Source organism: Vulpes vulpes, chromosome 1 (genome assembly GCF_048418805.1).
Source record: "Vulpes vulpes isolate BD-2025 chromosome 1, VulVul3, whole genome shotgun sequence".
Lineage (NCBI taxonomy): Eukaryota > Metazoa > Chordata > Mammalia > Carnivora > Canidae > Vulpes > Vulpes vulpes.
In genome coordinates, this window is record NC_132780.1 from 17,928,716 (window position 1) to 18,000,804 (window position 72,089).

Consider the following 72,089-nt stretch of genomic DNA (forward strand, 5'->3'; position numbering starts at 1 on the left):
ACGTAGATTTTTCTTCCTCGGGCTGTTATTTATTTCCCTTAATCTATCCTCATGATCTTTTAATTGTCTCTTTTATCCTCAGTTTCCTCTTTGCCATCAACTTGTCTTCTATGTCACTCACTCGTTCTTCCACCTCGTTAACTCTCGTCGTTAGGACCTCTAGTTTGGATTGCATCTCATTTAATTAATTTTTAATTTCTGCCTGATTAGATCTAAATTATGCAGTCATGAAGTCTCTTGAGTCCTTTATGCTTTTTTCTAGAACCACTAGTAGCTTTATAATAGTGCTTCTGAATTGGCTTTCTGACATTGAATTGTAATTCAAATTTTGTAACTCTGTGGGAGAGAGTACTGTTTCTGATTCTTTCTTTTGAGGCGAGGTTTTCCTTCTAGTCATTTTGCTCAGTGCAGAGCGGCCAAAAACAAGTTGTATTGGGAAAAGGAGAAGAAGAGAGAAGAGAAAGAAGAAAAGAAAAATAAAAAAAGAAAAAAGAAAAAAGAGAAGAAAAGAAAAAAGAAAAGGGGGGGAAGCAAACAGAAATCAAAAAATAAAAAACAAGGGGGAGTATCCTCTGATTCTCTATACTGTAAATCCCTCGACTTCCCCTGGAACTTTCCAGTTCTCCTTGGTCAATAATTTGCTTTTCCCCTGTGGGTCTAGCTGGTCTTCTGGGGGAGGGGCCTACTGTGCTGATTTTCAGGTGTTAGCACTTGGGGGAGCTGCTCAGCCCCCTGCCTGGTGTAGGGCTCCAGTGACTTTTTTTAATAAATTTATTTTTTATTGGTGTTCAATTTGCCAACATATAGAATAACACCCAGTGCTCATCCCATCAAGTGCCCACCTCAGTGCCCGTCACCCAGTCACCCACCCCCCGCCCACCTCCCCTTCCACCACCCCTAGTTCATTTCCCAGAGTTAGGAGTCTTTCATGTTCTGTCTCCCTTTCTGATATTTCCCACTCATTTTTTTCTCCTTTCCCCTTTATTCCCTTTCACTATTTTTCATATTCCCCAAATGAATAAGACCATATGTTTGTCCGTCTCCGATTGACTTATGTGGTTTATGTATACAATGGAATATTACTCAGCCATTAGAAATGACAAGTACCCACCATTTGCTTCAACGTGAGTGGAACTAGATGGAATTATGCTGAGTGAAATAAGTCCGGTGACTTTTGAATACAGATTTGTTTTCTGTCCTCACAGAGCTGGCAGGGTGTGTCTGTTGACACCAGTTGCCTCTTCTGTGTCTCCAGTCATCAGGATAAGCCCCAGGGGTTCCAGGTTGTTGGAAATTAAAGCCTCCCTAGGAGATTGGAACTTCCATTTTTCTCTGTTGGTTTCTTTATATGCTTGGAAGGATCACTTTTCTATGTGTAAGGTTTCCAGATGGAGCAACAAACCCATAACAAAGAACAGAGATTTAGGATTCTGCTCTGCTGAATTTCTTGATGAATTCACAAACTTGATACCATTACTATTCCCTGATGTTTAATTGTTGGGTTCAGATCTGGACCTGCAGATTAATGAGTTTCACCCTGCCACAGACTCCATCAGCATTCATAGGACATCTCCCAGCTGCTTACAAATATTCTCTTGGTGTTAAACATTTTCAGTAGTTACAGAACCAGTATACAAGTTATAAGCACAGAGCTCACTGGAATTTACAATTGACCACACCTCTGTATGCAACACCTAGATCAAGATAAGAATGCTGCTGTAGTTCTTCAGAAACCCTCCTATGGGTCCTAAGTTACTACACCCAAGGATATAATTCTATCACATATATTTGTGAGAGTGGAATCTTGGGACATAGGTTTACATCTACTGCAACATTTAAGAGAGTAGTTCCTTTTGCCTCCTTTCTACTTTACATAAATGGAACCAGACAGCATGGGCTCTCTCATATTGTTGGTGTTTTTCCCCATTATATATGATTTTGTGAATTTATTTGTATTGCTGTATATTACTGCTAACATTCATTAGCACTGCATTATAGGATGCCATTGTTTGAATATAAGTTAATTAATTTATGCATTCTATTAATGAGAAGGTGGGTAGGTTTTAGTTTGGGGCTATTATGAGTAATGAGTAGTGCTGGCATCTAAACCCTGTAATTAGTCTTTTGGTGATAAATATACAGATTTTGTTGAATGTATTCACAGAAGTGGAATTGTTGAAACATAAGATTATATCTGGACAGCTAAAGTGGATACCACACAGTTTTCCAAATGTTGTACCAGTTTTAACACCCACCTACATTTTTGCTATTTCTGTCATTTCCGTTTTAGATTTTTCATTGGTGTTTGACATTATATTTAGGTAGTGGTTACACTTTAATTTTCCTGATTACTAAGGACATTAAATACTTCCACACATGTATTACCCACTGAATACCTTCTTTTTAAAATTTCTGTTGGAATGCTTTGCCCATTGTTTATTGTGTGATTTGTAGTTGTTCTTTAGACTGGTTACAGATCGTGTGTGTGTGTGTGTGTGTGTGTGTGTGTGTGTGTGTTGAGAACTAGCCCTTAATTTTAACATAAGCAAAAGTCATTTTACCCATATAATTAATATGTTCTGTGCTGTTTAAAAATTTTACTTTCTAAAAAAATTTTGATTTACTTAAAAATACATTATTGGGCAGCCCAGGTGGCTCAGTGGCTTAGCGCCACCTTCAGTCCCAGGTGTGGTCCTGGAGACCCAGGATCCAGTTCCACATCAGGCTTCCTGCATGGAATGGAGCCTGCTTCTCCCTCTGCCTGTGTCTGTGCCTCTGTGTGTGTGTGTGTGTGTTTCATGAATAAATAAATAAAATTTCAAAAAATACATTATTATTTTTCTTTAAAATTTAGATACGCAATCCATTTAGAGTTGATTTGTTTTATGAACTGGGTAGTGATGGTGTTTCCCTCCCACCACCCATCAGATACGAATTTCATCCTCATCTGAAAATGTGATATTTGCTTTTGTTCCATTTGCTATCGCTTGTCACTGTTTCCCCCAGACTAACATCACTTCATCGTTAGTGCTGACTTTGCAGTGAAATATACTAGGTATCCCTCCCATTCTTCCAGTCTTCTGAAGTCTTGACAATGAGACAGGAGCATGTAATGAAGTCACTTTTGGTGTCAGAAAGCTTCAGTGGGACTTTTGCTCAGAGGAATGGTTGTTGCCATAATTTAAAGGGAGACGTGTTGAATGAAAGAATGGCCTGCAGGGATTTGACAATAGAAATAATCTTCTTGTCACAGATGACAGAATTGTGGGCAATTTCTCATTTGTTTACCATTACCTTTTCCTTTACCACACTGAGTACTGAGGGAGTCCTCCAGACTATGGAAGGGTTGAAAACTGTTTTCAATAAATTTGTATGCAAATTTTTTGTATGTTCAGAGAGTGGGCAGGGAAGTGTCCAGGAGCAGCACTTGCCTCTTGAGTGTCTTCTAGACCACCCCATGAACTCCTATTGGAAAAATCTTGAAGTCAAAGCTCCAAAGTGTGTTAATTTCTCCATCTCCCTTTGCTAGATCATGTACATGTTTTTAAATTTGATTTTTCCTGTGTGTTACTGTAATTAGCAAATGAAGAATGAAAAACTTCACAAAGAAAGGAGATATGGAGTACTGTCTTGCTGTAGATCATGATACAATCACAGTTTCTGTATATGCAGCATTGATAGTATTCCCTGAAGTTTCATTTTGTGTGCTCACAGTCTGGGCCAGCAGTTCCATGGTCTTCATCCTACCCAGGAACAGGCAGCAGGTACAACACATTCAAAGGCCTAATAATATCTCCCTCAGATCCTCCATCCTTGTCCTGGTGAGCACCTTTGTGTCTTTTTACTACTCCTCCTTTCATGCCTATATTGCTCTTATTTATAATCCCAACTGGTGGATGGTAAATGCGGCTGCCATCATGTCTGTGTGTTTTTTCCCCTTTCTGCTTATGAGCCAGGATTCTACTCTACCCAGACCTTGTGTTGCCTGGATAATGTATATTAAATTTCCTAATCTTATTAGAAGTATGTAAAATGAATGTTTTTGTACCATGTTTTGTACCAATGTTTTGTACCAATGTTTTGTACCAATTCTTTATTTAGTCATCACCATAAAAAATTCAATTCAGAAAGTGATGGAGCAATGTCATGTCTTTTTAAATTATACCCTAATGAGTATTGGGCTTTCTTCAGCTGGTTGAACTTGGAACCTACATTCTTGTAGTGGAGATGAATAAAGCAGCTTGGCCTCATCCTGATATATAGTATCCTGTAGATTGTAAAGTTAATCAAATGTTGCTTGGGTGAAATGTAATAGATTGGGTCCTAGCTCATCAATAGATTGGGTCCTAGTCAGATTAATAAAGTGGTTAATCGAATGGCTTACCTGGGAAAGTGTTTTGCCCATCCATAGTTTTGCCAAATGTTTTACATGTCCATACTTTTGCCTTTTCCAGAATGTCACATATACTTAGACATATATTCTGCCTTTGCAGATAGGATTCTTTCACCTAGTAGTATACTTTTAAGGTCTTCCATGTCTTTTCCTGGCTTAACATTTCATTTTTTTAAAAGATTTTATTTATTTATTTATGAGAGACACACAGAGAGAGGCAGAGACATAGGCAGAGGGAGAAGCAGACCCAATGCAGGGAGCCTGATGTGGGACTTGATCCCAGAACTCCAGGACAATGCCTTGAGCCCAAGACAGATGCTCAACCACTGAGCCACCCAGGCATCCCAATATTTCATTTTTTAAGCAACAAATAATATTCCATTTTCTGGATATATTATAGCTTATTTAACCATTCACCTACTGAAACGCATCTTGGTTGCTTCCAAGTTTTGACAGCTATGCATAAGTTCCTATAAATATTCAAATACAGGGTTTTCCATAGACATAAATTTTCAATTGCTTTGTATAAATACCAAGGAGTGTGAGTATTGGATTATATGGTAAGAGCATTTTTAGTTTTGTAAGAAATTGTTAAATTGCCTTCCAAAGTAGTTCTAGCACTCTCAGAAGCAGTGAATGATAGTTATCTGTTGCTCAGCATCCATATTACATTTGGCGGTGTCACTGTTTTAGATTTTGGCCAGTGTAATAGATGCATAGTGGTAACTTAATGCTTTACTTTTCAGTTGTCAAATGATAGAAGATGTGGAACTTACGTTCATATGCTTAATTTGCCATCAGTGTATCTTTTTTAGTGAGGTATTTAGTCCTGTCTTCCCATATTTAAATTATGTTTTTTGTTTTCTTATTTTTGTGCTTTGAGAATGTTCTTTGTGTATTCTGGTAACAGTCCATTTAAAGATGTGCTTTAAAAATATTTTATTTCAACCTGTGGCTTGTTTTCTCATTCTCTTTTGTGTGTTTTGCAGAATGAAAATGAAATCCAAAATATTATTACCTTCATGGAATTTGCCTTTGGTGTTGTGTCAAAAAAATTCATCATGAAACCAAGGTCATCTAGATTTTCTCCTGTGTCATCTTCTAAGAATTTTATAGTTATGCATTTCGTATTTACATCAGATTCGTTGCAAGTTGAATTTTGTGAAAGGAACAAGGAATCTATGTCTACATGTAATATTTTGGAAGGCTGATGTCCAGTTGCTTCAGCACATCTGTTGAAAAGACCACTTTTCTCTACCATATTGCCTTTGCTTCTTTGCCAAAGATCAGTTGACTCTATTTGTGTGGGTCCATTTCTGAGCTCTCATTATGCTCCTCTGATCTATTTATGTATCAGCTTGCCAATACTACACTGTTTTCATTACTGTATATTTATAGGAAGCCTTGAATCAAGTAATATCGGTCCTCTGACTTTGTTCATTTACTTCAATATTTTGTTGGCGGGACACCTGTGTGGCTCAGGAGTTGAGCGTCTGCTTTCGGCTTTGGGCGTGATCCTGAAGTCTGCGATCGAGTCCCATATCAGGCTCCCTGCATGCGGCCTCCTTCTCCTGTCTCTGCCTCTCTCTATGTCTCTCATGAATAAGTAAATAAAAATTTTAAAAAAATATTTTGTTTGCTACTATGCATCTTTTGACACTCCGTATAAACTTCAGGATCAACTTGTTGGTATCCACAGAATAACTTGCTATTTAGTTTGGGATAGCACTGAATCTGTAAGTCAAATTGGGAAGAACTGAAACCTTATTGAGTCTTCTTGTCCATGTATATGGATAATCTCTTCATCTATTTAGTTCTTTGATTTTGTTAATCAACTGAAATCAAGCTTTCCTCATGTAGATCCTGTACATACTATGTTAGACTTATATCTAAGTATAAGGTATTTTCTAGTTTCAGTATAAAGTTACTGTGTGATTAATTTCAAATTCCACTTGTTCATTGCTCATTTGTGTACTTCCTTAGTCAGTTTGAGCTGTTATTAAAAAGTAACTAGATGGGGTCCCTGGGTGGCTCAGAGGTTGAGCGTCTGCCTTTGGATGAGGTCATGATCCCGGGGTTCTGGGATCGAGTCCTAAAACGGGCTCCCTGCAGAGAGCCTGCCTCTCCCTTGGCCTATGTCTCTGCCTCTCTCTGGGTCTTTCATGAATAAATAAATCTTTTTTTAAAAAAGTAACATAGACTAGGTGGTTTATAAACAATAGCTGTTTCTAACAGTTCTGGAGGCTGGAAAGGCCAAGATCAATGTGCTGGCTAATTAGGCATTGGTGAGAGCCCTATTCTTGGCTGCAAAAGGCTGTCTTGTTGGATTCTCATATGGTGGAGAGTAAGAGAGCTCCCTGAGATTCCTTGTAGTAGGTCGCTAATCTCATTCATGAGGGTTCCACTTTTATGCAGTAATCACCTCCCAAAAGTGACATTTCCACATACCACATATGGGTTAGAATTGCACCATGTGAAATTTAAGTGGCTAACACAAACAGTACATGTATTAACCTTGTTTCCTTCAGTTTTGCTATAATCACTTTTTAGTTCCAAGTGTTTTTGTTGATTCTATGGAGTATCTACATAGACAATATGATCTGTGAACAAGACATGTTTGTTTCCTAATGACTGTCCTGTGTACTTCTTTTTCTTATTGCATTAGCTAAGACTTCCAGTACAGTGTTGAACAAGAATGGTGAGAGAGGACATCTTTGCCACTTTATTTAATAAATTGTACATTTTAAGAGTGGATTTTATGGTATATCTTATTAAAATCATCAAGTAAAAACATCTAATAGCTTCGCATTGAACTTATAAAAAAATCTGATAGCCTGACCCTGTACTACACATAAAGGTCCAATATCATTGCTATAATGTAGGACAGAGATGATTAGTCTTACAGCTATTAGAAGAATTGGAGATGATTTTTTTTTTTTGTTAAGAATTGGAAGTGATTTTAAGGTACAATGAACATACTCTATTCCCCAAATCCCAGTATTAGATTGATGGGTTAACAAAGTCTCCCACGGGACACCTGGGTGGCCCAGCAGTTGAGCGTCTGCCTTTGGCTCAAGGCATGATCCCAGGACTCCAGGATCGAGTTCCATGCAGGGCTCCCTGCATGGCACCTGCTTCTCCCTCTGCCTGTGTCTCTGCCTTTCTCTCTGTGTCTCATGAATAAATGAATAAATTTTTTTTTTTAAAAAGGTGTCCTAGCTCCATCCTATTAGATCCCAGTTTACAATTTCATATGGTCTTACTTCTTTCACTGAACTAAAGGTATAAAAGGACTCTTATTCTTCATATCCATAGAGCATTTACTTATTTACTTTGTACCACGTACTGTCCTGGGTTCATTTTCATGTTATAAACTCTAAAAAGAATCTTTAACTCGTGCATTATTTTTCAAAAAAATTCAATGTAGTAACACAGGGAAAATGTGTAAACTAAATATATATGAAGTAGGTTATGGAAACATTTCTAAATAAAAAGGAATTTTTCTAGAGTTGAAAGAAATCATGTAATGCTTAATAGAATAATCACAAATTGAGTTTTTTTTATATAGCTTTTAAAAGACTCTTCTAGTAAGATCATTGAATCCTATCTATTGCCTGATAAACACTTCCACACATTAATGATTGTGAAACTAGTGTAAAAGCATCTTAGGCAGTTTATCTAAATAGTATTGCAGTATTTTATTTTTTTTTAGTATTGCAGTATTTCACTTTCAACAATTATACTGGGTTAAGGGTCCTATGTATGTAGCAAGAAAGGATGTGCAAGAAGTTATTAGTATGAAAAAAACTGGTCTTTCCTAACCAAGCAGTCAGGAGGTTTGAGAGTAAACATTTGCATTATATTAGAATCTCCTTCTTATTATTATTTTGATATTTGACCATGGACACCTTTTAAGCCTCAACTCTCTCAACTGCTTTCCCTGTTGTTCCTGGTACAGTTTGAGGTATAATATATGAAAAAATAAAAACAACCCCTCCCTCCAAAAAAAACAAAACCACATATTCAATGCATCCTCCCACTTCCCTCCTACTCCACAGGTGGTCAAACTTAGAAGCCCAGGTTCTCCTTTGGTGCCCACAGGAAGATCAAACCATTTGCAGGACCCACCTCATAAAATGAGTCTCCCTTTCTTGCTCTCTCAAGCCATTTTTCTAGCAACTTTGGAAACCTGCCCTGTTCTCCCCAGAAAGTCTCATTATGCATTAAGCGTTTTCATTCCCTTTTGGTGTCTAGGATTATCAATCTTAACACCCAAGACTAAATTTTGCATAGGGGTTCATCTTGTGTCTGTGGGCTATCTTAAAGTACAAATTAACTATTTTTGAGGGAACTAATATGTATAGTTCTTAGTTGGCCTACAAATAAAAACCAGTGTATCTCCGGGCATATATGTTCATTCTTAAGGGGAAACTCATGATTAATGATCTTTCCAAATTACTCCAATGAAGGCTCCAAGAAGGGGCGGGGTGAGTAAACTCTTCTCATATCCTGTCTCCATTCCTGAAATTTTCTTATTCCGTAACATTTTTCATATGCTTAATACATTTGCCTCTAGGCACCTGGATGGCTCAGTCAGTAGAGCTAGCATGTGATTCTTGATCTTGGGGTTGTGAGTTCAAGTCCCTGGGTGTAGAAATTACTTACTAAAATCTTTTTTTTTTAAAAGTTACACACACAGACACGTGTCCTCATGTAAATCAAGGCCACTGCAAATCATGGGTCTCATGTAGGCATAAAAAAAGGCATGTAGAAATATTATCAGATGCACATTCATGAATTGCACTTCAAATGTTTAGAGGGAGAATCTAAAGTTGCACTGCTGTGGTTTTTAAATCACAGTCACATAAATATCCAAGGAGCAGATGACGGAGAGAAGAGCTCAGTAAATTATGACCATATATTCATAAAATTGTATGTTGATTCCATCATGGAAAAAAATTGTTGCAGATGCCTTTTAGCCTTGACAGCCTGAAGATGTACTGTTAGTCTTTGTTATGAAGTACCATAATGAGACAGTATAGACTTGATCTGATAGAAAAAAAACCATGATTCATTTAGAATTTTGAAAAAAATGATTAAATTTTATTAATTAAAACATAAGTATAATACATTCTGAGTAAAGCAGCATCAGTGTAGTGGTTAAACACAGATCCTATACCTGTACACTGCATTCTGGTTATTTTAAGTTTTCCTCATAATTGCTCTTTTTAGTTCCCCAAAATAAGAATAGCTTTTCACTCATCTTTGATATACAACCACTATTTTCATTAAAGGGAGAAATGACCATTATTTCTCCATTATTTCTATCACATAAGCAGTCCCTACTAACACATCATGAAAATCTCAGTCTGTCAGTCTCAAAACCTGCTGTTTCACACTCTTCGGGCAGAGCAATGGTTTCTGATAATCCAGTGGCCCTCTGTTACAGGATCCTGTAGAAAGGATCCTGGACATATTATTATTTATATCATTGCTTTACATATATTCTCTGCCCAACCCATGTATTCATTTAATTCCACAAAACACTATGTTAAAATTCAGCGTTCCTTCAGGATACATGGATGTGAATGACTCCCATTTAATAAAGTAGGCCCTTTTATCTTACTGATCTGCTCCCAGAGCCCATCAATGGTAACACATGAAAAACATGTAATGAAGATGTAACATTAACAAATTCAGACTTCAGGTCAAAAGACATGAATCATGATTGATGTAGGCCTTTCAAGAAACCTCATGTAATCAAAGTATTTTTAAAGGAAATGCTACATTCCTAAGCTCTCTTTGCTCGACTGACACTCATCTCATGTTTCATGAGTCTTAAAATGATTTTGACTTTTACTTACTGTGAAGAATTTAACATCCAAGGTTGATTAATCTTGGACTAGAGACTTAGTCCTCCCTAGTGTAAATTCTCTGATATAAAGTGTATTATGAAAAATAGTTAAATGATTTATGTCCCATTTGTTACATTTCTAAGGTTCCTCTCCAGCATGAATTCTTTGGTGAATCCTGAGGTCAGAACATTGTCTAAAGGACTTGCCACATTCAATACATTTGTATGGCTTTTCTCCAGGATGCATTCTCTCATGACCCCAAAGGTGTGAACGTTTGATAAAAGCCTTACCACACACAATACATTTGTATGGTTTCTCTCCCGGATGTATATTTTGATGTCTTATGAGGCTTGAATATTGCTTAAAGGCTTTGCCACACTCATTACATTTGTAAGGTTTCTCTCCAGTATGAATTCTCTGATGAATTGTAAGGTTTGAATTTTGACTAAAGGCTTTGCCACACACATTACATTTATATGGTTTCTCTCCAGTATGGATTCTTCGGTGAATCCTGAGGGTAGACCACTGTCTAAAAACCTTGCCACATTCGATACATTTGTATGGTTTCTCTCCAGTATGAATTCTCTCATGATCCCAAAGATACGAACGTTTGGTGAAACCCTTACCACATTCATTACATTTGTAAGGTTTCTCTCCAGTATGAATTCTCTCATGACACAAGAGGTCTGAACATTTGATAAAAGCCTTACCACATTCATGACACTTGTGTGGTTTTTCTCCAGTGTGAATTCTCCAATGATTTGTAAGGTGAGAATTTTGATTAAAGACCTTGTCACAGATATTACATTTATATGGTTTCTCTCCCGTATGGATTCTCTGATGTCTTGTGAGGTTTGAGAACTGCTTAAAGGCTTTACCACACTCATTACATTTGTAAGGCCTCTGCTCCGAATGAATTCTCTGATGACTTGTAAGGACTGAATGATGGCTAAAAGTCTTTCCACATTCATTACATTTGTATGATTTTTCTCTAATTTTTGTTTTCTGGTGCTGTGTGAGCAACGAAGGATACATAGAAACTCTTCCATATTTATTACAAAGGTTGGTTTTGATACCAGGAGGAAATCTCTGAAGTGGCACAATTGGAGAACAAGTTTTGACAGGCTTCTCAACTTGATTACATTCATTCATTTTCTCCTCAGTTTGAAATCTCTGCATTTCAGGCAGTTGTGACTGAAAGTTTAATCCAATTCGATTTTCCAAACATTTTGTATATTTGCTTCCTGCATAGACCATATTATTTTTTATTTTTAATGAATTCTTCACTAATGACTTCCCTTGTTTAAAATATTGATATGTACCTTTTCTTAAAGAAACACTCTGCTTTAAAGGTAAGTTAGTTCTGGATTTGCTGTCTTGTTTATCTTTTCTACCAGTGAGACTTACAGTATCTGTCACAAGCACTCCCCTGGAATTTCTTTCTTCATGTCCACACTTATTCTCAAATTCATACATATTTCCCCAAATTTCCCTTAAATCAAAATCTTCAAGGTCATGGCTTTCCTGTCTTCCCAAAACCACAGGTTGGCATAATCTTCTGTTATTAATTTCTTTCTTTGGTAATAATTCCTTGATCATGAAGCTAGCAGAGCTATCTGAAAGATATAAAAAAAGATAGTCTTCACATTAACTAGAGTTGCAAAATGGATATTACACTAAAAATAATACTTATTGAAGAGATAAAAGCTTCTCAACCAAAGTCTACAAATGTTTAAGAATGCAAAGTGAATAGAATCCTTTAGTAAAAGATGACATGTATTTCAAATTATTTTAAGGGAAACCTTTCTTTCTGTCTTTTTTTCTCTTAAAAAAAAAAAAAAGAGGGAGGGGCAGAAGGAGAGGGATAGAGTATTAAGCAGGCTCCACACCCCAGACAAAGCCCAATGTGGGGCTCCATCTCACAACCCTGAAATCATGACTTTAGCCAAAATCAAGAGTCAGACACTTAACTGAGCCATCCAGGTGCCCCTGAAAACCTGTTTTCAAATGTTCTATGACCAAATTGTTCAAACTATGTAAATTTACATAAGTTCTGAAAGAAAGTGTATTCTTTGACCACCATACCAAAACACACACCAACTGGCAGTAGACAAACGAGTGTCTCATATTGAAAAGAAACAGATATTGGGGGATTTGGGTGGTACAGTCAGTTAAGTGCCTGACTCTTGATTTCAGCTCAGGTCATGATCTCAGGGTTCTGAGATTGAGCCCAATGTCAGGCTCAGCACTGAGACTGCTTGGGTTTTTCTCTCCCTCTCCCTCTATCCCTCCCCCATTTCTTTCTCTAAAGTAAATAAATCTTTAAAAAAAGAAACATATTATACAAATGTATATTTACAGCATAATTATTATATGCAAATAAATGCTGAAGCACAGCTCTATATGAAGGAATAGATTTTTGGGGGGCAAATAATCCACTTAAAAATTAATAAGAAAAAAATAAAATAAATAAAAAAATAAAAAATTAATAAGGCAGTAGAGCATGTGACATATCAGGGTTGTAAGTTTGAGCCCCATTTTAGGTATAGAGATTACTTAAAATCTTCTTAAAAAATTAATGAATAAGATAAAAACATGGAAATTATTAATTGTAAAACTAAAAGGGCTATATGAAAATCAGGAAGAATTTAGTACATCACTAGAATAACAAAATATTCTTAATATCTACTCTAAAGGTATCCATACTCTATGCAGAATAGGCATTTTGGAACATTAACAATTGATAAATTGCAGTCATATTCTAAACTAGATGCTAAAATCCATAATCTGTAAATGACAAGTTATTAAATAAAATGTTTTAATTAAACCAAAATAAGTCCAAAAGGTAAATAATAAGTAACTATAATTACACAAAATTATAGACTATGGAATCCTAATGATTTCTCTCTTAAGAACAAGAGAAAGAACTTATATTCCAGAAAATGCACACAAGATGAGAACTGAAAAATATGATGAGAAAAGCTCCCACATATATTTAGCAGTCTAAGTTACATACATGCCCACTAACTTCTGAAATACCAGTTTTCAGATAGTATTATAAAGAACTGGGTAAAAGTATCAGGATAAAAATCATAGAATATTATAAGTTCATCTCTCCATAAAAACAGTAAGTAAGTTGGCAAAAACTGTCAGTATCAACTTTATCAGCATTCTGGAAACTAAACAAAGGAAATCATGGAAATCAAACGTGTAGATACTTAAGAAAGAGGCAACTATCTCAGTTGGAGAACTTTTGACATTTTAACTTCCCCTGACCCAATCCAATATAAGAGCAGCCCACATTCCTGGTACATGTCCCTCTTACTGAGAGTGGCAGAACAGGCTTGATTCTCAATGAATTGTGATTTTCCTTTGACTTGCCTAGTGGGTCACTGAAAAACTCACACGAAAAGTTTTGCCTTTACTTTGCTTATTAATTTAAGAGGTGTTATGAGGGGGGCAGTTAAAAAACATACTTAAAGGCAAATGTATTAGCAGATGACAGACAATTGGGGCACAGAGCAGACAAACTGAAAGCTAGAGAATAAGGATTAGAGGGTGAAATGCTTTGGGAAATAAGGGCTTTGAAAAGCTGCAACATATTCCTAGGAATCTAAGTCATGCACATGCCCAGGGCTGGGTCAGTACTCAGAAATCACATGAGGCAGCCCTATGCTGCCTCTGTCAACCTTCATGCTCAGCCAAAAGCAGAAGGTAAAGGCTAAGGCACCACTGTAAACTGCCAAGCTGATTTTCAGGTATTCCCAAACAAACATACAGAGTTTGTTTCCAAAGACTAGGAGTTTTTTGCTTTTTAGGTTTTTTGCTTCCAGGTATTTGAGAAGTTCTGCGTTAAATCATTAGCTGACCACTAAGCCGACCACAGACTTGAGTGGCCACACATGACAAAGAATACAGACTTCACAAATCAATTCAGAAAAATTACTAAACAAACAATAGCAGCTACAAGAAGCAGCAACATCCAAAGCTAGGGTGAGGGTGTGGGTGGGGGAGAATGTGACTTCCATAGCTGTCAGAATATTCAAAATGTTTAGCTTTTAAAAAAAAATTATAAGGCATGCAAACTAACAATGATGTATAACCCATATGTAGGAAAAAAGGCAATTTAATAAAAATTGTCCGTGAGGAAGCCCAGACATCAGACTTTTCTAGACAAAAAGCCACTGTTTTGAATATATTGAAAGAACTAAAATGAAACCATGTGCAAAGAACCAAAGGAAACAATGAAAACAATATTTCCCAAAATAGAGAATAGAGACAGAAATTATAAAAAGGAACCAAAAGAGAAATTCTGGAGCTGAAGAGTACAAAAACTAAAATGGAAAAAGCCCTAAAGGAGCTTAACACTGAACTGAACATGAAGAAGAAAGAACTAGCAAACTTGAAGACTAAGTCAGCTGAGATTATCCAATCTCAGCAGCAGAAAGAAAAATGAAGGAGAACCAGAGACCTGTGGGACACCTTCAAGTGTACCAACAAAGATAATGAGAATCCTAGAAAGGACAGAATGAAGAGGACAGAAAAAAATATTTGAAGTAATAAGGCAGAAAAATTCCCAAATTTGATAAAATACATAAATCTATATATCCAAGGAGTTTGGCAAGCACCGAGTGAGATAAACTAAAAGAAGCCCACAGTGAAACACTTCCTAATCAAACTGTTAAGATCCAAACACACAGAATCCTGAAAGCAGTAGTAGGCAGTTCCTTTGCTGAAAGAGATCTTCAATAAAAGTACTCATTGATTTCACACAGAAACTATATGGGCTAGAAGGCAATGGAATGATATTTTCACAGTGCTAAAGAAAAGTAATTCTCTACAAAGAATTCTATATATTTCAAAACTATCCTCCAAAATAGAGGATAACAAGACATTGCCAGAAAAACAAAAACTGGGAGTCCTTTGCTAGTAGACCAGTTCAACAAAAAATGGTAAAGGGAATGAATGCAGTTAGTATTAATGTATTTTTGGTTTGTCACTCCTCTTTTTTCCTATTGATTAAAAAAAAAAACTAATTCTAAATCTACATTGGTGGTCACACAACATATAGAGATATAATCTATGACAATACCAGAGGAAAGAAGGACAGGATATAGAGGAGTCAACATATAGAGATATAATCTATGACAATACCAGAGGAAAGAAGGACAGGATATAGAGGAGTCAAGTATCCATATACAGGTATACCTTGGAGATACTATGGGTTTGGGTCTAGAGCAACACAATATAGTGAATCTAATGAATTTTTTCATTTCCCAATGGCTATACTATCAGAAAAAATATACCTTCAGTAAAAATTTTTAGGAGACAAAGGGCAATATGTATATTTTAAAAAGGATAATTCATTAAGGAATTATAACAAATATGAACATATACATAAGAGAACCCTAAAATAGAGTGAAACAAACATTTATAGAATTGAAGAGAGAAATAAAAATAGTTCTAGAACAGTATTTGGAGACTTGCAGACCTTTCCAAAGTGGAGCATATACCCAGACAGAAGATCAGTAAGGACACAGATGATTTTAGGCAGACTATGGACCAAGGAGTACTGACAGATGCATAGAAAGCACTCCACCCAGTAAGAGCAAAATACATTCTGCTCTACATGCATGTGGAAAATTCTCCAGGATAGATAATAAATCGGTCCATGAAGCAAGTCTCAATAAATTGAAAAAGAGTGAAACCATACAAATTATTTTCTCCAACCACAAAAGAATAAAGCTAGAAATGAATAACTGAAAGAAAATTGGAAAGCTCAAAAATACATGAAAAATTTTAAACACTCTTAAAAAAACCAAAGGGTCAAAGAAGGAGTCACAAGGGAAATTAGAAAATACTTTGAGAGAAAAGAAACAAAACCACAACACAGCAAACTTATGGCATAGTGTGGTGTGGACATGCTTATACACCTGCTGAGTGAACAGTTTTACTACTGGATTGAAAAGACCCACCCCACTTCTCTGTGAGACACGCTCTCTGATGTGTGGCAAAAGCAGAACTAAAGAAACGGTTGAGGGGTGGGAGGCAGCCTCAAGAGGCATAGAGCTCTAGGGTCCCAGATGCTGATGTTTTCCCACCCCAGGAGTAGGTCTTCCCAGTACACAGAATGGGATGGATCATGGAAAAGGCCTGGTGCCAGGACTGGGGAGGCCTCAGCTCCTATTCATGTGGACTGGGAACAAGAATGGGATGAAGCCAAGAAAGAAAGAGGACCCCTGAAAACCAGCCTCCCAGCACTCCTTGGGGTCAGAGGACCAAAGGAGTCTTAAGGGAGCTCCCAGCTGTCTCAGCCTGTAGAGCATGTGACTCTTGATCTCTGGGTTAGTTAAGTTCAAGCCCCACATTGGTTGTGGAGATTACTTAAAAATAAAATCTTAAAAAAAAGGGGGTGTCATAGGGGCATATAATAGAGGCTATAAGTCATTATAAAGATCTTGCCTTGGTCTTTGCATGAGCTAGCAGTTGGGAGGATGCACTGCCACATGTCTGAAGAAAGGAGTGACAAAGGGAAGGGAAGTAAACTTTCCTCCAAGAGCTCACAAGAAGGAAACTTCTGTTTCCCACAGAACTCTCCCAGTGGGAGAAAACTGCCCAAACACTATACATGATGTGATCCCCTCTCTGCCCTTTTGAGCTCTTCCCTGTGTTCCCACCCATTTGGTTTCTTTGCTGTTTTCACTTTACTCCAAAATAAAAATGTTATTCAGGTCAGAAAGAGGGACAATAAGAAAGGAAAATGATATGCTGTGTCTTTTCCAGAATACAATTCTAGCCCTTTGTTCAGCTGAGGAGAAGAGGATGTTACAGATGTGTCTAGAAAAATTTCTTCACAAACTTGTCCATTCCTGAATACTTAAGGGATATTTTTTAAAACAGATATCCAGCTCTCTTCACGAACTACTGAGTCAAAATGTACAGGGATAAAAGTGGGTCCAGAATCAGATATTTTTTGAAGCTGGCCATATAGTTTTGTTCTTACTCAGCTTCTGGAAACACCATTAATCTAGGGAGAATGGAGAGATCATATGAAGAAAGGAGGAGGTGAAAGTTAGATGCTGCCTCATGAAGTTTTTCATTTCAGAAGGTACTCAGCCTCAATCTAGGTCAAGGAGGGCAGATCCCAACTTCTAGAGGAATATTATCCTCACCCAGGGAGACCAGGTTCCTGTAGTTCTCCAACATCACGTCCCTGTACAAGGCCCTCTGAGCAGAGTCCAGGCACTCCCACTCCTCCTCAGAGAATTTTATGGCCACATCCTTGAATGTCAACTGTTCCTGAAATGAAAACACATTTCATCAAGGAACCTTGAGTAGAGTTCTCATGTTCACACAAAATGTGACCAGGAAAGAGACAGGATCAGTTCAACTAAAATTAATGTTCTGACTCCATTTTGAGCATGAATAGATAATTGTGAGAAATTTATATGTCCCTAACTTTTCTTATGTTTTTCCATCAGAGGATATCAAATCCACTAAATCACTGTAGATTTCCTACTTCTGTGGAAAATAAAGGAACTATGTAAAAGAAAAATATCCAGTGTGCAGTTGTTTAGATGGACATGGTACATATTATGTTCTCTACACTAGTGAGAGTTCTGCACACTTAGAGGATCTAGAGCACAAGAGGTATATTCAGGTGTGACAAATTATATGCAAAAACATAAAATATAAATTTAAATGCCAGTAAAGTCAGGCATTTAACATTATGGAGTTTATTCCACTAACGACAACAAAAAATGTCATACATTAATTTAACAGATTGAGTAGAACACAAGTTAATCACAGCAGATCTTTGAAGAAATAATGGATGATTAGAAATCATGCCAAACACATTTAAAAAGCTACTATTGAGCAAGACCATTCCAGTAAGCATCACAATCCACAGTTAAGCACTGGAAGCATTTCCACCACAGGTGAGGCTGAGGCATGTAGGCCAGCTAGGCCCCCTGCCAGTCACTACTGCGTGGTATGTGAGAGGCCTGATGGGGGTGGTAACGTAGGAACCACCCATTCCCATTAGCAGCTGTACCAGGACATCTATTTGAAGCATTTCCCAATGCATGTGAAGAAATTAGAAAACTTTACTGAGGGGCACTTGGGTGGCTCAGTCAGTTAAGCATCTGCCTTTGGCTCAGGTCATGATCCCAGGGTTCTGGGATTGAGCCCCACGTTGAGCTCCCTATTCAGTGGGGATCCTGCTTCTCCCTCTCCCACTGCCTGACACTCCTCCTGCTTGTGCACTCTAATAAAGAAATAAAGTCTTGAAAAAAAAAAAAAAGAAAGAAAAAACTTCACTGAAAGACAGAACAAAGACATGATCAAAGACTGATAAACCTAATTCTTACTGGAAGATGTGGTGACGTAAAGAAAGACCTCAGGGATTTAGAAATTCAGAGCAATTCAAATTCAGAAGAAACATGGGATTAAAAAAACAAAGAACAGTCTCCATTATGTTGAGGAGAAATAATCTTGAAAAGAAAACATGGAGAGCCTTGCCAAACAATACATGAACCTATTATTGTATGTGTGTTACATGAAACTTTTCAATGAAATGAATAGCTACAAGCTTTTTACACTAAAAAGCCAAATTAATTTAATTTTATTTTTTTAAAAGATTTCATTTATTCATGAGAGACAGAGAGAGAGACAGACAGACACAGAGACAGAGACACAGGCAGAGGGAAAAGCAGGCTCCAAGCAGGGAGCCCAATGTGGGACTCAATCCCGGGTCTCTAGGATCAGGCCCTGCCTGGGCTGAAGGCGGCGCTAAACCGCTGAGCCACCAGGGCTGCCCTTAAAGTAATTTTAAACAAAGAGAGTGCTAAATGGGACACAGTACTTTGAGATTACACTAGGTGAAGTCTCCCAAAGCAAGATCAGAAACCAGAGAGCAAGAAGGAAAGATTTACGTTTCACTGCAAAACACTGATAAAATAAGAAAGACACAAGCATGTATGTAAAGAATTAAACGACAAAATATAAGATAGCTCCTGAAAATATATCAAAGGAAAACAGCAAAGTATGAAAATCTATGTTTTATTCCACAAAAATAATGAAAGTTACAAGTAGGTAGAAAAAGAAAATACAAGGGATTGTCCTTTTACCTCCAATTTTCAAAACACAAAGAGATTACACTACCAAGTTTTGCTTACATCAGGGGGCAATCTCACATGTTGTTGCACGATGCTGTACTTTGCAGCTTTAGGAGACGTGCCAGACAGAATCTGTCCTCATATGAAATGCACCATCCTTGACCCAGTAATCACAAGTCGAGTTGCCCAACCCAGAGAACTCCTCAGACATCTGCAGAGAGGTCAGTCTGCTCATACACAGCCACTGTGGCATTCCTTCTTTCAGTGAAAAATAGTAAACATCCTATGCATCTTAAGAAAATGCTCTAGTGAAGATCAAAAAGCAAGCTGTGGCTGTGTTTATTAACATGAAAATAATGTCTAGACATGTTGTGTATGTTTTTTTAACGTGCAGAATAAAATGTTACAACAAACTTCATTGAGGAGTTTTTTCTAAAATTTTATATTTGTGTAAAAGCATCTTTTATACAGTTTGAACTGACTCTTGTCACAGAAATGACAACAGTGGTTCCCCATTGAGACATAAACAATGGAGAACATGACAGGAAGGGACATCCCTATATCTTAGTGCCTAAGCTCCTTCTTTGATTGGAGTTTAGTCAATCAATACATCCATATATATATGACTCACTCATGTGATGTTGAAAATAAAACAGATATAATACTTAAAAATAATGGTAAAACCAGAATTTGGCTACAATCTGATGGTGAAGATAAAGTTCTATGTACATCTTGGCTACCTTACCATCATTTTTACCTAAAACATCTGCTACACAAGAGTTGCTGTGGGAATACCATGGTCTCTGTCGGATAGATGTGCTGACCTTATCATTGGTTATTTAGGTTGATTCCATATTTTAAAACCAATTATGGAATAAAGCATCCTCTACTGATATGTTTCTGAACTTTATTCTACATCATTAGTATTTTAGAATCAGAAACACCATGGTTTGCTTGTTTAGCACTGAATGCAAAAGTCAGGCAGAACCCATCTCCTCTTGTTACACTTCTTTTCTAGAATTTTCCAACTATTCGTACACACTAACACATGACTTCTACATGTAGGTCCTTTGATTCTAGTATACAGAGAGCTAACAATGCATGAAGAGGCAGCCCCTAAAACAAACCCTGCTGCCCAACTGTCCTGACACCATGGGGCCCACACTCATCTCCAACCATGCCTGTTGTGAAGCCCAGGAGGATGCGCCCAGGGGTCCTCATAGGCTCCACATCACTGGGACACCATGAGATGGATTCTACATGGAGAGAGACTGAGGGAAGGCCTGGGGAGTGTGGACACACACAGCTCAAGTGGACACGTCAGAGTCAGAGAAGACGAGCGAGTCCAAGAAGGGCACAGCAGAAGGGAGAGATGGAAAAACAACCAACAATATGACTTTACCTGACAAACAGCCATGCCTGACTCCTTCTTTCCTCCTTCCTCAGACAAGATCAGTCTTGAGAATTCAGTCCTGAGGGTCAAGAATATGCAGCTGAATGCTTAGAATCATCTCTGTCCTTCCTGTACCACAACCTCACACGGGAAGACCTCTCCATGGGGAGACAACAGTCCCTGCTGCCACTGCCACAGGAGACTCAGGGACCATGAACCCCTCCAGACACCAACACAAATGATTGTTCCCAGCGCATTCGTCAGGACTGGCCCCCGCCTTGGGGAAGTCCCCCCCTCACTACAGCAGTGGGGACCTGGGCTGGACCCACACTCCCCTCCAGGTCACAGACCCGTCCTGACCACACCCCACACAGAGCAGGGCCCCCTCCCCTCTCCCTGGATCAGGAGCTGCTGTCAGCCTCAGAAACAGAGGACCCAGGGCTTTGCTGCTCAATGCTGGAGACACATCAGGAGCACCTGGGATACTTCACTAGCACTGACACTGGGCCTTATCCCCCCAGACTACTGGAAGGGGAATCTGGGAGGGGGCACAAGAGCTAAATCTGCAAAATGTCTCGGCCATCCAGGGTGCAGCTGGGTGGAGCACACTCACAGGAGGCCAGCCCAGCACACCTCCTGCCTTCTGGCTCTGCTCTCCCCTGGGGCGGCATGGCTATCATGAGCTGTCATGAGTAGAAAGGGAAGGAGCAGAGAGAGACATGCAGAGCAGGCAAGAGGCACCAGAACTGGGGGTTAGGGAGTAGCTGGATGTTAAAACAAGTGGGAGCTGGGGGCGGGGGGGAACACAAGACAGAGCAGGCACCACTGAAAGGTTATATCAGAACAAAGACCTGAGGGAGGACGAGATTTTGCCACCTGCATATGAGGGGCCAGAAAATTCTAGGCAGAAGGATGCCTATGTGAAGACCCTGGGGTAGTGGCATTCTGGGCTCCAGAAAGGTCAAGGGAGCCCTGTATGGCTGGAGTGGGGTGAGTGGAAGAGATAAGGAGGAGCTAAGATCAGAGATACTAAACGAAACAGATCAGAGTGAGCTGAATTTTTCAAACTTTCCCTCCATATCTCAGAAGTTTTTTTGGAAACCATGTATTCCCTTATCCGTTTTGAGTAAACATCTAATTTTTATTTCTTTTGTCCTAAGTTAAAACAATAACAAGTGATGTCAGGGGATCCCTGGATGGCTTAGCGGTTTAGTGCCTGCCTTTGGCCCAGGGCATGGTCCTGGAGACCCGGGATCGAGTCCCACATCGGGCTCCCTGCATGGAGCCTGCTTCTCCCTCTGCCTCTCTCTCTCTCTCTCTCATGAATAAATAAAGTCTTTAAAAAAAAAGTAATGTCTTGTATACTCTGCAAACATGCCTGGACTGAGAAGTGGGGAGGTCCCTGGTGACTCAGACAGGGAAAGGCTCACTGGCATAGTAGATATGAAAGTGAAAACTGGGGGTACAAGGGTGGCCCAGTCAGTTAAGCATCTGCCTTCAGCTCAGGTCATCATCTCAGGGTCCTGGGATTAAGCCCTGAGTCAGGCTCCCTGCTCAGCCAAGAGTCTGCTTCTCCCTCTCCTTCCTCCCCCCTGCTCATGCATTCTCCTCTCTCTCTAATAAATAAAATTGTTCTTTAAAAAAGTGAGAACTGGAAGCAACACCTAAATCAGAGTATAAACACGTGTTTAGTGTGTTCTGCTCTGAAATGGAGCATAAGAAAGGGCACTTACCAGAGTGGAAAATGTAGCTAATAAAGGCTTTTTTATTTTAAAGAGAGGAGAATGTAGTAAAAGGCCTTTCTGTGGATTGTTTTAAAGATGGGGCGATATAGAGGCAGGGCAAGATGGCAGAGGAGTAGGGTGCCCAAGTCACCTGTCCCCATCAATTGACCTAGATAACTTTCAAATCACCCTGAAAACCTAAGAATTCGACCTGAGATTTAAAGAGAAAACAGCTGGAACACTACAGAGAGAAGGGTTTTCACTTCTAAAAAGGAAGGCGGAAAAAAATAAAAAAGAATCAATTTGGGGAGGAGCCAGGCTTAGGCCTACGGGGAGGGTTGGGGGAGCCTCCTGGACAGCCCTGCCCCAGAGAACCAGGAACTTTAAAACTCCGCACCAGATTCTTCCCAGACTGAAAGGCGCTTAGCAGGGAACTCGGGCAGAATCATAGGAGGGGCAGTGGAGCCTCCAGGTTCCCGGGGTCACTAACAGAGGAAGCGCGCCAGGCGGGGTCTCAGGAGCAGCTCAAGTGGCGGCTCGGGACGGAGGGGGCTGCGCTCTGAAGCCTTCGGGAGCTGCGGCCTTAGGAGCACGATCCCAGCAGTGCAGGCCCCAAGGAGCGGGGTGGGGTGGGGGGTGGGGGGGAGACACAGCCCTCGATCCTGTACTCCCCCCGGGACAGGCGGAGGCGGGTAGGGCATCAGACAGCAAGGACTCTCCAGCCACTGGGCACCCCCAGCCCTGGAGCATCCAGGCCAGTGCAGACAGTGAGACCCCGGTAGTTACTGCGGGAGCTGACTCCAGAGCTGGACACCTGGCTGCTGCCGGTGCTGTCGTTCTTCCTGGGACAGAGCTGGCCGCCAGGGAACAGGGGCCTCACGGGGTAAACAGCTCCCACTGAGCCGTGCACCTGGCACAGGGCAGGGCAGCTCCTCCAGGTGCACACACCTGAGAATTAGCACAGCAGGCCCCTCCCCCAGAAGACCCACTGGAAGAACAGGGGGAAGAGCAAGTTCTTGACCAAGCAGCGCTGCAAAGCTCCAAGGGAAGTCGAGGGATTTACAATATATAGAACCAGACGGTACCCCTCCTATTTTTTTCTTCCTTTCTCCAGTACAACTCATTTTTTTTTATCAGACTGTAAATTTCCAAATTTTTTCTCTTTTCCCACCTTAACTACAAAATTGTACCACCTCTTCATTTTTAAGATTTTTCCTTTTTGACTCTCATATTTCTACAATTACAGGTCCTAGATATATTTTCCACTTCTAGATTCCGTTCAACATACACAACTTAATTTTGGGAGATATACAAGATATGTTTTCTTTTGTGTTTTTTGTTTTATCTGCCTCATTTTGTTCGACAATGGCGGAGGTTAATACCTTCTAAAACATGACCACAGCATGCACCCAGAACCAAGTGATATACCATGTGGTTCATTCTGTGAGATTCCTTTTTTTTTTTTTTTTTTAATACTGGTTTGGTAAATTCTTATTTTATTTTATTTATTTATTTTTTCATTTATTTGTGATAGTCACAGAGAGAGAGAGAGAGAGAGAGAGAGAGAGGCAGAGACACAGGCAGAGGGAGAAGCAGGCTCCATGCACCGGGAGCCCGATGTGGGACTTGATCCTGGGTCTCCAGGATCGCGCCCTGGGCCAAAGGCAGGCGCCAAACCGCTGTGCCACCCAGGGATCCTGAGATTCTTTTTTTTTTTTTTTAAGATTTTATTTATTTATTCATGAGAGAGAGAGAGAGAGAGAGAGGCAGAGACACAGGCAGAGGAAGCAGGCTCCATGCCAGGAGCCATTCGCAGGACTTGATCCCAGGACCCCATGATCACACCCGGGCCAAAGGCAGGCGCTAAACCGCTGAGCCACCCAGGGATCCCCCTCATTCTGTGATATTCCTAATACTAATTTTGCCCCCATCTTTTATCTCACTTATGTTTTAGTGGTCAATGTTGGGGCTCTCTACAAGTATTTCTGGTTTATATAAATTAGGGACTGAGCATCTTCTAACATACAGAACTTAATATACTCAGAAACAAGAGGATCACCCTCTAGAATGCCTCAGGCAGACTACATTCTCCCTCCACTACAACTTTGTCACCACCACCATCTCCCGGGGCCACTCCCATTTCTTTCTACTTTTTTTTCCCTCTTCTTTAGGAAGGGCCTTTATTTTTTTACTACTTTGTTTTAAAATTTGTTTTTTACTGTAGCGCCTTTTGTTTTATTACGTTCTGATCTTTGTTTTCAATTTCTGGTTTCTGACCTTGGCAGAATCATCTAGGGTGAAATTTACCTAGGTCGTCGTTGATATTCTTGACTCGGCCTGCTCATACAGCCACTCTGCACTGAGCAAAATGACTAGAAAGAAGGAACTCATCACAAAAGAAAGAATCAGAAACAGTATTCTCTCCCACAGAGTTACAGAATTTGGATTACAATTTGATGTCAGAAAGCCAATTCAGAAGCACAATTATAAAGCTACTGGTGGCTCTGGAAAAAAGCATAAAGGATTTAAGAGATTTCATGACTGCAGAATTTAGATTGAATCAGGCCAAAATTAAAAATCAGTTAAATGAGATGCAATCTAAACTGGAGGTCCAAACAATGAGGGTTAATGAGGTAGAAGAAAGAGTGAGTGACATAGGAGACAAGTTGATGGCAAGGAAGGAAGCTGAGGAAAAAGAGAAAAACAATTAAGAGACCAAGAGGAAAGGTTAGAGGAAACAAATGACAGCCGCAGGAGGAAAAAACGTTTAATTGGGGTTCCAGAGGGCGCTGAGAGGGACAGAGGGCCAGAAAGCATATTTGAACAAATCATAGCTGAGAACTTCCCTAATTTGGGGAGGGAAACAGGCATTCAGATCCAGGAGATAGAGAGATACCGCCACCCCCCAAAAAAACAAAAACTTGTTCAACACATTGACATTTAATAGTGAAACCTACAAATTCCAAAGATAAAGAGAATATCCTTATGGCAGTGAGAGACAAGAGATCCCTATCTTATATGGGGAGATATATCAGATTAACAGCAAACCTCTCCACAGAGACCTGGCAGGCCAGAAATGGCTGGAAGGATATATTCAGGGTCCTAAATGAGAAGAACATGCAGCCAAGAATGCTCTATTCAGCAAAGCTCTCATTCAGAATAGAAGGAGAGATAAAGAGCTTCAAGATAGGCAGAAACTGAAAGAATATGTGACCACCAAACCAGCTCTGCAAGAACTATTAAGGAGGACCCTGTAAAAGAAAGAGGAAGCCCAAACAACCCACAAAAACAGGGACTGAATAGGTATTACAATGACACTAAATTCCTATCTTTCAATAGTTACTCTGAACGTGAATGGGCTTAATGATCCCATCAAAAGACACAGGGTTTCAGACTGGATAAAAAAAGCAAGACCCATCTACTTGCTCTCTATAAGAGACTCATTTTAGACCTAAGGACACCTACAGCCTGAAAATAAAAGGTTGGAGAACCATTTACCATTCAAATGGTTCTCAAAAGAAAGCAGGGATAGCAATCCACATATCAGATAAAGTTTATCCTAAAGACTGTAGTAAGAGATGAAGAGGGACAGTATATCATACTTAAAGGGTCTATCCAACAAGAAGACCTAACAGTCATGAATATTTATGCCCTAATGTGGAAGCTGCCAAGTATATCAATCAATTAATAAGCAAAGTAAAGACACACATAGATAATAATACACTAATACTGGGAGACTTCAACACGGCACTTTATGCAAATGACAGATCTTCTAAGCACATCTCCAAAGAAAGAAGAGCTTTAAATGATACACTGAACCAGATGGATTTCACAGATATTTACAGAACTTTACATCCAAATGCTACTGAATAAACATTCTTCTCAAGTGCACATGGAAATTTCTCAATAGACCACATACTGGGTCACAAATTGGGTCTCAACCAACACCAAAAGATTGGGATTGTCCCCTGCATATTTTCAGACCACAATGCTTCAAAACTTGAACTCAATCACAAGAAGAAACTTGGAGGAAACTCAAACATGTGGAGGTTAAAGAGCATACTGCTAAAAGATGAATGGGTCAACTACTAAATTAGAGAAAATTAAAAAGATTCATGGGAAAGCTTGTGTATCGTCCATTATCATGTGTAATCAATAAACGATTTAATATTCTCTTGAAAAAAAAAAGATTCGTGGAAACTAATGAAAATGAAGATACAACTGTTCAAAATCTTTGGGACAGCAAAAGCAGTCCTAAGAGGGAAATATATCACAATACAAGCATCCCTCAAAAAAATTGGAAAAAATTCAAGTACACAAGCTAACCTTGCACCTAAAGGAATTGGAGAAAGAACAGCAAATAAAACCTACATCAAGCAGAAGAGAATTAATAAAGATTCGAGCAGAACTCAATGAAATAGAGACCAGAAGAACTGTAGAACAGATCAACAAAACCAGGAGTTGCTTCTTTGAAAGAATTAATAAGATAGATAAACCATTAGCCAGACTTATTAAAAAAAGGGGGGGGGGGGCTCAAGTTAATAATTCACGAATGAAAAAGGAGAGATCACAACCAATACCAAGGATATACAAACTATTTTAAAAACATTTTATGAGCAGTTATATGCCAATAAATTAGGCAATCTAGAAGAAATGGACGCATTTCTGGAAACCCATAAACTACCAAAACTGGAACAGGAAGAAATAAAAAACCTGAACAGGCCAATAACCAGGGAGGAAATTGAAGCAGTCATCAAAACCTCCCAAGACACAAAAGTCCAGGGCCAGATGGCTTCCCTGGAGAATTCTATCAAAGGTTTAAAGAAGAAACAATACCTATTCTACTAAAGCTGTTCAGAAAGATAGAAAGGGATGGAATACTTCCAAACTCGTTCTATGATGCCAGCATCACCCTGATTCCATTAACAGACAAAGACCCCACCAAAAAGGAGAATTATAGACCAATATCCCTGATGAGCATGGATGCAAAAATTCTCAACAAGATACTAGCCAATAGGATACAACAGTACATTAAGAAGATTATTCACCATGACCAAGTGGGATTTATCCCCAGGATGCAAGGCTGGTTCAACCCTCATAAAGCAATCAACATGACAGATCATATCATCAAGAGAAAAACAAGAATCATAGGATCCTCTTCAGATGCACAGAAAGCATTTGAAAAAATACAGCATCCATTCCTGATCAAAACTCTTCAGAGTGTAGGGATAGAGGGAACATTCCTCAGCATCTTAAAAGCCATCTATGAAAAGCCCACAGCAAATATCATTCTCAATGGGGAAACACTGGGAGCCTTTCCCCTAAGATCAGGAACACCATAGGGATGTGCACTCTCACCACTGCTATTCAGCATAGTACTAGAAGTCCTAGCTTCTGCAATCAGACAACAAAAAGACATTAAAGGCATTCAAATTGGCAAAGAAGTCAAACTCTACCTCTTCGCCAATGACATGATACTCTACATAGAAAACCCAAAAGACTCCACCCCAAGATTGTTAGAACTCATACAGCAGTTTGGCAGTGTGGCAGGATACAAAATCAATGCCCAGAAGTCAGTGGCATTTCTATACACTAACAATGAGACTGAAGAAAGAGAAATTAAGGAGTCAATCCCATTTACAATTGCACCCAAAAGAATAAGATACCTAGGAATAAACCTAACCAAAGAAGTAAAAGATCTATACCCTACAAACTACAGAACACTTCTGAAAGAAACTGAGGAAGACACAAAGAGATGGAAAAATATTCCATGCTCATGGATTGGCAGAATTAATATTGTGAAAATGTCAATGCTACCCAGGGCAATTTACACGTTTAATGCAATCCCTATCAAAATACCATGGACTTTCTTCAGAGAGCTGGAACAAATCATCTTGTGGAATCAGAAAAGACCCTGAATAGCCAGGGGCATATTGAAAAAGAAAACCAGAGCCAAGGGCATCACAATGCCAGATTTCAAGTTGTACTACGAAGCTGTGATCATCAAGACAGTATGACACTGGCACAAAAACAGACACATAGATCAATGGAATAGAATAGAGAATCCAGAAATGTGCCCTCAACTCCTTGGTCAACTAATATTCGACAAAGCTGGAAAGACTATCCACTGGAAAAAGAACAGTCTCTTCAATAAATGGTGCTGGGAAAATTGGACATCCACATGCAGAAGAATGAAACTAGACCACTCTCTTGCACCATACACAAAGATAAACTCAAAATGGATGAAAGATCTAAATGTGAGACAAGAACCTATCAGAATCCTAGAGAAGAACATAGGCAACACCTTTTTTGAACTTGGCCACAGGAACTTCTTGCAAGATATATCCATGAAGGCAAGGAAAGAAAAGCAAAAATGAATTATTGGGACTTCATCAAGATAAAAAGCTTCTGCACAACCAAAGAAACAGTCAACAAAAAGACAACCTACAGAATGGGAGAAGATATTTGCAAATGACATATCAGATAAAGGGCTACTATCCAAGATCCATAAAGAACTTATTAAACTCAACGGCAAAGAAACAAACAATTCAATCATGAAATGGGCAAAAGACATGAACAGAAATCTCACAGAGGAAGACATACACTTGGCCAACAAGTACATGAGAAAATGCTCTGCATCACCTGCCATCAGGGAAATACAAATCAAAACCACAATGAGATACCACCTCACACCAGTGAGAATGGGGAAAATTAACAAGGCAGGAAACAACAAATGTTGGAGAGGATGTGAAGGGGAACCTTCTTGCACTGTTGGTGGGAATGTGAACTGGTACAGCCACTCTGGAAAACTGTGTGGAGGTTTCTCAAAGAGTTAAAAATAGAACTGCCCTAGACCCAGCAATTGCACTACTCGGGACTTACGCCAAAGATACAAATGCAGTGAAACACTGGACACCTGCACCGCAATGTTTATAGCAGCAATGTCCACAATAGCCAAACTGTGGAAGGAGCCTCGGTGTCCATCAAAAGACGAATGGATAAAGATGTGGTTTATGTATACAATGGAATATTAGCCATTAGAAACGACTAATATACCATTTACTTCAATGTGGATAGAACTGGAGGGTATTATACTGAGTGAAGTCAGTCAGTCGGAGAAGGACAAACATTATATGGTCTCACTTATTCGTGGAATATAAAAAATAGTGAAAGGGATTAAAGGGGAAAGGAAGAAAATGAGTGGGAAATATCAGTGAGGGTGACAGAACATGAGAGACTCCTATCTCTGGGAACTGACCAAGGGGTGGTGGAAAGGGAGATGGGTGGGGGGTTGAGGGATGGCAAATCGAACTCCAATAAAAACATATACAAAAAAAAAAAAAAAGATGGGGCAACACCACCACATGTATATGGTGAACAAAGTAACTGCCTAAAGGTAAGGTAGGAGGAATTGATGAGCAGTGGCAGGGTCTACAGGATCCTGAGACTGTTGTACTGTTGGACATTATGGCCCTTCTGCAGCTGTTCACAGAGACCCACCTCCAGCAAGCCTGCCCCAGTGAAAACCCCCACCACCTGGGCCCATCCCCCACTTTTTGCCTTCTTGACTCAGACACTCCTGCAAGTTTCCATGGTGTTTGTTCTGCATTCCCAATGGACACCCCACACTACTACAGGACAGAACCTCTGAATCATCTATACACTGTTGAAGAATCCCACACTGTTCCTTACATCAATCTTTGGTTTTGGCAAAAAGACACCCACCAACCCAGGATCTGATATGTTCCTATTTTGGAGTCTGTACCCAAAAGTCAGGCACCTCCACAATGTCATAACATAAGAGTAACGTCTGTCATGATCTACATACTCTAAGACTCAAGTATTGTCTAATGCAACGTCCCAGTATGTCGTTTGTATCCCACAAAATACCATACCTTCAGTAATGTTTTGCCCTTAATAATGAGATCCTCCACCAAAACCACTACAGATTGCCCCCCAAGTGGTGACATTTTCTCTTCAACCCCTTATGGGTCCTAAGAAACCCTAACGAAGTCAACCTTGTAAACACCAGAGGGCGTGTCCTGAATCCACCCCCTGGGGATTCAGGCACAAACTGCCCCAGAGCTGGTCCTTGTAAACTGACTCAGCTACATGGAGCAGCGGCCTCTTCATCACAGCAGCCGGCTGGGCAGCCAGTGTCCGATGTCTGGTCAGTGCCGGAAAGAAAAGCCTGCTCCTTCCCTCAAATTGGACCAACTCCGGAAAGTCACCCCACCTCCGGAGCTCCCAGCGGAGCCCTCAGCCTTACAATGGAGTCTGGATTTTTTCCTGAGGGCAACAGGAAGCCAATGAAGGGATTACAGCCAGGGGACGCCCTCCCTGCTCTGTTAGTCCCTCTGCGACCTCCGTCACCCTTCGGCCCTCCTGCCGTCCCCGCATCACCTGTCTACCAAGGTCCCAATTCTCCTATTCCTCCCCCATGGTCTCAGAAGACGAGTCTGCTCCTTGCTGCCCCACTCCTATCACCAGTTAAGGCCGCTCTCGTCCAGTGTGCTATCCTCCACCGCCCTGGAGATATATTTTAATCTAGATTCCTCTATTTTTTTTTTTTCTACTTCTACTTTTCTCTGGCTCGCTCCACTCTTACGGTCTCTCCACATCCACCCTCTCTTCCTTCCTTCCTTCCTTCCTCTCACACGTAGTCTTTCTTATTCTCCCTCAGACTCTCTGCTTCGCCCGCACCCTCACTCACAGGTGCGGACCGCAGACGTCCTTTGCCCGGGAAGAACACTTTCCAGGAGGGCTTCAGGTAGGCACACACACCGTGACACGCCCGGCCAGCGGCATGCAGTCTGTGCGGAAGGCACTCCTAAGGCGGGGAGTAGTACAAAGTGCAGTGCTAAGGCGGAGGGCGGGCTCCGGAGTTGGTGCAGATGGAGGCGGCGTCAGGAGGGAGAGGTGTGCCTGCAGAACCCCAAGGCCATGGAGATGTGGGGTCGAGGTCTGCACGATCGCGTCCGCCCTGGGGGCCAGCCAGGAAAGACTTTACACGGCGTGGCGGAGAGGGGAAGGGCCGGAGGTGCGGGAGTCCGGGAAGGGTTTTCAGCAGGAAAGAGACCCGGCAGGCGCTGTCTACCTGGACGGAAGGCGGAAAGGCTGGGGGGCGGGAACGCGCCTCAGCGATTTTAACTCGAAACAGACTTGGACCCCTGGATCCGCAGTGGAGCTCCCAGGCCTGGAGTGTCTGACGGTGCTGCCGGGACAAGCGGGCGAAGGCATTTTAACGTACGTGGCGACCCCGGAATCCCGGGTGCTGCGGGTCGGAGCCGGGGGCGGGGGGAGCGTCCCGCAGAGACCACTGATGAACCAGAAAATCTGACACCACTTACCTGATGGTGCCCTTCGCTCCGCTTCCGGGTCTCTGCAGGAGAGTGCGCGTGCGCAGCTTGTGGTGGGGTGGGGTGGGGGGTGGCGGGGGCTGGCGGGGACAGGCCGCGGACGGTGGCCTGGACTTGGCAAAAAGTGCGCAGCTGAAGGGACGTGGCCAAGCTTAGGGGCGGGGTCTGGGCCTCCGCGCAGCCTCCGGACGTTTCCCGCCCTTTCAGCCCAATAATACCGTACTTTACGCTTTTGAATTTCTTTTAATTTCTTTGGTGTCTCACGGACCGAACAGTCTCCTGGCTATTTTAAATTAATATTTCAAGCAACTTAAAGTGAAAGAGCAGAGTTGTGAGAGAGTTGTGAGAGCCAAGATGTTTTCCTGTTAAATTGAAAACGGTTTAAGTCAAAGCGCTCTTTGCCAGCAGGCAGTGTTGGAATATAATTAAAAACAAAATCGTCTCCCATCCCAGCAATCCTCTCCACAAAGGCAGTAGAGAAAGAGAACATTTTCATTAGTGAATAAGCATTAAACCAGAACGTGATGTGCATCACAGGCAATCTTGAGAGATTGCAAAGATGAATCTCACCCTGTCACAAAAGACAAGGAGATACAGCCTATTACATACATGTTCCCAAGATAGATCATAACTAGTGCTCAAGAAGACATAACAGCACCATTTGTCACACATAGTTCATCCTAACATCATCAGGTAATCAGGGTGGCCATTTGTGTTAGCTAATTGGCTTTAACCAGAAGGAAAACAAAACCTCGTATCTTTATGAAAGGAGGGAGTTTTGCAACTTGGAGCAAGGCATCTGCTGAGTTAGGCACCTATCCTCCCTCTCTCCTTTGATGTTTACATTTCTTTTTTTTTTTTTAAAGATTTATTTATTTGTGATAGAGAGAGAGAGGCAGAGACACCGGAGGAGGGAGAAGCAGGTTCCATGCCGGGAGCCCGACGTGGGGACTCGATCCGGGACTCCAGGATGGCGCCCCTGGGCCAAAGGCAGGCGCTAAACCGCTGAGCGACCCAGGGATCCCCTGATTTTTACATTTCAAAGGGATGACTCACAGATCCTCGAGAGCAAACATTCCTGAGTTACAAAGTTGGCAAGAGCCTTATTTAGCTTTTCAAAGACTTACATTTCAAACAGGAAGACAAAGAACTTACAAGTTTTCTAAGGGAAATGCTCTAGGAAACAGGAGGAAGAGAAAGCCCTTCCCACTTCTTTCAAGAGAGACCTGCTTTCTGTCTCTCATTTTTAGTTTATATTTTTCCTTACAGAAACAACATGCATTCATTCACTAAAGCAATATTGTTTTTTTAACATCCGTGACATGCTCACAAGAATGTGTGCACTACGTGTCAAGAACCGTGCTGGGAACCTCACATAAATTATGTGAGTTAATTCTTGTAATACCTTAGGAATTGGGTTTTATATATCAATTTTCCTCTGGAGGATTTAGGTGCTGGGCTTTGCCTTTCTGGGGGTAGAGATTCTCCTTGTCTCTTCTGTTTCCTTTCCCTATGACTGATCATTAAAATGGTCTTCATATGACTGTACCTCAATATACACAGAAGAAAAGAAAGCAAAGGAGTGGTGAGATTAGTGGTCCTGAGGGGTTTAATGATGGTTTGTTCATTTGTGTTCATGTATTTTGTTAACATGTGGAGCAACCAGTGGGCCCCCAATAGTTGGAGACACTGTGCTTTGAGGAATTTCCTATGCATAGGTTAAAACCAAAAGAGCAAATTTTCACTTATCAAATCTAGGACTTTTGCTCCCTTTTATGTGCATCTGTGTGTCCAGAAAATCTGAGTGCCAGTCCTGGATGGGCAGCCAGAGGAGTTGCCTTGAACTAAGTTCTCTAAGCAGTTCTCAGGAGGTAGGACCTCAGGATGGGAGTGAACGGGAGGAGTGCAAGAGGCAAATTCCATACCTAAGAGGTTATCTGAGAGAATATCTGTTCTGACCATTCTGTTAGACCCTGGAGACCCCAGCTTGGCAGAAGAGACTGCCTTCCAGGGTGCAGATTCTGGAGGCAACTGAGCTCTGTGTGAACGCTTGTGTAAGGCCAGAGGTGTGACATAGAAATCTAGGAAATTTTGAGAGGAGCAGTTTTCGCTAGCACCCACTAGCTAGTAAGGGTTTCTTACTTTTTGATACCATGGGGTAGTTGTGGGCAGCAAGTGCCAGCCTCTGTGCAGTTTAGAGACACATGGATTGTGGAGGATGCTGTACTCAGGCCCTGAGGGGCTGTCCACTTACCTGGGTGTTTGTGCATGCTGGAGGGTTTGGACAGGAAGGAAGAGGCAGAAAGAGGCAGAGTAAGGGAAATCAAGTAAGGGGACAGCACGGGATGGTGGTAGGACTGGCTTGTGCTACATATTCCTATCCAGGCAGGGCTGAGTACTGCAGCTTCTTCTTGTGCACTTAGGGCCATATTGGATTCTGGTTGAGTGTTGAGAGCTCCAAATCAGTAGAGGGACCAATTTGTTGCTGCATGTTTGGATCCTGGGTAAGGGGTGCAAGGACGGTAAACACTCTTTTGAGCACAGGCGCTTAACTTGGGCAAGAACTTATAGCAGTGCAGGCACAGTGGTGAATGACTTCTGAGGGCAGACTCTGGTCCTACAAGGGGAGGAGCCACACTGAGGTCCCCTTCTGAATCACAGGTGTGGATGCCAAGTGTCACCTGGCATCTCTGTGGCCCATCTTGGTGCCCAAAGACCCTAAATTCCCTGGAGAAACCTAGTCCCAAAGAGGTGATCAGCTGAGGTCCTGCCTCCTCCCAGTGACCCTGATTTTTAAATACTATTTGTATTGCCCAATCCGGACTATAAAACTCATGACTTGTCTTCAGATTTTTTTCCCCATGATTAATTTAAAAAGAGCAAAAAGAGGGGCTCCTGGGTGGCTCAGTAGTTGAAGGCCTTTGACTCAGGTTGTGATCCCAGGTCCTGGGATTGAGTCCTGCATGGGGCTCCCTGAGGGAGCCTGCTTCTCCCTCTGACTATGTCTCTGCCTCTCTGTGTGTTTCTCATGAACAAATAAATAAAATCTTTAAAAAAACACCTTAAAACATTAACTTAAAATAGAAATCAACGCTATTAGAAGGAAAGGAAAGGAAAGGGATGGAAGAAAAGAAAGAAAAAGAGAGAAAGAAAGAAAAGAAAGAGAAAGAAAAGAGAGAGGAAGAAAGAAAGAAAAGAAAGAAAAGAAAAGAAGAAAAGAAAAGAAAAGAAAAGAAAAGAAAAGAAAAGAAAAGAAAAGAAAAGAAAAGAAAAGAAAAGAAAAGAAAAGAAAAGAAAAGAAAAGAAAAGAAAGAAAAGAAAAGAAAAGAAAGAAAAGAAATCAACGCTATTTCCCAGAAGAAACAGGACTCAAATTTGCCTATACCCTAAACACCTGGCAGTGAGTCCCAGGCCCCGCCCCCACGCCAGCCCCGCCCCAGCCTAGCGTCATTTCCCCCCAACGCCTCATCTCTATGGTTACCACCCGCCACTGAGGCCCCGCCTCCCCCACCCGCGGTCCCCGCGCACGCCTCTTTTCGTTCCGTGCGCCGCCCGGGGCCTGCCTCTTCCCTCTGCGCGTGCGCAGTGTTCTACAGTCTCGGAAGCGGGTTTCGTGGAGCGGAGGCCCGTCTGTGGAGAGTGAGTCTCGTTTTTCTTGTTTAAACCTGCGCCTCGCAGTCCCGCTTCTGCATCTCCGGGGTGCGGAGGGCAGGTAAAATCCCTGCACCACCTCCTCCAGCCCAAGAAAATTCAGACATCTCCCTGGGAGACCGGGGGCGGGGGGGGCGGTGCTTCTCTTAGGGTTTGAAATCCGCGAGGTGGTCCGCGCCCTGCTCGGCCCCTAGAGGGCAGCGCCGGCCGGTCCTCCGGAGCAGCGGGCCCTCAGCTGGGCCGGGAGGTTCTGGAGAGCCCAGCCCTTCCCGGGACGCACGCACTTCCCTCACCCCGCGTCCTCCTCAGCCTCCCCGCGTCGGTCCCCGCCTCTGCCCACCTTGTGTTGACGAGGTGACTAACAAGGGCCTGTCTTGATACAGACCGTGCACCCCGCCGTGGATAACATGCTCTCGTGGGAGGCGGGCATCGTATTACATCCCACTCCTGGGTGGGAGGAACCCGGAGAAGGAGAGGAGCTGTCCACCGTAAAAAAACAAAAGTCAGTCACTTTACTAGCAAGATGAGTTTATTCTGGAAGAAGCAGAGGAATTGCAGTTCGGGACGTGCATGGAGTGGTGAACCATCGTAGGCGAGTGGGGAGAGAAAAGGAAGGTCAGCCTTTTATTTTTAGATGGAAATTGGGGAGGATTGCTTTAATTGGAGAAGAGCAAGAGTTGGTGGCGGTTTTTCAGTGGCTGCAAGTGGTGGTTAGTGCGTTTGTTGCTGAGCAGGATGGGATCTTCTTTTTCGTACAAGCAGAAGAAGAAAATCTGTAAAAAAAAAATAATAATAATGCCCTCCTTTGTTAAAATAATTCTTCATGTTGGTAAAGCAAGCTGCAGGGCGTGGTACTTGGCTCCCACTCCAGGGCTTCCCTACTCTATTTTATTTATTTATTTATTTTTAAAGATTTTATTTATTTATTCATGAGAGACACACAGAGAGGCAGAGACACAGGCAGAGGGAGAAGCAGGCTCCCTGTAGGGAGCCCGATGCAGGACTCCATCCCAGGACCCTGGGATCACGACCTGGGCGACCTGGGCGGAAGGCAGACGCTCAACCACTGAGCCACCCAGGTGCCCCTCCCTGCTTCATTTTAAATGAGGTTTCCTTATTTACTTTCACAAGACCTGCTGAGAGAATTATAGAAAAATGAACAAAGAAGAATGAGGGAGAACCACAAACAGATGACATTGGGAATAGCAGCAGTGGGAGAAGAGAAGATGGAGAAATTTAGAATAAGAAGGAAATTTCCAAGGAGATGATGAAGAGCAAAATGTGGAGAAGAGCCCTTGATGTACAGGAGCATGGGTAACAAAGGGGGAGGCCCTTCACAGGCAGTGAGGGGAGAGGTTAAAAGAGTTGGAGTCTTGGCAGGGGCGCCTGTGTGGCGGAGTTGTCAAGCATCAAACTCTTGGTACCTTCTCAGGTCATGATCTTAAGGACTTTGGATGGAGCCTCAAGTCCGGCTCCATGCTCAGAAGGGAGGCTTTTCAGGATTCTCCCTCTCCCTCGGCACCCCACCACCACCACCCTGCGCCCTGTCTGTCTCTCTCTCTAAAATAAATACATCTTGGGGCACCTGAGTGGCTTAGTCAGTTGGCCATCTGCCTTCCCCTCAGGTCATGGATCAAGCCCCACATCGGGCTCCCTGCTCTCAGGGGAGTCTGCTTCTCCCTCTTCCTCTGTCTGCCACTTCCCTTGCTTGTGCTTGCTCACTCTCACTTTCTCTCTGTCTCTAATAAATAAATAAAATATGTGATCTTAAAAAACAAAAAAGGAGTTATGGCAGACAGAGAGTGTGGAGCTGGAGGAAAGGAGGGAGCAATGGGCTACAGGAACAGAGGGAAGAAGCCAACCAAGCTGGGGGTGCCCGACAGTGGGAACAAAGGGAGATTAGCAGAGAAAGAGCACCAAAGGCTTATGCATTTGATAATTATATCAGAAGATAACTTCTATTTGCAGTCCTTGTTCAGTGAAGAGGGCAGAGACTTGGGTCACCTTCCTCCCTTTGCCTGGGCTCAGAGCAGAAAAGTGGGGCAAGAAATGACTGTCACTACACGGTGCCTTTTTCTTTTTTTAAAGATTTTATTTATTTATTTGAGAGAGAGACAGAGCACAAGCAGGGGGAGCAGCAGAGGTAAAGGGAGAAGCAGACTCCCCACTGAGCAGGGAGTCCAGTGTGGGTCTCAATCCCAGGACCCTGAGATCATGACCTGAACTGAAGGCAGACTTAACTGACTGAGCCACCAAGGCGCCCCTACACTGTGTCTTTAAGGAACATTAAAGTGTTGCTTTTTTGTAATAGCTGTGCTATACTTTACTCTCCCTTATTTATATTTACATCACTTTTCTTTTTGAAGCTTGAAATAAATCTTGGTTATTTAAGTTATACTTTTCTATAAAAAATTATTTACTTCTGAAGTAAGCTTTGGAGCCATCCTATAAACAGTTGATGGCATTTTCTAAATATGACCTTGCCATTTTTTTTTGACCTTGCCATTTTTAAAAATTTTGATCTCATATTTCTTTTAAAAAAAATTTTTTTTAACTTTCTGCTTTTTAAGTTAATTTTGTCTAGTTCAGGCTGAGATCTGCCAGCTCTCCTCTCTTTGTCGTGTATATTGAGAACATTTTATGGTATCTGGTAAGTAATTATAGATTTTTTCCAATGTGTCCTTGGTAAATATGTCAGTCTTCTTATATCTAGGTGGAACCTGGTTTAGTCTGTTACTCTGATACTCAATTTTCTTACATTTTGTGTTGATCTATTGAAACAGTGGGCCATGAGTGGACCAGGTTGATATTCCTCTCAAGTTCCTCTTGTCCACTCTTTGCAAATCTTGAAGAATGGGCTGATTTATTTGGAAATGTCAGCTAACATACCCATCAGATGAGGAGATTTGTGACTATCTTGTTTCTGTAGGTGACCCTCCTGCAATGTTTATAGCAGTGATTCCTAGGTGTCCAAAATTCTGTATTTTGTAAATATTTTACTGTGATGTTCTGGAAAAGAGAAATTTATTGCCTGAGATCACTGTGATCATATCTTGAAATAAGTTCCCTAGGGAAGCCTGGCTGGCTCAGTTGGTAGAGCATGCAACTCTTGACCTCAGGATCATGAGTTTGAGCCCCATGTTGGGTTTAGAGATTACTTAAAGAACAGAAAAGTGGGGCACCTGGGTGCCTTTGGCTCAGGTCATGATCCCAGGGTCCTGGGATTGAGTCCTGCATCAGGCTCCCAGCAGGCAGCCTGCTTCTCTCTCTGCCTATGTCTTTGCCTCTCTCTCTGTCTCTCATGAATAAATAAATAGTCTTTTTTAAAAAAAAAGAAGAAGAAGAGAAAAGAAATAGGTGTCTCCTTTGTTGAGACATTTGAAAGATGGTCCTAGAATTTTTAAGAAAAGTGATGCAGGCAAACCCTGCCCACTGGCCCCATCAGGCCACCATATGAGAATTCAGTTACATCAAGTTCTGCTTACCCAGCGCCAACCTTCTCAGGATAACTTGATGAAATGACTCCCTTGTAGGCCTCCATGAGCCCACCCCAACATGGAGATGATGGACTAACAGAAACGGATTTTGAGCAACACTTAATTGATTAGCAAATTCAATGCATATCTTTGTGTGGCAGTTCTTGGATGGAGTGCCCAGTTGTCATTAGAATTTTAAATAGGGGGCAGTGTGTGCCTGGGGAGCTCAGTTAAGCATCTAATTCTTGATTTGGGGTCAGGTTATGATCTCAGGATTGTGAGATGGAGCCCCACAGTGGGTTCCCAACTCGATGTGGAGTCTGCTTGAGATTCTCTCCCCTGTGTACATGCATGCCTGTTCTCTCTCTCTCTCTCTCCAATGAGTAAATAAATCTTTAAAAAAAAAAAAAAGAATTTTAAATGGGTCCCAGTCCTCCAAAAGTGAAACATAAAACATTAGTATGGAGGCAGAGACATAGCCTCCGAGTCCTAGGCCATCATCATGTGTCTGTCTCTGCAGCAGGAGTAAATCTGTAGGCAGATGATGTCACTTGCTGGCACTGAACCCTCTACAGGCCTCCTGTTATCATCAGGACAAAATGCAGATTCCTCACCATCGCTACACAGCCCTGTATGATCAGGATTTCCAGCCTCATCCTGGGAACTTCACAGTGCACACAGCTCACTCTGCCCCAGTCACATTCACCTTCTCTCTGTTCCCAAATACCAGCCTTTTCTGTCACAGGACCTCATCCCTGCCCTTCCCTTCTGTCTCTAAATCATCTTGGCTCTGGCCCTTTCTCCTCATGTAGGTTTAGGCTCAGCAATTTGTGTCTAGCCTCTCCCACCCATCCTCTGCAGTGCCCTTCCCTGGCCAGCTGCCATGTTCTGCAGGTTGAATTGTCTCCAGGTCAATCACCCAATATGAGAAAAGCTCTCCTTCTTTGACTGTTTGAAGTCTTTCCTGTTTTCCTTCCACTGGAGGGCACACAAGTTGGCTGCCTCACCTTCTCTTGGGGTTGTGTTTAGATGCTAGGGCTGTGGATTGGGCTGAGTAGTCCTCAGGAAGACCAAGGAGCTAGGGCAGGTGATGAGGACAGTGCCCATATTTGTTCTGGGAAATTTAACACATTGATCTAAACCTCCTGTGGCTGCTTATTTTACTCAACATAAAAGCAAAAGGATGTACTGAAGCCTGGAAAGTCCTGTGGACCAGGGGTCCCCAATATTTTACCTGTGGTATCACTGCCCTCTGCCAGTTCCTGGGTCGTCCTTGCTGAGCACATCACAGGGAGCAGCTGCATCTTGGATGAGGGCTTTGCCTTCTAGCAGTTGATCTGCTCAGAGTCGAGGATCCTAATTTCCCTTCAGGAAAGGTGAGGACAAGGTCAGGAGCCTAAGAGGGCACAAAATAGGCTGAAGAACTAGAGATTCTTGTAATTTGCTGTGAGTGGGGAGAGGAGGAGACCTGGTGGCCTCTGTTAGGAGATCTATGGGCTTCTTTCTCTGACATCCTCATTGGACTCCCATGTTGTCCCCAGTGGCCCTCAGTGTGCACTTGTGTCCATTACTGCTGCAGAGCCTGTGTCCAGTGGTCCCTGTGCCTTAGCCCCGTTCACTCGTGTGCAGGAAGAGGAGAAGATGGGGGAAGATGGAAGTGGCCTAGAGGGTCTGCAGGAGCCATGTGGGAGCAAGTGTGGGCCTCCAGATGGCCCAGTGAATGGTGTGTGCACGTCCCAGGCTCGGTTGTAGGATCAAAGGATGTGTGAAACTTTGGGAGTGGTGTCTCAGTTCTAGCGGGAGCACCCAGAAGAGGGCTTAAAGGTATTTGGGGGGGCTGCATGGGTCCATTCAGGGTGCCGTTGTCACAGCTCAGGTTCCCTGGGACACAGAAGCTGAGACTGAGATTTGCCTGCTGGATTTAACTGGGACACTCAACATGGCACCCAAGGGAGCATGATGGGAGTGGGCTTAGACAGAGACACATTACTCTATGGTGCGTTCAGAGGGAGGGCTGGCCACAGCAGATGGCACCTTGGTCCTGAGTGCGTGGACCCAGGAGGTGCCACCCAGCATCCACTCCACATAGTGACCTCTGTGGGGTCTTTGCAAGAATTATTCATTGATTTTTTGCAAGAATCATAGTCCAATGCAGAGGATTTGGAGAAAAGGTCTCAGAGAACCTTCAGGGGATGACTTTGCTCTTTTGGATTATTCTGCGTTGCAAGTTAAGAATGATTCAAATCTGTTTTGGGAAATCTAAATGAGAATTTGCAGTGTTTTTGGAAGATGTCGAGGTCTTGTTGGGGTATGTGCATCCTTGTAGACATCTGTTGAGAGGGAGGAGAGTGGTCTGAATGAAGGACTCTTGGCTGGCTGGATGTCTGTCTGTCTTTCTTTTCTTTCTTTTTTTCCTTTTCTTCCTTTTTTCTTTCCTTCCCTTTCCCTTTCCCTTCCTTTCCTTTTTTTCTTTTCTTTCTTTTCTTTTTTCTCTTTTCTTTATTCTTTTCTTTTTTCTTTCCTTTTCTTTTCTTTTCTTTTCTTTTCTTTTTTTTCATGTAAGCTTTATGCCCAACATACAGCTTGAATTTACAACCCTGAGACCAAGAGTCACATGTTCTCCTGACTGAGCCGGCCTGGTGCCCTGGACTCACAGCTTCCCACTCTCCCCTCTGCTCCTGGTCAGCTCCCCCAACCCTCATGATGAAGACTGTTCCAAGGACAAACAAGACCCATGCATATTTCAGTCCCCCATAAGGCGGCCACGCCAGAGGATGTACCAACATCACTGTGGGCCTGAGATTGTTCCCCAGTGGCCAGCCCCACTCAACATCTCAGGACCATATGGCATCCTTCCTCCACTGCATCTTCAATTTGTACATCTCAGGAATCATCTCAGTCCATATACACAGAGGGAGATTTTGCCCATCTTTCACATGTGCATGCACCCCCCTCAAAGCTTTGTACTCACTGTCTTCTTGCATCTCTAAAACAAAACATTCTGTTAACTAATTTCACTGCTAGTTCAAACTCTTTTCCGTAATCCCTTTCCTTTTTTTTTAATGTTTCAAGTTTTTATTTAAATTCTAGTTAGTTAACCTACAGTGTTAGGTTAACTCCACCTACACTAGAGTATTAGTTTCAGGAGTACAATTTAGTGACTCATCTCTTACATACAACACCCAGTGCCCCTCACAAGTGCCCTCCTAGATCCCCATCATCCATTTAATTTAGCCCATTCCCTCCCCACCTTCTGCTCCCTTCCAGAATGCAAGCCACTAAAAGTTGGCTTTTACTGTCTTCATATCTTGTCTCCACTTGTCACAGGAACCCCATCTGGTCAAGCCTTCAACAATCACTATGCCCCTGAGACTTTCTCTTTCAGAATCACCAGGGACCCCATTTCTCAGCCCAGGATTTAATCTCCTGGCTTCATCCTGTTTTTCCTGTCAGAAGCAGGTGGCACATGAGACCACTCTCTCTTCCTTGACACGCTTTTCCTTGGTTTGAGGACATCCCACTAACCTTGACTACTCTACCTACCTTTTGGTTTTCCTGATCACCTCTCACCTTCCCTGCTGGTGTCTGCTGAACTGCCTGGTCTCTGAGTGTGGGGCACCCCACAGCTTAATCCTTGTACCTCTTCTCTGTCTACCCCTGCCTTTCCTTATCACCTCATCTCCTGGCTCTCAACATCACCTGCATATGTCCCAGTTTCCCCTCTCCTCCAGACTTCTGCCCTGAACTCCATCCCATGTCCAGCTGCCTCTACATCTCTGCTGGAACACCTGGGGCATGTCCATCTTATTTGTGCAGAACTGGCTCAAGCTCCCCCAGTCACCTTCCTCCTGTGCCCCCCACATCTAGGTGAAGGTGACCCTGTACTTCCTGAGGCCTAGATGCACATCTTGGCATGATTCTAGTATAAGGTACTATATTATTTGTAAATGTTTTAATGTATAAGATGAAAAAAGTTTGATGTTTGCTTAAAGTGAGAGGAGGAATACATGTTTTCTAAACTTCTTTCAAGATGTGAGAGGCAAATGTTGGAAGACCACGCCCTTCCCCATCTGCTACCCCAGCTGCCTCTCTGACCTCCTCTCTTGCTGGTCCCCTCCTCACCCTGCTGCAGCCATGCTGGCCTCTTCCCCTCACCCTGCTGCAGCCATGCTGGCCAGGCTTGCTCCTGCCTCAGGGCCCTCCCAGGGCCTATCCCTCTGCCTGGGACTGTCTGGCTCCTCAGATGCAGATGGCAAACAGCATCCTCCCTTGAGTCCTCGATCTGATACTATCTTCTCTGATACCCCTTGATTCCCTGTTTCCTCTGCCCCTTCCCCTTCCAGATCTGGGCCCTGGTGACAGCAGGCTCCCAGGGAGACCAGAGCCAGAGGTGGGAAGTGTCTGGGCTGGCCTGTGTGCTCCACCCAGCTGCACCCTGGATGGCTGAGTCGTTTTGCAGATACCATTCTTGTGCCCTCTCCCAGAGATTCCCCTTCCATTGGTCAGGGGTGTGGGGGGGATAGGGCCCAGCCTCAGTTCTAGTAAAGTGTCCCAGGTGCTCCTGATGGGTCTCCAGCATTGAGCAGCAAAGCCCTGGGTCCTCCGTTTCTGAGGCTGACAGCAGCTCCCGATCCAGGGAGAGGGGAGGGGCCCCTGCTCTGTTGGGGTGTGGTCAGGATGGGTCTGTGACCTGGAGGGGAGTGTGGGTCCAGCCCAGGTCCCCACTGCTGCAGTGAGGGGGGGACTTCCCAGGGCCAGTTGTGAAGAATGGGCTGGGAACACTTGTGTTGGTGTCTGGAGGGGTTCATGGTCCCTGAGTCTCCTCCTGTGGCAGTGGCAGCAGGGACTGTTGTCTCCCCAGGGGGAGGTCTTCCTGTGTGAGGTTGTGGTACAGGAAGGACAGAGATTGATTCTAAGCATTCAGCTGCATATTCTTGACCCTCAGGACTGAATTCTCAAGACTGATCTTGTCTGAGGAAGAAGGAGGAAGGGAGGAGTCAGGCATGGCTGTTTGTCAGGTAAAGTCATATTGTTGGTTGTTTTTCCATCTCTCCCTCCTACTGTGCCCTTCTCTTCTTGGACTCACTCATCTTCTCTGACTCTGATGTGTCCACCTGAGCTGTTTGTGTCCACACTCCCCAGGCCTTCCCTCAGTCCCTCTCCTCTCCACATAGATTCCATCTCATGGTGCCCCAGTGATGTAGAGCCTGTGAGGAGGCCCTTTTCTATCATGGAGAGATGAATCCTCTTATTTCAGTACATTAAGTATGTATATATGTGTGTGCGTGAATGCATGGATGTGCAAGCCCATAGTTTTTAAAAAGACATTATTATTACTTCATAAGTAAATTATTGTTGAAGAGTTTTCTTACGAATTTTCCATGGCTATACATTTTTTTCTACACTTACACGAATTAAATAGTATAAGAAGAGTGACTTTTATGTGCACATGTATGCATATATAATGACCTCTATGTTGTTAGCCTTAAACTTGTTTCAAATTGTCTCAGGGAGCCCTCTGTCAGTTTACTTTTGATGCTGTCTGTTATAGATGTTTAATTGTTTAGGTTCATTCCAGAGCCTAAACATCTAGGTTCAGTTGCTTGTTCTGCCACTTCTTAACATTTGACCTTGGGTGGGTTTCCAGGGTCTCCTCAGGAAGATGGGAACAGATCTGTCTTTAACAATTGATGCTGTTACAATTAGATCCTGTGAAGCATTTAACATAATGCCTAGCACTTAGTTCCTGTAAAGCATTTAGCATAATGCCTACCACATGGGAAGTATTCAGGACTCATATTCATTACTGTTGCTATCATTATCACAGTTTCTAGATTCTGGCCTCTAAAGCCATGTGGACCTTGTCATCTCTGAAGATACCACTCATGCTATAGCTCATTCATTTATTGATATCATTCATTATGTACAACATGATAAGTAACACTTTTTATAATCATGTATTGGTTTTCTATTTTTTAAAAGTTTATTTTTTTTAGTAATTTCTACACCCAATGTGGGGTTCAAATTCAAACCCAAAATCAAGAGTCACATGCTTCTCTGACTGAGCCAGCCAGGCACCCCTGATTTTGTATTTTTATATTTTTTATATTGTCCACAAAAATGAAAAAAGCCATATTGATTGAGAGAACTTCCTAACCTCTTATGGAAAAGTATAATAGAGCAAAATAAGGGTCACATAACTTGCTCGGGACTACCTTATGTGTTGGGACGCCTGGGTGGCTCAGTGGTTGAGCGCCTGCCTTCATTCAGTCCAGGGCATGATCCTAGAATCCTGGGATCGAGTCCCACATCAAGCTCCCTGCATGGAGCCTGCTTCTCTCTCTCTCTGCCTAGGTCTCTGCCTCTCTCTCTGTATGTCTCAGGAATAAATAAATAAAATCTTGAAGAAAAAAAAAAAGGAATACCTTATGTGGATCTGTGAGAACACCCACTTCATCTGAATTGATCCTTATACATCTCTCCTCTTTTCATTTATGTGAAGATAAGAACTCTCTCCATAGCTCCTTGGTGAAATGTGTTCTCATTTCAGGGATGGTTGACCTTCAGGGACGTGGCCATAGAATTCTCTGAGGAGGAGTGGGAGTGCCTGGACCCTGCTCAGAGGGCCTTGTACAGGGACGTGATGTTGGAGAATTATAGGAACCTGGTCTCTCTGGGTGAGGATAATGTCCCTTCAGCAGTGGGGATCTGCCCTTGGGTATCTTTGCATTTTCCTTTGTTTGCCTAATGGGAGCCCCTGCCCTGCTTGATTGAGATTGAAGCCTTGTTGATGCAGAAATGAATGGGGCATCTGGACTTTACATTTACACTTTCTTCAGATGATCTGCGCACTTAATCAGGCAGGTGCCAGAGCTTAAGTATGCATAAAACCTCATGAAAAACTTAAAATATCCAGTTCCATTTTTTTCTACCCCCAGTGCTATTGATTCACTAGTTCTCAGAGGACATCAAAACATTCGTATAAACTGTTCTTTAAGTATTCAGAGGATATTCAGTGGCTGGATGAATTTTTGAAATTATTTTTCAGCTTTACTAAGGTATAATTGATGAAGAAAATTATAATATAAAGTGTACACCATGATGATTTGAAATACACATATATTGTGCAAGGATTTCCATAATCAGGTCAACACACATTACCTCACTTGTTTTCTTTTTCTTTAGTCTTTTTTTTTTTTTTTTTTTTTTTTTTTTTTTTTTGGTGACAACACTTAAGTTCTATTCTCTTAGCAAATTTCAATTATATTATCAACTCTAGTCACTAGTTATACACTAGCAAGCAAATTTCAATTATATTATCAACTCTAGTCACTAGTTGTACACTAGCTTCTCAGACCTTATTCACCACATTGCTGAAATTTTGTCCCCTTTTATTAGCATTTCCCCTCTGCCTCACCCTCAGCAGCCATGCATCCTACCTTGTTTCTAAATGTGACTCCTTCCCTTGTCATCATGCTCCCTTCCTGCTAAATATCTTCCATTTTTTGCTCCACAGCTATACTATAATTCCTTCAGTTAAGATTGGGACAGCCTGATGGTATTTGCCATGTCAGTTCCTCCTTTATTTCTAAGGTCAGAATTCTAACTGCCCTGGTACATTTATCTTCCTTAGATTGGCACATACAGTTGCTTCTCTCATCTGCTCATTACTTTCTGCCATCCACTCTTGACTTTCCTTCCATGTGGTCTTTCTTTACATGGTTCCTCAATCTGGATGGACGACACTATTGCTTACTAGCATATTGATTTTGTACTCTTGAACACCCTGATTCCCAAAGGACCCTTCACCAGCCACACTACTCTCACTGTATAAGGAAAGATCCCTGTTTATCCATCATATCACTGTCTCAGGATGGTACGGAAATCCATATATGCAGAGAGTGACAGGGTACTTAGGATGGCTGAGTGACACTCTTAGCAACATAACACAGCTCTGGTGTCTCCATGAAGTATTTATTTCTGAGCTCATGATCTTTACTGTGACTTACAGGCAGTCCTGCATAAGAACACATTGTCTGAACCTGCAGGCCCAGGTCAATCCTGTTTCTCTAACTTACTTTCTCTATAAATAGAGGTTAGAAACAGAAACCCTGTGTGCCTACTGTCCCTATTTTAAAAATAGTGATAATTTAGGGGTACCCGGGTGTTTCAGTCAGTTAAGGGTCCAACTCTTGATTTTGGCTCATGCCTTGATCTCAGAGTCATGAGTTCAAGCCCTGCATTGGGCTCCACACGGGGCATGGAGCCTGCTTTAAAAAAAAAAAAAAAATAGCAACAATTTACCTCAAGGCTTTTTTTTTTTTTTTTTTATTTTAAGATTTTATTTATTTAAGAGAGAGACAAACAGCACACTAATGAAAGGGGAAAAGGGAGAAGGAGAAGTAGACTCCCTGCAGGAAGCCTGATAGCAACATGGGGCTCGATCCTAGGACCCGGGGGATCATGACCTGAGCCGAAGACAGACACCTAACTGGCTGAGCCACCAGCCAGTTAGAAGGTTTAGAATATTCCATGTTTTATAGTAAAGTCTCAGAAGTTCCTTTGTTTAGTAAGATACAGCAACCTTCTGTCACGATTTTAAGCTGTTGGTCTTTTGCCTATGTCTTGGCTCAGCCTGCCATAACAAATACCATAAACCAGATGGCTTAACTGGTAGAAATTTATATCTCATAATCCTGGAGACTGGCAGGATTAGTGCTAGTCAGTTCAATTCCTGATGAGCATTCTCTTTCTGGTTTAGAACACTGTCTTGCTGTGTCTTTGCATGATGGAAAGAATGAGAGATAGCAAATACCCCTCTCTCTTCTGATAACAGCCCTAATCCCATTCACAGTACTCCACCCTCATGACCTGGTTACCAGCAAAGACCTCACCTCCAACACCATCGTATTGGGGTGGACACAGGCTTTCAGAGCATGCAGCCTGCATTATATTTTGTATGTTTTTATTCTGTAGTTTTGTCCAGTGTTTGATCTGACCTTAGTTAATAAGTTTTTCATGCACAAGCTCTTTATTACATATAGTTTGTGTCCAATGAACTAGAAAATTAAAGAACACTGCATAGATAGGGAATTGCTCTATTGCTTTGCTGTTACATAACTGCAGGCATAAAATCATAATTATAGTTTATGGGGCGCCTGGTTTGCTCAGTCGGTGGAGCCTTTGAGTCATGGGTTCAAGGCCCACGTTGAGAATAAGATCACTTAAAAAAAAAATCATACTTGTGATTTCTGACTCTTTCCCTAGTTACTCTTCTTTATAATGTTAAGTGTTTGACTTGGTACTTCCAAAGTGAGTAGTCTTAATACAAATTCCAGTTCTAATACTATGTGCTGGTCTAGAATAGAAGCCTTTTTTTCTTAGAAGAGATTTGTTAAGAATTACACAAACTATAATTTTGTATAATTGTGGTTACTTATTATTTCTGTCCTGGTTTCAGTACAGGTTACTAGAATATTTTCATGATTTGTGGACGATTTTTCTGAATGTATAATGCAACACCACTTGTTAATGTTAAAAAATGGCCATTCCAAGTGAATATAGTTTTATTTATTTTTTATTTTTTTATTTATGATAGTCACACAGAGAGAGAGAGAGACAGGCAGAGACACAGGCAGAGGGAGAAGCAGGCTCCATGCACCGAGAGCCCGACGTGGGATTCGATCCCGGGTCTCCAGGATCGCGCCCTGGGCCAAAGGCAGGCGCCAAACCGCTGCGCCACCCAGGGATTCCCTGAATATAGTTTTATAACCAGTATTCAGAAAAATATTTTTCTAACATTTTTGGATTAAATTCTTCACTTCCCCAGTGCTGCTACAGTTCTCCAATTCCAAATAACCATTTACTAGATTACTCATTAGATAAGTTTGGGATTATTTACCATTAGAGTATGTCATGCTATGCTTTAGCATGAGTACACAATAAATATGCAGTAAATATACATAGTTTTTTATCTCTTCAAATATGAAATAGCCATATATTTTCTGTGAAGTGGTATGTGATAGAAAAATACCCCCCCCCTTTTTTTTTTTTATTTATAGAGACACACAGAGAGAGAGAGGCAGAGACACAGGCAGAGGGAGAAGCAGCTCCATACAGGGAGCCTGATGTGGGACTCGATCCAGGGTCTCTGGGATCACGCCCTGGGCTGGAGGTGGCGCTAAACCCACTGAGCCACCAGGGCTGCCCAAAAATACCCCTTCTTTCAGGGCTGGCATAAGTTGGCACACTGATTCTTTTTTTTTTTGGCCATTGATTATTGAAAGTAGGCTTCTCTAAAATTAATTTGAATTACATGTAATCACCCTTTAATGTTAAAGGATCCTATTTCTTTTGTGTTCCTAAAAATTGAAGAACACAATTCCATTTCATAACTGATTAAAATATGTAATATTTTTGGTATAATGTGTTTTTCAGTATGGAATTTTTCTGTAATTAATGGGAAACCTGTGGTTCTTTATATCTTGTAGCTATCACTCCCAAATGTATGATCAAGGAATTGCCACCACAAGACAACAGTAACATAGGGGAAGTATTGCAGGCAGTTATATTGGAAAGACATAAAAGCTGTGACACGGAAGATTATATCTTCAGAGCAATCCAGAAAAATATTCATGACTTTGAGTGTCAGTGGAGAGATGGTGATAGAAATTACAAAGCAGTGCTTGTGACCCTTAACAAAAATCTCACTGGTGGAAGAGTTCAATGTGGTAGAAGAGATGAAGGAAATAAGCCAATGGAAAACAGGTTTGGACTAAGCTTCCAGTCACATCTGACTGGAGTGCAGGTACTTCAAACTGAAGGGAAAATATATGAATGTCACCAAGTTGAGAAGTCTGTCAGCAATGGTTCTTCCATTTCACTACATCCAAGAATTATTCCTAGTGTCCAAACCAACATTTCTAATGAACATGGGAATGATTTCTTGCATTCTGCATTACTCACACCAGACCAGAAAGCACACATTAAGGAAAAACCTTATGAACATGACGAGTGTGACAAAGCAGTTAATCCCAATTTACACCTCAGTAGACTTCAGATGATCCATACAGGAGAGAAACCATATAAATGTGATGTATGTGGGAAAGTCTTCAGTCACAACTCACACCTTGCATGTCATCGAAGAATCCACACTGGAGAGAAACCTTACAAATGCATTGAATGTGGCAAGGTCTTCAGTCGCAATTCACACCTTGTACGTCATCACAAAATTCATACTGGAGAGAAACCTTACCACTGCAATGAGTGTGGCAAAGCCTTTAGTGAGTGTTCAGGTCTTACTAACCATCAAGTAATCCATACTGGAGAGAAACCTTACAAATGTAATGAATGTTGCAAGGTCTTCAGTCAGAGTTCAGGCCTTGCAAGTCACCGAAGAATTCATACTGGAGAGAAACCGTACAAATGTAATGAGTGTGGCAAAGCCTTTACGTATAGCTCACAACTCACTAACCACCAGGTAATCCATACTGGTGTGAAACCTTACAAATGTAATGAGTGTGGTAAAGCCTTTAATCAGAGCTCACATCTCACTAGACATCAGATAATCCACACAGGAGAGAAACATTACAAGTGTGATGAATGTGGGAAGGTCTTTAGTTACGATTCACACCTTGCACGTCATCGCAGGATTCATTCTGGAGAGAAACCTTACCAGTGTAATGAGTGTGGCAGAGCCTTTAGTATGTATTCAAGCCTTACTTATCATCAGGTAATCCACACTAGAGAGAAACCTTACAAATGTAATGAATGTGGCAAGGTCTTCAGTCAGAGTTCAAGCCTTCCTAGTCATCGGAGAATTCATACTGGAGAGAAACCATACAAATGTAATCAGTGTGGCAGATCATTTATTCAACGCTCAAACCTCACTAGACATCAGATGATTCATACTGGAGAGAAACCATATAAATGTAATGTATGTGGGAAAGTCTTCACTCAAAATTCAAGCCTTGCAAGTCATCTGAGAATTCATACTGGGGAGTAACAAATGTAGTGAATGTGACAAAGCCTTTATTATAATTTCAAGCATAAATTGACATTAGAGAGTCCACACTGAAGAGAAATCATAAATGTAACATATGTGGCAAAGAACTTACATAGGCTCACAACTCATTAGACATCGGAATATACATCTTTGATGAAACCACATTAATGTAATGTGCATGCTAAGGCTTTTACCCATGAATCAAAACTGCAGAACATTACAGGACTCATACTGGAGATAACCTTACAATGTAATGAATATGAAGGCTTTTTGTCAAATATTCATGCCTTTGATATCATGCAAATATTTATACTAGAGGAAAACCTACAAATTTACTGGACATATAAAGGCCTTTAAAGCAACAGTATATCCTGAGGATTCACCAATTCATAATAGAACAAATAATTCATAATAGGAAGAAGTCTTACAAATGTAATGAATATTTTTATATTTCTTCCATGAGTTTCACAACAGAATCCACATCAGAGAATTCTTTTGAGGAACAAAATGACTAAGTCTCAAGTTCTCTCAATTTAACCTGAGATAGTACATACTGCAGATTTTTTTTTTAATACAGCATACCACAGAATAAAGCTAAAATGGATTAAAACGCCTGATGGGAAGAAAGATACATAAAGATATAGCAAAGATATATAGATCCCGAAGATATTATTCCATGGTATCTTTTCTAAGACTTTTCTAGTTTAAAGTATTGTTTTACATTTTACATGTAAAGCTGTGATCATTTCTGAGCTAATATTTGTACAGGTGTGAAGTTTTTGCAGAGATTCTTTTTCTTCCCCCCTCTGGTATGGGAAATCAACTGGTCCCACATTTTTTTTTTTTAATTCTCTCTTCACTTAATTTCCTTGGTACCTTTGACAAAGCTCAGTTGGAAGTACTTGTGTGGGGCCATTTCTGGGTTCTCTATTCTTTTACATTGATCCATATGTTTCTTACCCCACAAATACAATGTAGTCTTGACTTCACTATATTAGAAATATTGAATGATTCCAGCAACCTTATTCTTTTTCAGATGTTTTCGCTATTGTAGTTCCTTTGCCTTTCCTTATAAATTTTAGAATAATCTTGTTTCTGTCTATATCTTGATAGAAATTGCATTAAACCTGTGTGTCAATTTGCAATCATTTGACATCATTTCTATGTTTTATCTTCCAATGACTGTGATATATCTCTATTTGTGTGATCTTTTATAGATTTTTAGCATCAAGATCCTGCCGGTGTTTTTTTTAAATTAACCTATGTTTGTACTTTTCCCTTTTTGAGCAATCACACACACTGTGTTTTTTATTTGTTTCCATGTGTTAATTGCTACTGTGAGGCAATAAGAATTTTAAAAGATTTTATTTATTTGTTTATTTATTTAAAGAGAGCATTCATGGAGAGAGGGGCATAGGGAAGGGAAGAAAGATGATCTCAAGCAGACTGCACTGAGCATAGAGCCTGAAATGGGGCTTAGTCTCACCCCATGTCATGCTTAGTCGTGAGATCATGACCTAAGCCAAAATCAAGAGTCAGACACTTAAGCAACTGAGCCACCCTGGCACCCCAAGGTAGAATTTTTTTTAATGTTGGTCTTGTGTCCTCAGAATTTACTCATTTCACAGGGCACCTGGCTAGCTCAGTTGGAAGAGCATGCAATGCTTGATCTCTGGGTCATGAGTTCAAGTACCGCATTGGGTGTAGAGATCACTAAAAAAAATAAACTAAAAGAAAGAATTGACTAATGTCACTATATATTTATAGGTTCTTTGGGCTTTTCTATGTATACTGTTTCATTAGTTTCCTAATGTGGCTGTAAGAAATTACCACAAACTAAGTGGATTAAAACAATAAAATTCTCTTACACTATTCAATTTAAGACCTCTAAAATGGATCCAGAGCACTGTTAAACTTCTTGATATTCCAGCAAAGAATATGTTTTCTTGCACTTTCCAAGTTCTGGAAACTGCTTATATGCTTTGCCTCATGGCCTACTTCTACCAAGGTAGTATCTTGATATCTGTCCATCCTGGTTCTGTCAGAGCAACAACTTCTCTACGTCTCCAATTTCAACTGGCATCTTTGTCACATCCTGATTATATCATGTCTATCAGATAATCCAGGATCATCTCCCACCTCAATATCCTTAACTAGGGCACATTTGCAAACTCCCTTTTGACAAAGAATGTAATCCTCACCGTTTACAGAGATGATATACCTATCTTTTGTTTGTGTTGGGGGGTGGGGTGCATTCATCCTACTGCAACTACATAACCTTCCATGGATGGGTACGCTATTACACCTTCCTTTCTGGTCTCCACTTTTCTGTCCTTAATTTAATTGGCTTTAGCTTATATTGACTAGCAGTGATAACAGGACATTGACACCTTATCCCCAATCTCTGTGGAGGAATTATTCAGTCTTTCACCATTAAGCCTGATGTTCACTGTATAATAATGTTTTATAGCTGTTCTTTATTGAGTGGAGGAAGTTTCCCTCTATAGGTTGAGTTCCTTGTATAGTTTGAATATTAACACCCTAGATATATAGTGTGCAAATATTTTCTCCTAGAGATTGCCTTTTCATTTTTTTTTTTTTAAGATTTTGTTTACTCATGAGACACAGAGAGAGAGGCAGAGACACAGGCAGAGGGAGAAGCAGGCTCCATATAGGGAGCCCGACATGGGACTCAATCCCGGGTCTCCAGGATCACCCTGGGCTGAAGACGGTGGTAAACCACTAAGCCACTTGAGCAGCCCTGCCTTTTCGTTCTTGATGGACTCTTCTGCTGTGCAGAGACTTTTAATATTTATTTTATTTTTTTACTTATTTGAGAGAGGGAGAGAACATACCAGAGAGAAACCACAAGTGGTGAAAGGGAGAAGCAGACTCCCTGCTGAGTAGGATGTCCAACTCAGTGCTCAACACAGGGCTCCATCCTAGGACCCTGAAATCATAACCTGAGCCAAAGCAGACACTAAACTGAATGAGCTACCCATGCACCCCTGTGCAGAAACTTCATAGTTCACTGTGGTCACACCCATCCATTTTAGCTCGTTTCTCCCTGTGCTTTTGGTGTCAAATTCAAGAATTATTCCATAGGCCAATGTCAAGAAATTTTTCCCATTTTTTTCTAGGAGTTTTACAGTTTTCAGGTCTTGCACTTTACATTTTTGATACTTTTTCTAGTTGATTTTATGTATGGTGAGATAAAGGTCCATTTTCAACTTCTGCATGTGGATAAAGAATCCAATTCCTCCTGCACCATTTATCAAAGAGACTATCTTTTCCCTGGTGTGTGTTTTGGCACCAGTTTTGCACATCGGTTCGCTGTAAATATGTGAGATTATTTCTCCTCTGTCTAGCTGGGGTCTTGTAGGACCTACTAGAGAATTATCAGTCCAGTTTCCCTCTAAAATAGCCTTAAGGAATTGTGCTCTCTCACCCCTCCCGTTTGCCTCATCCTTAGTTGTCCTTTCTCAGAACTGCTTAGAATGGGGTTCGTGGGGGTTGCTCCTGCCCATCAATTGCCAGGCACCTAGATGCAAATAAAGGAGTACAAAGAACTTAAAATTTGGTAAGTGAATTTGTAGAGTTTTTGTTGCTTTTGTTGTTATAACCTATGTTCTAAGAGTTCCTTGTAGCACCAAGTCTTCTAGGAAGTCCATGGGTTGCTCCACATGTCAAAAATAGAAGTCATGAATGCGAATGAACAAACCATCAGAAAATTCCCTTGGTGCCATTTCTCTCTACCCCCTCTCTTCATGCTCGTTTGTTTTTCTAAAGTAATTTCTATGCCCAATGTGGACTTGAACTCATGACCCTGAGATGAAGTTGTATGCTCTACCAACAGAGCCAGCCAGGTGCCTCTCCATTTATATTTAGCTACCAACACACTTAAGATAATTTTTAATCATCAACAGTAGGGTGAGCTGTTTCACCCACAACACTACTGAGACCAAATGTGTGGGGTTTTCTCTACACCAATTCTCCAGTTCTCCTGACATCAGGTGGGTGTCATATAATTCAATTCTGAAACCAACTGCTTGGAATTAGCACAGATCCCAGAGATTAAGGACTTGGTCTCACAACACTGTCTCCACTTCAGATGCCAATCCCAAATCCTGGGCTTCCTGTACTTCTGACCTACTAACTCTAAATAGCTACACATTCCAGTATATTCTTGAGGTAGAAGGAGTGATTTAAGGGATCATTTCTCAATTCTTTATTCCTGACCTTAACAGAAATACTTATAACATTTGGCCATTAACAGAAGGCCCTATGTTCATTGCAGTTAATCTATAGATCAGATTAACTTTCTTCCTCATCCTATGTACTGAGCATACATTTTTATTTTAAATATGATGGAGTGTTGAAATATTTAAAGTGCTTTCCTGAAAATGTTAGCATAATAGAGATATGTTCTAATCACATCACAGTAGAGTGTATTACACCACAGTCTATTAAAATATAGGCATTACTGGAGAAAAACCTGCTTAGTCATATTGTATAATATAATGATTCATTTTGCATCAAAACTGAAGTCAAACTGCTTTCTTTTTTATGTCTAAATATGAGGGATATACTAGCAATGCTACAAAACTTTCATGTTTTTTTCTGTACTGAAAAAATCTGTAAATGAGAACTGGCAATACTTCCAAAGAAGTGGGAACGTTTCTTGTAAGGTGTTGAATATTTCAAATTTTTCAAGTTATTTATGTTTCTCTGAACATTCTAAAAGATTTTATTTTATTTAACGAAGAGCGCACACAAGCAGAGAGAGAGAGAAGGGGGGAGGTAGGCTCCCTGCTGAGCAGGGAGCTGGACATGGGGCTCAATCCCAGGACCCTGAGATCATGACCTGAGCAGAAGGCAGACGCTTAACTGACAAAGCCATCCTAGTGCCCCCATTTTTCTAATTCTTTTAAATTCTAGTTTAGCAATCTATATTTGTGGAAATTATTCTCAATTTTCAAATTAAGATATAGTTCTTAGTAATTTCTACAAGTTTTGAAAATCTCTTATTTAAAAAGAAAAGAAAATCTCTTATTTAGTATTCATGTGTCTGCACATCTCAAAATCAGTATTTCAGAAGATCTATTATATCAATTTTGATAAGACATTAGTTTTATGTCTTTGTGTCTGTTTTTCTACACTCCATTATATTTGATACAATTCTCATTTCTGCCTTTGTTGGATTGACACTATATCTTTTTTAAAACTCTTGAATTGGACCTGTACAACATAAAATGCCTAGTGATGTATGTAATTTTTAATGTAAATTTATGGCTAACTTATTCCCTCTAAATACTTTTTCATTAAATAAATACAAGTTTGTACAAGAATTTTCTTGTCTTTTCATATACAAAAACTAGTTATCAAAACAGTGACTATCTTTTAGGTTTTTAATATTTAAAAATTTCTGAAAGTATAGTTTTCCATATACTATTATTTGACATATGATAAACATCTAATTATAAAATATCCTATGGTTTTTGAAAGTTTGTGATATTGTTGCAAAATGAACCTTTTAGAATCTCTGAAAGAAAGGATTTTTTTTTATTGGAGTTCAGTTTGCCAACATATAGCATATCACCCAGTGCTCATCCCGTCAAGTGCCCCCCTCAGTACCTGTCACCCAGTTCCCCCGTCCCCCTGTCCACCTCCCTTTCCACTACCCCTTGTTCGGTTCCCAGAGTTAGGAGTCTCTCATGTTCTGTCACCCTCACTGATAATTCTCACTCATTTTCTCTCCAAGAAAGGATTTTTAAAAATAATTTTTTAAAGATTTATTTGACAGAAAGCAAGAGAGCACAAGCAGGGGGAGCAGCAGAGGGAGAAGGAGAAACAGGCTCCCCGCTGAGCAGGAATCAATTCCAGGACCCTGGGATCATGACCTGAGCAGAAGGCAGATGCTTAACCAACTGAGCCACCCAGACACCCCTAAAAAACATTTTATTCAAGCCCAATTTAGGACAGCTGCCCCAAATCAATATTGTTTTGTTCCATAAACATAAACAAAAACACTCAGGTTATTCACCCTCACTCTCACCTCTGCTGTTGTGGAAATGGTAAAGGTCTCACCATGGATATATTAAGTAGGAGACATGGGAGTCCAAACTCACTCCTCTGCTTCCCTCAAGCTAAACTAACATCACTTAATACACAATATTCTACCTTCTAAATATCCTAATTCCTACTTGGATTTTATCTTGTCATATTTCCCAGCTGTCTCCTGAACTCTTTAAAAATATCCTACAATGAGATACCATCTCATACCTATTGAGACAGCAACTATAAAAAATTAGGGGCGCCTGGCTGGCTTAGTCAGAAGATCATGTGACTCTTGATCTCAGGGTTGTGAGTTCAAGTCCCATGTTGGATGTAGAGCTTACTTTCAAAAAAAAATGATCTTTTTTCTTGTTTATCTGTGTCATGTCAATTTGATTCTTAGCCTAGCTAGAAGGTCTCTGAAGGTAGAGGAAACTCTTCTTCCCCAATAACCCCAAAGAACTAAACAGATTCAATGTGACATTTGTACAAGTATGTTCAGAACAACATTATTCGCAATAGCCAAAAGGTAAAAGCAACCCAGGACATTCATGGACACATAATGGATAAATAAAATGCAGTATACAATGGAATATTAGCCTTAAAAAGGAAGGAAATTCTTGTGTGTGCTACAAACTTGAGGTAAGGTTATTGCTAAGTAAAATAAGCCAATAACAAAAGGACAAATTCTGTGTGATTCTATTTGTATGAAATACTTGGAGCAGTTGGATTCACAGAGCCAGAAAATAGAATGGCATTTGTCAAGGGATGGGGGAGGGGAATCGTTTATTGCATACATACTTACAGTTTGCTGGATGGAAAGAATCCTGGAAATGGAAATGGATGGTGGTGATAGCTGTGCAACAGTGTGTGCATACGCTCAATGCCACTGAACTGTACAGTTAAAAACAGTTAAAATGTTAAATTTTATGCATATTTCACTACGATTAAAAATAATTAAAAAAAATAATTTAAGAAACACATCCTGAGAAATTTTCTGTGTGTTTTTTTTAAGCTTTTATGTATTTATTCATGAGACACAGAAAGAGAGAAGCAGAGACAGAGCAGAGGGAGAAGCAGGCTCCATGCAGGGAGCTGGACGTGGGACTTGATCCTGGGACTCCAGGATCACGCCCTGAGCCAAAGGCAGGCGCCAAACTGCTGAGCCACCCAGGGATACCTCTGTGTGTTTTTTTAGAAAAATATTTTACTTTTAAGTAATCTCTACACCCAACTTGGGGCTCAGACTCACAATCTCAAGGTCAAGAGTCACATGCTGAAAAAAAAAAAGTTACATTCGCTACTTCCTGAGCCAGCTGGGTGCCCTGACATCTCCTGTGTTTAGTTTATTGCCTTATTTTCATCATTCAGCTGATTGTAACCATAAGATACAGGAAAAAATGTATGGCAATCTCTCCCCACTTATAAACAATCAAATGACAAGGTCTTCTCTTAGGCTTGAGGTAAAAACACATAGTTGACCTTCAGGGTCATGCAATATCTGATACCTTATTCCCTCTTCCTGATCCATCCCAGGCGTGTGAATCATCAAAACCAAAGGCTCGGGGCACCTGGGTGGTTCAGGTCATGATCTTGGGGTCCTGGGATTGTCATCATCATTGTCATTGTTGTCACCTCCCTGCTCAGTGGGGAATCTGCTTCTCTTTGTCTGTCTCTCTCCCCAGCTTATGCACACTCTCTCTCAAATAAATAAAGAAAATATTTTTTAAAGGTTTTAAAAAGCTACAAATAGTGTGGATGTTATTTTGCTCAAGAAGAGTCCTAGTAACGAACTAGGGGTGGTGGAACGGGAGGTGGGCGGGGGATGGGGTTGACTGGGTGATGGGCACTGAGGGGGGAACTTGATGGGATGAGCACTGGGTGTTATTCTATATGTTGGCAAATTGAACACCAATAAAAAATAAATTTATTTTTTAAAAAAAGAGTCCTAGAGCAGTATCCTGAATCATTTTTGCTTTGTAATGTTTGTGTTGCTCCATTTACCAAACATGTGCCTGAAAAAAATATACGTAAGCATGTGCAAAATCCAGCACAGGTACAGAGAGATACCAGTGTATTTGGGAGCTTTAACTTTAAACTCTATCCATGTGGCATTTCTGGGACTGATGGTGGTCACCAGGAAAATATGAGACAGGTGGTGCTAAAGAACACACCCCTGCTACTCTGTGAACACAGGGAAAAAAAAGTTTGCATCCAGAGTCACCAGGGAAATGTTTCAACCCCAAATCTGTCATTGGGTGGGGCCTATTATGCTTTATATAGTGATTAAAGTAGAGTCACTTAGTAATGTTTTGTGTGCAATAACTGATTGAATCGTCCACTCTCTAAATAAGTACTGTTGTTTTATTATTTTTCCAAGTGAGGAGACCCTAAGCACAGCGTGTACAACCATTCTAGTTCACATCCTTCCAGATAGCAGCATCAGAAACTGGATTTGTGTTTTCTAGCTACAAAGACAAGTATCTCAATCGTGATGCTACATGAAAAAAAGTACTTTTACTCAGGTCCTCACCTCAACATCTGGACTTAATTTTGCTGCTATCATTTGCCATTTTTAAGTAGTTTGATCTTCATCAGTAATTGTGATTCTGGCAATTTCATAATTATGTCTATAAGCTTATCGTATTTTTTAAAAAGATTTTACTTGAGAGAGAGAGCATGGATCAGGGGAGGGAGAGGAGAAGCAGGGTCCCCGCCCCCTCCACCCCACTGAGCAGGGAGCCAGATGGAGGGCTCCATCTCTGGACCCCAGGATCATGACCTGAGTCGAAAGCAGACACTTAACTGACTGAACCACCCAGACACTGCTATAAGTTTATTTAATAGGCCAGTGTTACCTATGAACATTTAAAGATGCAAATAAGCTGATAATACTCTGACCACCATAAAATCCTATAGAAAGATGATCTAAAATGAATGTTGGGTTTATAGGGACAAAAATGGCTCAATATTGATGATGGTGATAGAAAAGGTGTCCATCCTTATCCCTGGAACAAGCATACATGGTGGCAATCACCAAAATCTTTGTACTACCACATGGTGGGCTAATATCTGGATTTTGAAACATGTAGAGGAGACAAAATGTGATTAAAATAGAGGCTACTTTAAAATATTATTGATTATATATGATATAACTGATTATATATGATATAATGAAGGAGGACTAAATGAAATTCTACTAGGAATGATGTAATAATTATTGAAATAGATTCTTCAAGACAAATATTCAAAATGACATCAAGAAGGCATGGAAACAAATACATTGTATAAGTTTAAATAGTAGATTCAATGTGAGCTTAGGACTGCTATCTAAATATTTATTTTGGGGGTGGGGCAAGATGGTGGAGAGATAGGGTCCCCAAGTCACCTGTCCCCACCAACTGACCTAGATAACTTTCAAATCATCCTGAAAACCTATGAATTAGACCTGAGATTTAAAGAGAGAACAGCTGGAACTCTACAGAGAAAAGAGTTTGCACTTCTAACAAGGTAGGAAGGTGGAAAAATAAAAAAGAATCAAGTGGGGGAAGGGGCTCCCCTCAGGAGCCGGGCTAAGGCTGGCGGCGAAAGCCTCCTGGGACAGGAAAGCCCAGTCCCAGAGAAGCAGGAACTTTAAAAATCCACACAGTATTCTTTCCGACAGAAAGGTGCTCAGCAGGGAACTTGGGCTGAACCGCAGGAGGGGCAATGGAGTCTCCAGTCTCCCAGGGTCACTAACAGAGGAAGTGCACCCGGAGGAGAGCCTGCCACAGACCGAGGGCCGAGCTCTGTAAAGGGCTAGAGCATGCACCTGGTGGGACCTTAGGAGAAGCTCAAGCAGCGGCTCCGGGGGAGGGGGCTGCACCCTGCTGCCTTCAGGAGCCCCCGCCCCAGGAGCACAATTCCAGCAGCACAGGCCTGGGATCCCTGGGCACTGAGCAGACACAGCCCAGGATCCTGCGCTCCCCCCCGGGACAGGCAGAGGCGTGGAGGACACAGGACAGCGAGGACTCTCCTGCCCCCGGGGGCCCCCAAGCCATGCAGGTCAGCGCCCCCAGCCTCTGGAGCATCCAGACCAGTGCGGACCTGGAGACTACGGTAGTTACTGCAGGAACTGACCCTAGGGCTGGAGAGCTGGCCGCTGCCAATGTTGTTCCTCCTGGTCTCACCCTGTGCCTAAGAGGGAGGGCCGCCAGGGAACAGGGGCCTCACAGGATAAACACTCCCACTGAGCCATGCACACACCTGAGAATATGCACAGCAGTCCCCTCCTCCAGAAGACCAGCAGGAAGGACAGGGGAAGAGCAAGTTCCTGGCGGAGCACCGCTGGAAAGCTCCAGGGGAAGTTGAGGGATTTACAGTATATAGAACCAGAGGATACCACTTCTTGTTTTTGTTGTTGTTGTCGTTTTGATTTTTGTTTTTTTTTTCTTCCTTTTCCCAGTACAACTCATTTTTAGCCACTCTGAACTGAGCAAAATGACTTGAAAGAAGAACTCACCACAAAAGAAAGAATCAGAAAGAGTACTCTCTGCCACAGAGTTACAGATTTTGGATTACAATTCGATGTCAGAAAGCCAATTCAGAAGCACAATTATAAAGCTACTGGTAAGGCAGACTGATTGGCTCAGCGGTTTACCGCTGCCTTCCGCCCAGGGCATGATCCTGGAGACCCAGGATTGAGTCCCACGTTGGGCTTCCTACATGGAGCCTGCTTCTCCCTCTGCCTGTGTCTGTGCCTCTCTGTGTGTGTGTCTCTCATGAATAAATAAATAAAATCTTAAAAATAAAGCTACTGATGGCTCTGGAAAAAAGCATGAAAGATTCAAGAGACTTCATGGCTGCAGCATTTAGATCTAATCAGGCCAAAATTAAAAATCAATTAAATGAGATGCAATCCAAACTGGAGGTCCTAACAATGAGGGTTAAAGAGGTGGAAGAAAAAGTGAGTGACATAGAAGACAAGTTGATGGCAAGGAAGGAAGCTGAGGAAAAAAGAGAAAAACAATAGAAAGACCATGAAGAAAGGTTAAGGGAAATAAGTGACAGCCTCATGAGGAAAAATCTACATTTAATTGGGGTTCTAGAGGGCACCAAAAGGGAGAGATGACCAGAAAGCATATTTGAACAAATCATAGCTAAGAACTTCCCTAATTTGGGGAGGGGAAACAGGCATTCAGATCCAGGAGATAGAAAGATTCGCCCTCCCAAAAAAAATCAATAAAAACCATTCAACACCTCAACATTTAATAGTGAAACTTGCAAATTCCAAAGATAAAGAGAAAATCCTTAAAGCAGCGAGCCACAAGAGATCCTTAATTTATATGGGGAGGAATATCAGATTAACAGCAGACCTCTCCACAGAGACAGAAAAGAAAGGGCTGGCAGGATATATTCAGGGTCCTAAATGAGTAGAACATGCAGCCAAGAATACTTTATCCAGCAAGGCTCTCATTCAGAATAGAAGGAGAGATAAAGAACTTCCAAGATAGGCAGAAACTGAAGGAATATGTGACCACCAAACTGACTCTGCAAGAAATATTAAGGGGTACCCTGTAAAAGAAAAAGGAAACCCAAAGGAAAAATCCACAAAAACAGGGACTGAATAGGTATTACAATGACTCTAAATTCATATCTTTCAGTAGGTACTCTGAACATGAATGGGCTTAATGATCCCATCAAAAGACACAGGGTTTCAGACTGGATAAAAAAGCAAGACCCATCTATTTGCTGTCTACAAGAGACTCATTTTAGATCTAAGGAGAACTCCAGCCTGAAAATGAAAGGTTGGAGAACCATTTATCGTTCAAATGGTCCTTGAAAGAGCGCAGGGGTAACCATCCTCATATCAGATAAATTAAAGTTTATCCCAAAGACTGTAATAAGAGATGAAGAGGGACACTATATCATACTTAAAGGATCTATCCAACAAGAAGACCTAACAATCATGAATATTTATGCCCTAATGTGGGAGCTGCCAAGTATATCATTCAGTTAATAAGCAAAGTAAAGACACATTTAGATAATAATACACTAATACTGGGAGACTTCAACATGGTGCTTTCTGCAAATGACATATTTTATAAGCACATCTCCAAAGAAACAAGAGCTTTGAATGATACACTAGACCAGATGGATTTCACAGATAAATACAGAACTTTGCATCCGAACGCAACTGAACACACATTCTTCTCAAGTGCACATGGAACTTTCTCCAGAATAGACCACATACTGGGTCACAAATCAGGTCTCAACCAATACCAAAAGATTGGGATTGTCCCCTGCATATTTTCAGACCACAATGATTTGAAACTTGAACTCAATCACAAGTTGAAACTTGGAAGAAACTCAAACATGTGGAGGTTAAAGAGCACCCTGTTGAAAGATGAAAGAGCTAACCAGGAAATTAGAGAACAATTAAAACGATTCATGGAGGGATCCCTGGGTGGCGCAGCGGTTTGGTGCCTGCCTTTGGCCCAGGGCACGATCCTGGAGACCCGGGATCGAATCCCACATCAGGCTCCCGGTGCATGGAGCCTGCTTCTCCCTCTGCCTGTGTCTCTGCCTCTCTCTCTCTCTCTCTCTCTCTCTCTCTGACTATCATAAATAAATTTAAAAAAAAAAGATTCATGGAAACTAATGAGAATGAATATACAACAGTTCAAAATCTTTGGGATACAACAAAAGCAGTCCTGAGAGGGAAATACATTGCAATACAAGCATCCCTCAAAAAATTGGAAAAAACTCAAGTACACAACCTAACCTCCCACCTAAAGGAACTGGAGAAAGAACAGCAAATAAAACCTACACCCAGCAGAAGAAGAGAGTTAATAAAGATTCGAGCAGAACTCAACGAAATAGAGACCAGAAGAACTGTAGAACAGATCAACAAAACTAGGAGTTGTTGCTCTTTGAAAGAATTAATAAGGGCAGCCCAGGTGGCTCAGCGGTTTAGCGCCGTCTTCAGCCCAGGGTGTGATCCTGGAGACCCAGGATCGAATCCCACATCGGGCTCCCGGCCTGGAGCCTGTGTCTCTGCCTGCCTCTGTGTGTGTGTGTGTGTGTGTGTGCGTGTGTGTGTGTATGTGTTTCTCATGAATAAATAAATAAAATCTTAGAAAACGAAAGAATAAGATAGATAAACCATTTGCCAGCCTTATTAAAACAAAAGTGAAAAGACTCTAATTAATAAAATCACGAATGAAAACGGAGAGATCACAACCAATACCAAGGAAACACAAACGATTTTAAAAACATTATGAGCAGCTATACACCAATAAATTAGGCAAACTAGAATAAATGGATGAGTTTCTGGAAAACCACAAGCTACCAAAACTGGAACAGGAAGAAATAGAAAACTTGAACAGGCCAGGAAGGAAATTGAAGCAGTCATCAAAAACCAGGAGGAGGGATCCCTGGGTGGCGCAGCGGTTTGGCGCCTGCCTTTGGCCCAGGGCGCGATCCTGGAGACCCGGGATCGAATCCCATATCGGGCTCCCGGTGCATGGAGCCTGCTTCTCCCTCCGCCTGTGTCTCTGCCTCTCTCTCTCTCTCTCTGTGACTATCATAAATAAATAAAAATTAAAAAAAAAAACAGGAGGAAATTGAAGCAGTCATCAAAAACCTCCCAAGACACAAAAGTCCAGGGCCAGATGGCTTCCTAGGAGAATTCTATCAATTGTTTAAAGAAGAAACCATACCTATTCTACTAAAGCTGTTCCAAAGGATAGAAAGGGATGGAATATTTCCAAACACATTCTACAAGAGCAGCAGCACCTTAATTCCATTACCAGACAAAGACCCCACCAGAAATAAGAATTATAGACCAATATCCCTGACGAACACAGATGCAAAAATTCTCAACAAGATACTAGCCAATAGGATCCAATAGTACATTAAGAAGATTATTCACCATGACCAAGTGGGATTTATCCCCGGGATGCAAGGCTGGTTCAACACTTGTAAAGCAATCAACATGATAGATCATATCATCAAGAGAAAAAACAAGAACCATATGATCCTCTCAATAGATGCAGAGAAAGCATTTGACGAAATACAGCATCCATTCCTGATCAAAACTCTCCAGAGTGTAAGGATAGGGAACATTCCTCAGCATCTTAAAAGCCATCTATGTCTTAGCCATCACAATCTATGAAAAGCTCGCAGCAAATATTCTCAATGGGGAAACACTGGGAGCCTTTCCTCTAAGAGCAGGAACACGACAGGGATGTCCACTCTCACCACTGCTATTCAATATATTACTAGAAGTCCTAGCCTCAGCAATCAGACAACAAAAAGAAATAAAAGGCATTCAAATTGGCAAGGAAGAAGTCAAACTCTCCCTCTTCACAGATGACATGATACTGTACAGAGAAAACCAAAAGACTCCATCCCAAGATTGCTAAAACTCATACAGCAATTTGGCAGCGTGGCAAGATACAAATAAATGCCCAGAAATCAGTGGAATATCTATACACTAAAAATGAAACTGAAGATAGAGAAATTAAGGAGTCAATCCCATTTACAATTGCACCCAAAAGCATAAGATACCTAGGAATAACGAACTAGGGGTGGTGGAAGGGGAGGTGGGTGGGGGGTGGGGGCGACTGGGTGACGGGCACTGAGGTGGGCACTTGATGGGATGAGCACTGGGTGTTATACTATTTGTTGGCAAATTGAACACCAATAAAAAATAAATTTATGAATTAAAAAAATAAATTGAAATCTGTTAAAAAAAAAAAAAGGTACCTAGGAATAAACCTAACCAAAGAAGTAAAGAATCTATACCCTACAAACTACAGAACACTTCTGAAAGAAATTGAGGAAGACACAAAGAGATGGAAAAACATTCCATGCTCATGGATTGGAAGAATTAATATTGTGAAAATGTCAATGTTACCCAGGGAAATTTACACATTTAAGGCAATCCCTATCAAAATACCATGGACTTTCTTCAGAGAGTTGGAACAAATCATCTTGTGGAATCAGAAAAGACCCTGAATAGCCAGGGGAATATTGAAAAAGAAAACCAGAGCCGGGGGCGGGGGGAGGGGGAGCATCACAATACCCGATTTCAGGTTGTACTACAAAGCTGTGATCATCAAGAAAGTATGGCACTGGCACAAAAACAGAGAATCCACAAATGGGCCCTCAATTCTATGGTCAGATAATATTATACAAAGCAGGAAAGACTATCCACTGGAAAAAGGACAGTTTCTTCAATAAATGGTGCTGGGAAGATTGGACAGCCATGTGCAGAAGAATGAAACTAGACCATTCTCTTACACCATACACAAAGATAAACTCAAAATGGATGAAAGATCTAAATGTGAGACAAGAATCCATCAAAATCCTAGAGGAGGACACAGGCAACACCCTTTTTTAATTTGGCCACAGCAACTTATTGCAAGATACATCTATGAAGGCAAGGAAAACAAAAGCAAAAATGAACTATTGGGTCTTACTCAAGATCAAAAGCTTCTTCACAGCCAAAGAAACAGTGAACAAAACTAAAAGACAACCTACAGAATGGGAGAAGATATTTGCAAATGACGTATCAGATAAAGGGCTAGTACCAAAGATCTATAAAGAACTTCTTAAACTCAACAGCAAAGAAACAAACAATCCAATCATGAAATGGGCAAAAGACATGAACAGAAATTTCACAAAGACATAGACATGGCCAACAAGCACATGAGAAAATGCTCCGCATCCCTTGCCATCAGGGAAAAACAAATCAAAACCACAATGAGATACCACCTCACACCAGTGAGAATGGTGAAAATTAACCAGACAGGAAACAACAAATGTTGGAGAGGATGTGGAGAAAGGGGAATGTGAACTGGTGCAGCTACTCTGGAAAACTGTGTGGAGGTTCCTCAAAGAGTTAAAAATAGAACTACTCTATTGCACTGGGAATTGCACTGCTGGGGATTTACCGCAAAGATACAGATGCAGTGAAACGGCAGGACACCTGCACCCCAATGTTTATAGCAGCAATGTCCACAATAGCCAAATTGTGGAAGGAGCCTGGGTGTCCATGGAAAGATGAATGGATAAGGAAGCTGTGCTCTATATATACAATGGAATATTACTCAGCCATTAGAAACAACAAATACCCACGCCGGGGCTTCTTCACTGCGCGGGTGGTGGTTCTTCTAGACTCTGGAGTGAGTACAGGTCCCGCTGGGGAGCGTGAGTTTCCTCTTTCTCATCTAAACGTGCTCACCGCAGTCTCCTCTTCCTCCATGGCCGAAGTGTGAAGGTCGCTACGAGCCCTAAAATACCCGCGCCCTCGCCTGCACCCCAAGTACATGCGGACGTCGCGGTGGGAGGCCGGGTGTGCGTCCCTATCGGTTTCCAATCGCAGCGAGGCTGGTCTCTGCCCTCGGCACTTTGTGTGGGTTCTACGCTGACTCCCGCTTCCTGCTCAGACACCGCGCCCTGCAGAGCCCCCTTCTGCCAGGTGATCTGTGGGGATGATATAATAGGGAGAGCAGAGACGAGGCAGATGGGGGAGGAAAGAGGCAGAAATAGTGGAGGTCAGGGCGGATCAGAAAGGTTGGGAAGAGGAGCACCTGGATGGCTCAGTGGTTGAGCATCTGCATTCGGGTCAGGACATGATCCCCGGGTCCTGGGATGGTGTCCCGTCCAGTCCCGCTTGGGGTCCCCCCAGGGAGCCTGCTTCTCCCTCTGCCTATGTCTCTGCCTCTCTCTCTCTCTCTTTCTCTCTCTCTCTCTCTCTCTCTCTCTGTGACTATCATAAAAAAAAGAGAAAAAATTAGAAAAAAGAAAAAAAAAAAAGAAAAGAAAGAAAAAGGTTGAGGAGAAAGCAACAAGAGGGGGAACAAGTGGCCCAGTGGGGCAGAACAGGTATGAGAGAAGGAGAAGGGCAAAAAGAGCAGGACAGGAGAGAGGAACAGAATGAGGGGAAACCCAGGAGGAAAAGAAGACCTCATTCCTCCCCCCCAAAAAAAGAGTGTCAAAGAAAAACATGTAATGATGCTTGTTAAAGGTGGTAAGGCAGGGATTATTCAGGACCATTGCCCCCCAACTAAGATTTACGGTTGGGGAAAGAGATTGGACTCAGCCCTGACTACATCCTGGGCAAGTGGGAATTCGAAGATAAGGAGCAAGGAGGAGATTCCTGCATGGAAAATCGCCAGCAGGAAACCTCACCGGTAAGTGTGGTTCTGGCTAAACAGACCGAACAGGATTCCTGCTGACAGGCCAGGGTGATCAGACATAACCTGGGGAATGGTGGGGGGATGAGGATAAGGAGGGTGGAAGGTTCTGGATAAACTAACTTTGCAGGATTCTTACCAAAGCTGATTTTTTTTAAGATTTAATTTATTTATGAGAGAGAGCTCACAAGCACACTCAAGCATGCCCATGCAGGGTGAGGAGCAGACATAGAGGGAGGGCAGACTCCTGAGGAGCAGGGAGCCCAAGGTGGGTCTTGATCTCAGGATGACCTGAGCTGAAACCAAGAGTCCGTCCCTTAACCTACTGAGCCACCCAGGTGCCCCACCAAGGCTGATTTTGTAGGGAAGTGCATAGATGCGCCTAGAAGAAGGTTTAGGGATCTGGCTGACTAAAGTTTGGTGAGGCAAAGTACCTTTGTTAAGAGACAGAGTGAGAGAAAGAAATCTGGGAGATAGGGATGCCTGGATGGCTCAGTGGTTGAGCGTCTGCCTTTGGCTTGGGTCATGACCCCAGGGGTCCTGCATCAGGCTCCCCCGCAGGGAGCCTGCTTCTCTGCCTCTTTCTGTGTGTCTCTCATAAACAAATAACATCTTTTTAAAAAAATCTGGCAAACTGACATGCAGAATAAGGGAAACACATCCTAGTGAAGAAAGGGGGAGTATCTGGATCCAGATGAGCACTAAGTTGTTTGGATATGGATGTCATTAAGTTATGACATTGATGGGTGGCTTTATAACCTAAGAAATTGAAGTTTGTTTCAATTATACAGATAAGGATGAGGCTTCTAAAACTCCTGTCTCAAAGGCTTGAGCATTTTATGATTATTTGTATGAGAAGATACCTTCCAATTGCAATCCCTATTCAGCCAGGGGACAGCAATTGATTTAGTCAGTTGGGGTCACCCTCTTCCCTTTGCCTGGGTTGGGGAAGGGGAAGGGAGGGGCCCTGAGACAGGACTTGATTGTCCCTACATGTTTCCTTTTGAAAGGAGCGTTGAAACTGTAGGTTTAGTGATGAATTTACTTTTTTCCCCTCATTTCTTTACATTTAATTCGTTATTTTTGAAACTAGGATAAATCTTAAGTTTACTCAATTTCTACTTTGAGAATAATTATTAATAAACTTCTGAAATAAGCTTGGTAGGATCCTATAATCAATTCGTCTTCCCGCTATAAGTATGAAATTTTTCTAAACTTTGACTTCATTATATTTTTGAAAACATGCCCAGACTTTTTCGCTTTTAAGTGAATTGTGTCTGGTTCAGATTGAGGCCCACTGGCTTTCTCGTTTCCCCTCTTGAAAGCCATTCTCTTCCTTGCAACCTTCCAGAATGCAAGCCATTAAAGTTGGCTTTTACTGTCTTCATATCTTGTCTCCACTTGTCACAGGAACCCCATCCGGTCAAGCCTTCAACAATCACTTGTGCCCTTGAGACTTTCTCTTTCAGAATCACCAGGGACCCCATTTCTCAGCCCAGGATTGAATCTCCTGGCTTCATCCTGCTTTTCCTGTCAGAAGCAGGTGGCACATGAGATCACTCTCTCTTCCTTGACATGCTTTTCCTTGGTTTGAGGACATCCCACTAACCTTGACTACTCTACCTACCTTTTGGTTTTCCTGATCACCTCTCACCTTCCCTGCTGGTGTCTGCTGAACTGCCTGGTCTCTGAGTGTGGGGCACCCCACAGCTTAATCCTTGTACCTCTTCTCTGTCTACCCCTGCCTTTCCTTATCACCTCATCTCCTGGCTCTCAACATCACCTGCATATGTCCCAGTTTCCCCTCTCCTCCAGACTTCTGCCCTGAACTCCATCCCATGTCCAGCTGCCTCTACATCTCTGCTGGAACACCTGGGGCATGTCCATCTTATTTGTGCAGAACTGGCTCAAGCTCCCCCAGTCACCCTCCTCCTGCGCCCCCCACATCTAGGTTAAGGGTGACCCTGTACTTCCTGAGGCCTAGATGCACATCTTGGTGTGATTCTAAGTATAAGATACTATATTATTTGTAAATGTTTTAATGTATAAGATGAAAAGAGTTTGATGTTTGCTTAAAGTGAGAGGAGGAATACATGTTTTTATTTTATTTATTTTTGTTTTTTGTTTTTGTTTTTGGAATACATGTTTTCTAAACTTCTTTCAAGATGTGAGAGGCAAATGTTGGAAGACCACACCCTTCCCCATCTGCTACCCCAGCTGCCTCTCTGACCTCCTCTCCTGCTGGTCCCCTCCTCACCCTGCTGCAGCCATGCTGGCCTCTTCCCCTTCCTTGGAGCCAGGCTTGCTCCTGCCTCAGGGCCCTTCCAGGGCCTATCCCTCTGCGTGGGACTGTCTGGCTCCTCAGATGCAGGGGGTAAACAGCGTCCTCCCTCGAGTCCTCGACTATCTTCTCTGATACCCCTTGACTCCCTTCCTGTTTCCTTCTGCCCCTTCAGCAAAGCCCTGGGTCCTCCGTTTCTGAGGCTGACAGCAGTTCCTGATCTAGGGAGAGGGGAGGGGGCCCTGCTCTGTGTGGGGTGTGGACAGGACGGGTCTGTGACCTGGAGGGGAGTATGGGTCCAGCCCAGGTCCCCACTGCTACAGTGAAAGCGGGGGGGTACCTCCCCAGAGCAGGGGCCAGTTCTGAAGAATGGACTGGGAACACTCACTTGTGTCGGTGTCTGGAGGGGTTCATGGTCCCTGAGTCTCCTCCTGTGGCAGTGGCAGCAGGGACTGTTGTCTCCCCAGGGGGAGGTCTTCCTGTGTGAGATTGTGGTACAGGAAGGACAGAGATTGACTCTAAGCATTCAGCTGCATATTCTTGACCCTCAGGACTGAATTCTCAAGACTGATCTTGTCTGAGGAAGAAGGAGGAAGGGAGGAGTCAGGCATGGCTGTTTGTCAGGTAAAGTCATATTGTTGGTTGTTTTTCCATCTCTCCCTCCTGCTGTGCCCTTCTTGGACTCGCTCATCTTCTCTGACTCTGATGTGTCCACCTGAGCTGTGTGTGTCCACACTCCCCAGGCCTTCCCTCAGTCTCTCTCCATGTAGATTCCATCTCATGGTGTCCCAGTGATGTGGAGCCTGTGAGGACCCCTGGGTGCATCCTCCTGGGCTTCACAACAGGCATGGTTGGAGATGAGTGTGGGCCCCATGGTGTCAGGACAGTTGAGCAGCAGAGGTTGTTTTAGGGACTGCTTCTGCATGCATTGTCAGCTCTCTGTATACCAGGATCAAAGGACCTATACATGGAAGCCACGTGTTCATGGGCATAAATACTTGGTAAAATTTTTGAAAACGAGACCAATGGGAGAAAATCTGTGCCACTAAAGAAGGAGTATTATTTTTAGTATATTGCTTTAAGTTTTGCTTCAGTGAACACCTTCCATCCCTGAATTTAACACACCCAGGTCTTTGACATTTTTTTTTCTTTCCCTCTTCCTGTAATGGTCCCCACTCAGGCATTCTGTGCAGTGGTGAGATCCGGGAGGCCTGGCTGGCCTCTTTTCTGTGCCTTAATTTGGGGGAGATGCATCCAATGTGTGCATGATATTTGGTGAAATATTCTTGCTTAAAAACATGGCTTTTTTTTCCACCTTTTTTGGTGATTGTTAATTTTCCACTAATGTTTCAAGTGTTTTCTCCAGCAATTCATATTTTTTTAATCTAATTCTGTTCAAGTAGTGTGTACCAGTAATAAATTTTCAACTCTTGAATCCTTGTAGATTATTAGTTTATTAGTGGAGTAAACAAACTCAATCATGTTTTTTTTAATGCCTAAATGTCTAAATTTAGGAGAGCAAAATTATATTTTTGACCATAAGTAATTAATAGATTTTGGAATGAAGGGGCCAATGTATCCTTACATGTTTTACCACTTG

The 72,089-nt window shown here is 41.8% G+C and overlaps 2 protein-coding genes and 1 pseudogene across 6 annotated transcripts; 2 read left to right on the top strand and 1 right to left on the bottom strand.

Moving 5' to 3' along the window:
- Positions 1-3,253: 3,253 nt before the first annotated feature.
- On the top strand, positions 3,254-4,031 carry LOC140597761 (vomeronasal type-1 receptor 4-like; annotated as a pseudogene).
- Positions 4,032-9,467: 5,436 nt separating this feature from the next.
- Positions 9,468-31,875, bottom strand: LOC112931421 (uncharacterized). 5 transcript variants are annotated; one of them, XM_072759893.1, is made up of 5 exons: positions 31,832-31,869; positions 31,195-31,695; positions 20,767-20,836; positions 17,421-17,547; positions 9,468-11,864 (listed from the first exon to the last, which is right to left on the bottom strand). In XM_072759893.1, exons 3-5 carry the CDS (start codon positions 20,779-20,781, stop codon positions 10,387-10,389), a joined length of 1,620 nt encoding a protein of 539 aa, XP_072615994.1. In that variant the 5' UTR covers positions 20,782-20,836; positions 31,195-31,695; positions 31,832-31,869; the 3' UTR covers positions 9,468-10,386. The 5 variants fall into 5 exon arrangements, with proteins under 5 accessions (XP_072615994.1, XP_072616131.1, XP_072616054.1 ...); XM_072760030.1 differs by having other exon boundaries at positions 31,195-31,464; positions 31,832-31,865; XM_072759953.1 differs by having other exon boundaries at positions 31,195-31,464; positions 31,579-31,860.
- Positions 31,876-35,411: 3,536 nt separating this feature from the next.
- Positions 35,412-56,316, top strand: LOC112931418 (uncharacterized). The gene is given in 5 exon segments (XM_026014114.2): positions 35,412-35,479; positions 43,913-43,985; positions 45,518-45,644; positions 49,458-50,967; positions 50,969-56,316. Coding segments are annotated over 4 exon segments (1,707 nt in total). The 5' UTR covers positions 35,412-35,479; positions 43,913-43,970; the 3' UTR covers positions 51,024-56,316.
- The last annotated feature ends 15,773 nt before the right edge of the window (positions 56,317-72,089 follow it).

Bases quoted from the DNA above. Each gene is read 5' to 3' on its own strand.
- LOC112931421 (XM_072760090.1), bottom strand. The intron at 11,865-17,420 runs GTGAGGATAATA...TATATCTTTCAG, and splicing joins CAGGAACCTGGTCTCCCTGG to ATAGCTCTGCTAGCTTCATG.